Source organism: Diadema antillarum, unplaced genomic scaffold (assembly GCF_040938485.1).
Source record: "Diadema antillarum isolate AM-2024a unplaced genomic scaffold, OU_Dant_1.0 seq00000526_RagTag, whole genome shotgun sequence".
Lineage (NCBI taxonomy): Eukaryota > Metazoa > Echinodermata > Echinoidea > Diadematoida > Diadematidae > Diadema > Diadema antillarum.
In genome coordinates this window covers 672,279-735,207 of record NW_027271478.1, presented here as the reverse complement: position 1 = coordinate 735,207, position 62,929 = coordinate 672,279, and the positions used below count along the sequence as shown (strand labels likewise).

Below are 62,929 nucleotides of genomic sequence, written 5' to 3'. Positions count from 1 at the left end.
CATTTGTGAATTGCACATTTCCCTTCTTCTTATGAAATAACATATAATTAGTTTTATCTACATTTAATGACAGTTTGTTGCACTGAAACCATTTCACAATTCTAAACACATTTTTATTTACAATATCATATAAAATATCTATATTACTATGTGAAGCAAGAATAGTGGTGTCATCAGCATACAAAATGAAATCAAAATCAGGGCAAGAATTAACAATATCATTGATATAAAGCGAAAAAAGCAAAGGACCTAAAATCGACCCCTGTGGGAACCCGGTGCAAATCGTTTTAAAATCAGAAGAAACAGAATCAAAAACAGTATATTGCATTCTACCAGAGAGATAAGACTTAAACCACTTCAAACAAATACCTCTAATACCATAATACTCTAATTTCTTTAATAAAATAAAATGGGAAAGAGAATCGAAAGCCTTTGAAAGATCCATAAATATTCCTATCACACTTTTATTAACATTTATTTCATTGATTCCGATTATAGGTGCATACATTTTTACCAACTGAAATTGTCAGATCTGGTAGTTTAATTTTTTTTGTTGTAATTGTATGATGATGCAGCAATAAAAAAAAATCCATGTGATTATCAGTAAGTGTTACTTTATTTCAATTGCTTCAGCCAGGTCCTATATTTCTGATAAATTCAAGCTGGCAGTAATAACATGGCCTTATCTAATTCTCCAGGGATTTTCTGATCACTTGCTACCCATAAAACTAGATGTCAACGAGATATAAACACGATAAGACACTTAACGGTACCAGGAAATGTCGCTCACTGTAAAAAGGAGAATTTAGGATACTGAGAAACCAATAGGACCTTATACAACAGAGCCTTTGTAAATGGGGTAAATGATGCAGTTTGGAAACAGTCGAATTCGAAAGTTCCCCACCAATGTCTGCTGGTGTATTAGAGCATGCAGCCATTAAGATAAACCAATCAACGTATGATTCCTTTACACATTAATTCTCTCAAACAAGCGAAAGATAACAATGCTGTGGTCAATGATATTAATGTATTGAATACTGTATTAAGTCTGCCAAAGAGTACTAAAATAATGCACGTTTTGTCTTGTTTGACTTCAATGAAAACATAATTGTTACCATTCCTCACTTTGATCCATGTAGATTCAATACCATTTATGTTTATTTTGTTTTATGCAGATTGTTATTGGAATTGGAATGTTATTGGATCAGCAGGATCATTACGCTATGATAAATACTGACGTTTCTAATTGCATTGATACGGGAAAAAAGTCAAATTAGTTGAATTAAGCAAGCGATTTTCTCGATAATAAGAATGCTGACATGGTATGATTTTTAAAGTCTTTTTTATCCAGTGAGGAATTTTTAAAAAGAAACCCAATAATTGCATAAGCCGTCTGTAGAAAGATAACACATGACAGAGTAGAATATACAATTTTAGTGAGTATCGGCAAGAAGTATTATAAAACTCTTTTTTAAACCAACTGTGTTTCATCAGATAGTAAGAAAGTAAACGGTTTGATTGGAAATATCACTAAGTTAACGACACGCAAGATACATGTATTCTAGACCATTGCATTTTGAAAAAACAAACAAACTTTTTATCCAATCTTTCTCTCAATAAAACACAAAAATGTTTTTACATCGTGAAAAAAAGCGATTTCTGTTCTGGTAAAATTAATGATGGATGCAAAAAGAACAAAACTCGACGAGAGTTATAGCAGCTGTGTAATCTGCTTACTTTTTCTTTTTCTTTTTTCCCCAAGATAATTCTCACTGTCGGTACACTAAAGCCAATATGAAGACGTACCTGAAGTATAATTGTAATGCCGACGAACAATAAGGCTCAAGCAGAGAGATCCTTATTTGAATATTCTACTCAGTTTTTCCTAAAAACCTGCGCGTATAATTCTGAAGCTTTGTGTTCATAAAAAAAAAAGGTACAGATTACACAGTTTATTTTGAAGTTCTGTGTGAGTCAATGGCAGCGCACATTTTGAGCTAGCCCCGGAAGCGCCATGATAACATGACACAACCGGCAGTCGCCCAGGTCAGTGGAACATAGATAGAAAAACGGAAATGGAATATCTGGATACCTCATTTGGCCATTCACAAACAATGATCGAAGTCGCCGCGCCGCCGTGTTACTATACGCGCGCTCTATGGGGACACATGCATGCATTTTCCAGCAGAGCTTGTCACAAAGATCACGTGATGTGGTGAGCTCCGTGCAAAGTACTGTACGTATGACGATGTGCGTGGTAAATGGCAGTGCAGTGCTTCAAAGTGATTGGCCAATAAGATATCCGGATCCAAAATGCTATTTCCTAGTAGTATTACGTGCTCTGACATAAGAATTATTGTCAAAGGCCATGTAAATCGAGAACGAGACAGAGCCATCCGACATGCTATAACTTAGAGGCAAGCCCCAGCGCTGACCTTGCGTTGAGATAAAACTTACTAATTTTAGGAGGGACCTACTACAATGCCGATTAACTTGTGAAGAACAGGTCAGTCGAGAAGAGAGAGAGAGAAAATAATGGGAGATAGGCAGAGAGAAACATTGGAAAGTAGAACATAGAAATAATTAGACTCAAACGCACGTACATGATAGGAGCATGGCAAATTTTTTTTTTTTTATATTGCGTGTGTGAAAGAACCTTGGGCACATAGACAGTACACAACATGATTATTCAATTTCAAACTTTGAGCCACGCTCAGACACACGCACACATTTTAGCTGGCGTGCACATGTACACACACCACCCACACACACATACGCACACACGCGCGCACGCACACGCACAGACACACACACACACACACACACACACACACACACACACACAATTAACCCGACCTAAAAGTACTATAACCTCCACAGGTACCTGCCCCAATGTGTGCCCACGCCTGACCTTTACTGCTCATTTAATATTTTAAAGTTTATAGCTCATGCATGTCGGCCTATATGCGCATATAGTTTGGAAGAATAGCTAAGAAGAGGTATTCCCTGACTATATAGGATAATAGGGGAAATCAATAATAATGCACATTAAGAATGGGTGATACTGGTCATTTACTGTATTAACCACACCTTATGGAAGCCAACACTGCATGACACAGGGCCTTGAAGAAGAAGACGAAGACGAAGAAGAAGAAGAAGAAGAAGAAGAAGAAGAAGAAGAAAAGAAGATTTAACCTTTGCTCTTTGTCTATGTGAGTGCCCGAACTCTGTAAGAAAGGACCATGCTAGCATGTTGACACGCAGCAATGCGAAGCCAAAGGTATGTTGTACTGTTGTATATTATTTTTTTGACAGATAGGAACACATACATCAAGATAATGCACGTTTTTCTTTAATGATTATGACGTCAAGAAAAGCTGATAGAATGTAGTGTGTAAGTGCTCAACGACATTGATAAAAAGATGAAGGATCGCTTTTAAATCGTTTCTTCTTCTCAAGTGTAATCGTTTATTTTTCTAAAAGCATGAACATTAACGTGCACATTAGTTGCACTTTAACTTTGCCTCGTTACTATAAAGTAGGTCGTAGGCCAATCGTGGGACACTGTTTTGTTTGCCAATGTTTATTTTGGGTAGATACAAGGTCTCATTTGGGTATGTGCCGTAAGGCAGATTGGGGAAACATCGACGGATGTTAAACGTATGCGATGATTGCATTCAAGCGAATCATAATATGAGACTTGCCAAGGTTACTAGAATTGCACTATTTGTTTTACAAAGAAAGAATAAAACACACACATATACGTATTACATATATATACATTGTATAAATATATATATAAGACTCACTATATAACGCATCATGCAGCTTTTACGACTATAAATGGTGAAAGTTAAACAATTGTGTCTTATAATCGAAATGAAATTATTCTCTGAAAGCTGGAATTAAACGTCATGAACTGCCGAATGCGCATGAGCAGGGAGCTGATAGTAGATTCCTGCGTATTTTCTGTGTGTGGTTTGGGCAGATAAGGTCATTCTCGCAAGTCGCTCACGTTCACTTCCAACTTCAATTTCATAGTCATGAACGCAAGAGAATAGGTGCTACGTTTGCAAAGTAATTGCAATTAATTAAAAATAGTTTTCACTTCTTCAAAAGACGAAAGAATAGACCGTCGCAAAGATTACACCCTTTTGTTTTATTCTGAACTTTTCAAGTCTTTAAGATTTTGTTTTTCTTTAAGGTGAGTCACCCCATGTACTTTACAGTACTTACGTGAGTTCAGGTAAGAAAGGAAAGGGGGGGGGGATCAATGGTATTTCTGCAATCAAAATGTGTCTGATGGAGAAAGAGTTATTTATGTCACCAGTTTCCTGGGGAAGTATGTAGGTCACGGTAGATGTAAGGTCGGTTCATTCAGATTTCCTTTTTTTAATGTGTCTCTTTGTCCTCCCTCTCAGCATAATCAAGTTAAAGGTACAGTTTACCATCGGGAGCAGTGATTTTAAAAAAATGTTTGAGATTGTTGTTGTTGTTCATTTTCCATCTGTGAAGATGGCTGGATAGCCCATATTCAGCTACACTAAGCTGGTCTTCGATGGGGTCCAGTTGGATATCCACATTTGATTTATATGCAGGCCAGTTGTATCATAAACATCCTATTATGTAAACATTTCTCAATGAAGTCTGAAATACATTTTTCTCACTAAACCATAACTGTAGACGATTTATTCTAGAAAAAAAATATTATAACTATTGTTCACATTTTGTATATTCAACAATACTTAGCATTGATTGTACTGATTCAAATCTGCATACTTTTTCTATTGCTAACTCACATTTTAGAACTATCTTTTAAGCACTAAAGCCGGATTTTTGTTTCATCTGCAAATGATGCCTTTGATAATCAAGTTTCTCAAATCATTCATGATTATCACAAAGAAGTTATATCATGATCCCGATGTGGTGATAGTTCGTAACTCGAAGGTTCGTTATTCCGAAGGTTCATTAATCCGAAAATAAAATAAGGTTCGTTATTCCGACACCTTGTTAATACGGAAATGAAATCAGATTCGTTATTTTGAAAGTTTATTTATCCGAAAATTAAGCAATGTCTGCTATTAAGAGGGTTCAATGATCCGAAAATTATTCTGAAGCTTTGCTTATTAAAAAAAGGAAAAGGAAATACGGTTTGTAATTTCGAAGGTTCGTTATTTCTGTAAGGTCCGTTAATCCGAAAATGACATATTTGATGATAATTTGATGATTACATTTTGATGGTTTGATTTTGTTTATTCCAATAGTCCAATAAGAAAATTCAGTTTTCACATGGTTTGACAACATTATGTCATAAATGTAACAATATACATAATTTCTTACAAGAATTATCGTTATAAACCCAGTGATAACAATAAACGCAATACAATTACCTTTTCACGTCCATTCAATATTTTAGTTTAACTTTCAATTGAAAGTTATACTTAACAGCGTCATTGTTATTTGCTTATGATGTTGATCATCGTATCATAGTGTTTATGTTCTTTTCGAATGTTTATGCTCTTTTCGAAAAATGAAATAAAGTTTGAATTGAATTGAATTGAATTGAATAGTACGACGCTGAATAATAAAAATCCATTTTCAACACGATTTTTGTGCACTGACCGATTTTATATTGCTGACACGTTTGCACGGTATAATAACCAACCCCGAAATAAGCAGCTATATGTAGCAGAGGTTATAACACACAGGTGGTGTTTGTCCGGATGTAGAACCAAATGTTAACATTTTGATGAGTGTCCCATGCAATCTGATTTAAATGTAAACATTAAATTAAGGTTAAGTTGTATAATATTATGAAACTACACTTGGGAAACAGACCTCCTGACTTGTGCATTGAACAGATGAATAGAATTGTTAACGAAAGATATTAGTTTCTTAACTCCTCAAGGTTCGTGAGTACGCACATTCTCTTAGTTTTTGTTTTAACGACAATTATTTCAATTTTGTATTAAGGAACCTTTGGAATAACAAACCATATTTCGTCTTCGGATAGACGGACCTTTGGAATAACGAACCTAATTTCTTTTTTGGATCAACGAACATTCGGAATAACAAACCTTTTGCATAATGCCACGAATATTCGAGTTAATGAACCTTCTTTCATTTTTGGATTAACAACAATTTAGGTATATAGGAAATGTTTGTGTTTCGGAATCATGAACCATCGGAATAACGAATTTTATTTCATTTTGTTTTTAGGATTAAGGAACCTTAGCAATAACGATCATCACCCAAACTGCCGTAGACAAAGTCGTGTTGGATTTCACTTTACCGATAGACAGTATATTATGCATTCATGTATGCGTGTGTGTGTGTGTGTGTGTGTGTGTGTGTGCGTGTGTGTGTCAGTGTGTGCTTTATATCATTGAAGTCGATGACCGGATAAGCAGCGATCACGAGGTCTTCGGTTAAGCCCCCGACTGCCCTGAGCTGTGGTTTCTGACCAGTGTTAAATCATGCATGGCGCAACCACTATCAAGGTGGTTGTAATGCATGCACAAAATAATCTCTCTCTAAACACTTTACACACACTTACGTGCAGAGGATATAAGATACAAACAAATCGACCTGTACATTGTTATGATCATTAATTACCGTATTATATTCCTGTTCACATAATATTCTCTCTGCATTCATGACATTATCTTTCAAAACCACAGGAACATGATCAGCAGGCAGGTGATGTTTGGGCAACTTCAACTTAACCTTCATCATTGATATCACTTGCGTGCATGATCTTGCAGGGAAATTTGAATGCGTTAATGTATCTAGCCATTCCTTAGTTTGTACCTCAGGATCATTTCTATCAATATTTTGGATTTCAAATTGGGAATCCTTACTTGTAGTATTATCATTCAATCTTTTTTCATTGATAACAAAGTAATTCGATGAGTGATTTGACACTCTCTTAATTGAAGTTCGATTTGCTAGTACTCTTCGTTGAAGATTTCAAAGATTTCATCATCTATATTAAGATTCGCTGTGCTATTTTTATCGTGCTTGATATTAAACAATTCCGAGTTTCCAGGTTCAGTAACCTGCGCGGAGCCGCATGTTACAGTTTGGTAAAGAGATAAGGAAGAAGAAGAAGAAGAAAAGAAGGAGGAGGAGAAGAAGACAAATAAGAAAAGAAGAGGAAAAAAGGAATTATTGAATGATACGGCCGATCCCATGAATGAATGAAAATCATTTTCAAGAACATGATGAACTTCTTCTCTTATTGATAAGGTCTGTAAAGGGTCTCAAGCAGAGGAAGAAGAGAAAAAAAGGTCTTTCGACCCTACTTCTTTCGTCATATTGATTCGTGATTGCGACGAAGCACGCGAATTCAAAGGTCAATTCGCGGGAATGAAACCAAACAAAAACAGACCATGCTTTTGTTTGATCAAATTGAATTACACAAGGAACAAGAGTACACAGGGGACAAGTGCGAACGAGCGAGGCGGTTAGGACGATTTCGATAAAGGAACAAGGTTAACAATATCATACTGTGATGTCATGATAACTCTTTCAGATGTACAAGCAGGGAGGTGGGACTTCTGTCGAGCTGTAATTCTTATGGTTAGTTTAAGGAGGCGGTGCAGAAATCGGCCTGTTTCCCTGCATGCTTTGTTAGGCATTTGAGTCATTTCATGCGGTTTCATTCCGTTTTATATCCTCTCATTTTATTTTATGTTATCTTATTTTATTTATTCTATTCTTTTTCATTTCATTACATTTTGTTCTTCATCTAGTCTTATTTCAGTTTATTTTACTTTATCTTATATACTTTATTTCATTTCTTTTCATTTCATTTCTTTGCTTTTCTATTCTTTTCATTCCATATCTTTCATTTCATTTCATTTTCAACAAAAGTTTCAAGTATATACAATTTAACGTTTGCATATACGTATGAAATCAATGCAGCTATTTTTTTTTTTTGACAAGGAAAATACAGTCAAAGAAAGAGAGAAGGTCATTCAAAACTTCCGGTAGTCACCTTCTGCATTTCAGAAGTAGCAGGATTTATAGGGAAAATCTGGTCCAAATATAAGTTTGTTTGATAAAAAAAAAGTAACATCTTACGAGTTCAACGGTAAATATTTGACTGAAATCGGATGAAAAATAAGGAAGTTATGACATTTCGAAGTTTTGCTAATTTCTGCGAAACAGTTCTTGTACAATGGATATGAATACGCAAATGAGTGAGCTAGCCATGTCATACCCTCACAATCTTCCATTGATCATGTACAAAAAATGACGAAAATTCAATGTTTCTTTCATCGAAGCTTGAAACATGACATTATTCTAGGTTGAATAACTTCAGAATAGTGATCAGTTAGATATGAGGATTTGAGCCTCGCGCATAATTGCGTTTGAATGAAAAACTCAAAATTTCAAATTTTTGTGCAAACTCTTTGGTAAGTTGTGAGGGAATGACATGCTCACTTTGCCATTTGCATATTCATATTGACTGTTCAAGAACTGTTTCCCCTCCCCCCCCCCCCAAAAAAAAAAACAAAAAAAAAAGCGAAACTTCAAAATGTCATACCTTTCTTATTTTTCATCCAATTTCTATCAAAATTGTACTGCTGGAATTCGTAATTTTTTTCTCTTTCTTATCAGACTAACTAATATTTGGACTAGATTTCCCTTTTAAAGAATAATTGGGTCTCTCCTATCAATGAATAAGTGATTGTCTTTCATGTAGAGGCTCACTTACTTCATGTAGGCATTGAATATTCATGGAAAAGCAGTCCATAAGTCGATGGATACTAAAAGCATTTGAAGTGGTTTTTTTTTTTTAATTGGGGGGGGGGGGGGGTGTTTTTTTTTTCTTCCTTCCCGCCGTACAATCGAACGGATGAAAACAATCATCTTTCACAGATGCGGAACGATTGCTTGAATTGTATGCTACATTGTACACAGCTTCACCCCTTTTACGACATAATTCATAGTTTTCCATAGACATACGACAACTCAAGAGATTGAAGAGAAAGTCACACCCCTCCCAACCCCCTTCAAACAAGCACACACACACACACACACACACTTGTAAACTGATAATCTTTTACATCAGTTGGCACAGAGAGACCCAGAGTTCTTCACCAATACGAAGTATATCACTTATCTATCAAATATTAATTCATACAACTTTGCTACTTATAGGTGCTTTTCTTCAACCTTCTGGTTGCTGTGATTCATTTATCTTGATTGACTGAGTGATTGTTTAATTGATTGATTAATAGATTGATTGATTGAGTTGAATTTATTGACTATGAACGAAATTTCTATATTTAGCTACAATTAAGGTATTTAAAGCGTTTTAAATGGACGTCATAAACGTTTTTAATCCTTTAAAAACAGGAAAAAAACTATCAAAATTTTTAAGGACCTTTTGGGCGTTATAGACATCGGAAAACCTTTTAAGAATATTCAAAAGTTCTGTGGACGTTCTGCGGATGTCCATGGGAAACGTTAAAAAAATCGTCTCAAAACATTCAAACAATGCTTCAAGACTGTGAAAAAAATTGTGGACGTTTATAAATGGCGAAGACATAGCCGACCTGATAAAAAACGTTTTGTGAACGTTTATTCAGACGAAACGTAAGTTTCGTGAACGTTCTGAAAACGTTAATTGCGCTTGCTGGGCTTGTAGAAGCCTTTTTGTTTGTGTGTGTCGAATGAGTACGCATCCACAGTGAACTTCCGAACGCACGCCCGAAACGTCACTGGGTGATAAAGGAACCCTTCCACCAGTCATCCGATCTGCAGTGGACTGATCGGGCCACCACTGTGTTGCATCAGACTAACTATTGATAGCAGAACATAACTGGGAATCCGTTTTGCTGACTCATTGGGGACATGAAATATGGTGTGATGTTTACAGTTTGAGGGAGGGTCTATGGATGCTAGGATATAAAATCGAGTTTCTGGAAAGGAGATTTCACTCATTTCTGTGGGTATTTACGTCGTGAGTACCACGTTTTTTCAGGAGTTCGCACGAATTACACTTTTTGGACGGCTTAGTCTGTGATACTTCCTTGCCGATTTATAGTCCCTTGCGGAGAGATTCTGTCCACTACGTTTACTCATTCAATCAGCAGGTAGGACTGAAGGCGCCTTGCTTTCTTGCTACATATAAGTAGTCCTAACACATGTGGGCAAGCATAGTAGTGAATTAACTAGACCTGTGTCGTTTATGAATGAAGTTACTATATAGATATAGTGATGATTTCATTTCAGTTTATTTCGTTAGCAGTTTCCTCGATTTCCAACAACTTTGATTCGGTGTATGTCAAACAAGGTATTGATCGTATTTCAGTTCGGGGTATTTTTGCTTGGTAACATTGTTGCACTGATTTTGAGTCATTATGGACGTTCAGATGTGTTTATGGGAATAACAATTTAGTTGAAAGTGAAATAATCAAAATGAAATTGAATAAAATGAAATAATATTCTTTTTTATATATAATTTCAAAAGTTAAAGCCAATCTTCTTATATTTGCTGTTGAGAAACCATCACGATCATTGAATGAATAATAGACTGTTGTAGATGTTTCCTTGTTATATTGTCCATCGATAGCAAGATGTATCATGTATCCTTAATGAATTATGATGACTGTATGCAAATTCTTCGACAAATTTCACGCAATCATCTTTCCAAACAGCTTAACATGATTTTCGACCGCAATGGATCATCATGCATTCTGCGCATCTGTTTCATTTTTTGTCCCTTCTTCTGTTGGATACATAGGATTCTTGTAGACGATAATTCAAACATCAACGGTTTAGATACTGTGACATTTGTTTCTGGTTAAACATGCAAAGTACAAACAATAAAGTCATTTTTGTACTGGTCATAATGCCTGGATAAGATAGTTAAAGATAAAAGTATGCATTTCAATCAAATTTTTAGGTATGATTCTTGACAGTAAATCATTACAGAATTGCTTATCGACTTAATGTGTTGCATTATTTTAAAAAATACACGTGTCATTAATATATATTTTTACAAATGTTTTTGTAATGTTACACTTATCGTTCAATTTCTTCTATTTTAACTGTGGCACACTCGCCTTGGGAAACATACATGTATATTCCTCGTAAGAATATTACGACCAGTACTGCAGATAAAAAAGAAAAAAACTCTTCATTTTATTTGTAATGTTATACCGATGTTTTATTTCAGGAATAATGAATTTCTATAGAATAATGATTTGTATCCTTTGCATGTAGGACAATTCATGTACGTAATTACCAACCATTCCCTCCCTCTTTTTAAGACAACCTACCTCAGTTGTACGATTAGTATAATATTATATTGTGATAGTGATTGTTCATGAGGGGACTGCAAATTTTATACATGTCAAGCGTTTCAGCAATCCTCTCCATTTTCAACAACTTTTCTTTCGTTCAGTGAATTAAAATTGTATGATTGTACTTACACTATTGTATTAAAATATTATTTTCTCTAATGAACAAGAAATGAGTCTCTTTAACATCGCATAAATATGTTTTGCTGTCATCATACTTTGCTGGATATGAAATGAAATGAAACAAGAAAATAAAGAGATTCCAGATAGAGAAAATACCTTTTAGTCACCATTTCTTACCAAAACAATTAAGAATGAACAATGAATTGTTCTGTTACGTTCTTGATTACAAATGATAATAATTATGAACGTTCCTTCCGTGGGTGGTAATTAGCAATACTGCTAATTGTCATCATGGCCCTTCCTCTTAAAATGGTTGGTTAAAGGGGATGGCTAGCAACTGATCAGTGGGTATCAGTAGGAATGCTGGGGGATGGTTGTTCCAATCCTGGTGGGATTCATTTAAGAGTATGTTATCTATTTTTGTATGAAAATCATTTGCTTCAGAATGGTCTCATGCATATTCAAGTAATGTGCAGTTTATTTATGTTTCCGATCGCCCCGTCACTGTACAGGCATGCTAACCTGGAAACGTTAAAGTGCACATTACTTGAATATGAGACCATTCTGAAGCAAATAAATTTCACACAACAATAAATATGTCATGTACTCTTAGATAATCTCACAAGGATTGGAACAATCATCCCTCAGCATTCCCACTGATTCACACTGATCAGTTACTCACCATCGCCTTTAACTTTGTGATTAACTAGTGCTAGTCAAAGGCATTTCATGAACCCATTGGCAGCATGTAGGTAATATTCACAAATTCACGTGTCTGTTTATCACAGTTTGTCCCTTTCTTGTTGTTTTCATGCAGATTGAGCCAATGGCGAGGAAAAGAGCGTCGCACAGCCTTGAGGGCAGCAATGGAAAGACTCCTGTTAATGGTACGGAGATACATTTTACATCCATGACCGTGAAAGATAGAAATAGAAGTTGTATTGTATAGAATTATAGAACTTTAGAACTACACAAATCAGAGTTATTCTATACTATCAACACCACCCCCCTTAAAAAAAGAAAGCAAATGTTATAAGTATTCCCATTTTATGGATCATGTTACAGTTTGGTAGATTCAGACACGCATTGGAAATATGAAAATATTTCATTATTATAATGATTAAAGACAGTATATAGGAAAGCCTTATTTAGTTTACATTACATTCGACCACGATATATTGTTTATTCTGCCATACGTGTAAAAGAATTTTATGCGCAAACAGAAAAACACCATTTTCATTTGTTAAAAGTAAAGTCATCATTAAATAGAGAGAGTATAATCTTTTTAATGAACAGCACTTGTTACAAAACATATTTTTTAAGCTATTGAAATTATCACGTAAATTCTGGCTATTTTTTTCGCAAGTTAAATCTGAAATATTTCAAATAAAAAAAATGAATATATCTGTTTTGCAGTTACTAACCCTTCATTTTCATAAAGGCCTACATAGTTTCTTTGATGATTTGTCAATGAATTCACTCTTTCATGTACATGAATATGCATATGTTTACTCGTCATGTAGTTATCATGCACTTCTGTTTATCGTTATGTAATTTCTACAGGCGACTTGGATAAGGTCACAGCAGTGGCTTTAGCATCAATAGGGGAAACAACCACCAATGTGGGGTCCGCCGGGGATGAGGAGAGAGATACCCAGGTGTACAGCCCCAAGAAGTATGGAGAAGAGACTGGTTTTAAGTACAAGCAGAGCTTAAAACTCCTCATTCCTTTCAGATTAAAACCAACGTGAGTAACATACTAACTAAACATGCTCTTGGACAAAAATTAATTACATAAATAACCATAAACATCAACACAACACAACACACAAGAATACGAAACTATATAATGACTGTATACATGCTGACTGCATAAGCATCGAAACCTTATACCAAATTTTGAAAATGATTTTCCTGTACAACATTCCATTTAAGACTACAGTTTAAAGAAACCAACTATTCCTAGACAAAATGGTTGAGATAGGTACTTGAACTTCGTTTGAATTCTTTGTTTTCTGACATTATGATTTAGCAAAATTCATATGAAGACAACACTGCAATGACTATAGTGCATCTCATATTCTCCAGTAGTGGACTATAGTGGTCTTGTAAGAAATCGTTCCTGACTAGAATGTTTACACTTAAAGAGTTTTACTGCTATTTAACTATTAGCACGACTTCAAAATACGAACGTTGTAAAGATGTAGGGTTAAACGATAATCTTTAACGAGAAGATTGGTTATACTTCACGGACACTAACCTGAATCAAATACAGCTGACACTGATCAATACTTAATATGTTAACTTAGACCTGCAGGGAATTCGTAAATATTTCGACTTATGACGCATATCAAAAATATCACGCAATTGTTGTTTTGTGAGTAACATTTAATGACGAAATTTTCGTATAAGAATATCAAATGACATAAGGATGATATTTTTTTAAAACTTGTACATTATGTCCCTCTTGTCATACTCTTGTCATTATTGCCGTCATTATTAACAGTAGGTGATAGAAACATTCTTTCTCGTATATTGCGGGAATTTCAAAGCATAAAAAGCAACAATGAGTGACAATCCCAAGTTCTCCTTGTCATTAATTTCACTTTATTTCTGTTTGGTGTGATTCGTTTACTGGTTACGTTTTGATTGGGTTTTTGAAAATAATAATTTTTGTTATTTTGAATGATCTCCATTTCTTGGAAATTCACACTTTAATGTATTAGCATAGTCATTTGCCTGGACCTATATTTTGATTGTGATATCTTTTATATGAGCAAAAGAAGGCAAAACACAGAAAACATAGATAAGTTCATTAGCTGATTGGTTACAGTAGTAACAGCACAATATGAATAACCCATATCAGGACATATTTCCATAATATGTAAAAGAGATATTGCAAAGATTGGGGTAAGGGTTATGGTTAGTGTTAGGGTTGTAGGGTCATTGCATGGTTAGGTTCAGGATTAAGATTGGGGTTATGGTCTGATGGTAACGGGAAGCGTGTGGTTAATTGTCCTATAGATAGAACCCTAACAGCCTAATACAAAACCAGACATAGATGTAAATGGAGAGCCTTGATCGATGATCGAAGATGTATTTTGTGCTTTGAGCGACATGACATTATGGGTTTCTTTCAAATTGATAAAACAATTATGATTAGTATAACGTATGCTTTGTATGTTGTCTCACCCTTTTGTTGGCTGGAAATGAAAATGGTAGTTGAATTGAATGGAATTGCACCGTTTGCAACAAACGAGACACCTAGCAAAAGAAGTAGACAAAGAATAAGGATAATACTATTACCACACTATTAGAAGTATAAATTCGTGCAATTGATAGCTGTTTTTGTGTTAATCCCTCCTTCTCAGGAAAGGCAATTACTCACCTCTGGATCACTGTGGCTTCATCTCCTTCGTCTGGTTGTCATGGATGACGTCACTCTTCGTCAAGGCCTTCAAGAGGACGCTGCAATACACGGACCTGTGGACGATGTCGGATTACGACAGAGGAGACTACAACGCAGACAGGTCAATTTTTTTTTATTATCATTATAAAAAAAATATGTCGTTCATGGTGACAGCAGTGGGAGTGTTAACCACGACTGGTTGTGATGGTGGTGTTGGTGTTGGTAGTGGTGGTGATGGTGGTGGTTGTAGTGGTGGTAGTGGTGGTGATGATTGCGATGATGGTGGTGGTTGTGGTGGTGATAGCGGTGCTGATGGTGGTAGTGATAGTGGTAGTGGTGGTGGTGGTGGTAGCGATGGGGACCGTATAGTTGCAGTGGTGGTAGTAGCATTGGTTGGTGGTAGTGGTGATGCTGATGACGAATACAAGTCAGTACCAATTCATTTGGTACCATTCCTTGGTCAACAATGGTTATTGAGTTACGACTGGTTGTCATGATGTGTTGATGTTGATAGCCACGATGGTGGTGATGGTTATAGAGATTTAAAGGTAGTCGCAATGTCTTTGACATTAAATGTCAGACAGTACCATAACGCATGCGGGTCTAAACAGAGTTTGACACGTAGTTTCAAGTAACATGGGTGGCGGCAGTAATTTTAGAATCATTACTGGGTATGGTGGTTGTGCATGTGGCAGTTGTCATATTGATTGGTGATAAACACATTTGATTATGTAGGACGATGTCAGAGTGAGGAAAGAGATACTGAATGTCCGGAGAGCATTAGTATATCTCGTATATTTTACGAAGTCCACTTCCTTCCCATGCTTGTAAAAAAAGGGTATTATGATAAATACAGCGCGCACACACACACACACACACACACACAACCCAACGATGAAATATGTGGTATACGTGCATGTTTAGTGCTAGGCAGAATTTGACTTATCTCGAGGAGATCGATGAGAATCATACAAACACCTCAATATGTTAGACTTCAAACACTTAACACCTTGATTAACAGCAGTCATTTAAAGTAAACCAAGTTCTGAAGATCCAATGTCAACTCTGAGAAAACTACGGTGGGCGGCATGACGATCTTTAGACCTTAACTTTGTCGACCTTCGCTCTCATTCCTAGAGAACGGTTTCTTTAACATGAACGGGAATTTAGGGACACACAGACATCAGGATTGCTCAAGTTAACCAACATTGCCATATCAATCAGTAAAGAGGAAGAGAGAGATAGATAGATAGAATGTGTGTGTATGTTTTTTTTATTGATAGTGTTGCAATTATGTGTATACGTCAATATTATATCTTTATGTGTTTGCATTATAATGGGTATGATTGCGCCATGCAAACGTCATGCCACAGCAACGAATGAAAAGCACCCCTTCGTAAAATATTCGGATATTTGCTGTACTCGATATTCACAAATCCTTACTATACTACTGGCAATATTTGCCTGGTACATAAATGATTTGGACAAAACTCATAAATAATTTCGTTGAGAGATGTGTAAACTCGTCTACTTTATTGTTTTGCACAAACATTATACGACAGACTCGACAAATTCTGGCAGGAAGAAATTGAGAAGAAGGGCGAGAAGGATGCGTCGCTGGGCCGAGTGGCTTTTCGGTTTGTGAGGACGAGGCAGGTGATCTCTGCAATCACCATTGTGCTGTCTATTCTCGCTGCTTTCATAACGTCGGTAAGCAAATAATTACTATACTTATAGGTTTGCAAATGTAATAAATTACCCCGTGTGATTCTATAACTAATCAAGGAGTACTTACTAGTTTATTTTGAGATACTTATCTCGCTCCACGTGTCCGTTTAGTTATTCAACCATCCATCTCTTATCACAACTAAACTTGACATTTATTTTTTTCCCTCCCCAAGAAACAACCCTCCCAGTCCCACCTATTCCTACTAGACAAACTGTGGTACGATCTGGTACAGATGACCTCTGGACTCATATATCTCATGCAAACACGTTTAATATCTGCTCTCTCACTGTTCAAACAAAACCCTCAACAATGTCTATCGCCTTTCAGCACACATAGTTACTGCACAAAGGCAACTTACATCATCAACAACTAAAAGAGGTTTAACGAAGTTTTACTTATGGCCATCCAGTCAATGAATATAAACTTTGTTATGTATTTATGGACACTATTTCTGAACTAATTTTGCAAGGATCATTACAGTGATTAGATGGAGACGAACAAAATGGTCGTTGTAGACCGGTTGCTGCTATAGACAGGGTCTTTAACATGGCTTTTCTCTCAGGAATATATATATATATATATATATATATATATATATATCTTTTTTGGTGGTGGTTGCTTACAGCAGGTGACCGCTAAGGCGGGTTAGGTTGTATAAATTGATGTAATAACAGAATAAACTTCATCTGACAGTCATCCGTCTTTTTTCCGTCAATTCCTCTAGGTATGAAAACCATGAGGGCGTCTCTATTCCGCATGAAAAAAAAATCTTCAGTGAATTTGATTTGTATTTTTTAGTGATAATATTGTTGTTGTTTTTTACTGTATGACTGTTTAAATGATAGGTAGTAGTTTTAGTTCGTGAAGGAATTCGTCACGTGTATTTAAACCGCTTTAAGCGTCATTCAAAGAACATAAATGGGATTTCCTGACCAAATTAAGTCAGTGTGAGAAGAAAGCATGACAGTGAAATTTTGATCAAAATGTGATAAGAATTAGGGATGGGAAACTGTAAATTTTTACTCATTTTGCAAAAAATTCTCAAACAGTTGGTATGAAAGATGCAGATGAGTAATCTGATGATGTAATTTACTCAATCTATTTTTATTTACACTGTAAAAACATCGGTGTTAGATTTAACACCATGGGTGTTAAATTTAACACCGATCAAGTGTTAATAGAGGACCACACCCACAGGTGTAGAAAATGCACTGTGATGGTGTTGAAAAGTGTTCACCTGACACTTCGTGGTGTTAATTTGACACTGTACCTGGTGATATTTTGACACTGTACTGGTGTTAATTCAAAAATGACACCACATGCTGTTGATTTGATATTTGTTAGTGTTGCTATCAATGGTTTAACACCCGTCTAGCTTCAATAAGAGACCACACCAGCTGGTTTTACTGTGGTGTAAATTTCTTTTCACATTTTTTCGAAAATCTAGTATTTTAATGTAAAATTCTTGATCGTCTTGTTTAAATCAAAAATCAACAAGAAGTGCAGTTACTAAGAAACTCTTCAAAAACAGTTTTATATTTGGAAATGACACCCGGAGGTGTTAATTTAACACCATAAATGAGCACCGAAAATTTAACACCAGCTCGGTGTTCACTTTTTAACACCGGACTTTTTGCAGTGTACACGCACAATAATGGAAGGAAATTCAATTTTTCTGCTTAAAAAGTGAAAAACATAATGTTACTACTGACTGCATAATTTGGAATAATGATCGGCTATATATTTGGATTTGAGAGTGAGCCGTAGTTGTGTTTGGACAACAAAAAAGAAGGTATTTCAAGATTTTGTTTACAAAAGTATTATGGTAAACTGTGCGGCTTTTGTGAATTCATATTGAATATTGAAGAAGTGTTTTGTTGAAATAAGCAACATTTATGACACATTATAAGCCCCGTGATATATCATCGAACTCTTGGGCCCTTTCTTTGCTCGGTGTCGAACTCATAGGCCATATGACTCGTCGGTTGTATGACTTTTATTCAATGTCGAACCCGTGTGCCGTATGGCTCGTGGGTGTCGGTCTCGTGGGATGAACCCTCAGTGTTCAGGCTGTTTATCAATAATAAATGTTCAATATGAGCACTTTCATGTGAGTCACTTATTAACGTCCAATGTTTTGTCCAATCCCCAGGACATGTCTGAGAAATGATGCTCGATGCACATATGAATGATCCACTTAGCTGTAAATCAGAGAGCACAGGTTATATGAGGTACTCCAAAATGTGGTGATACGTGTAGAAACCAAATGTTCGGATTACCGCGTCCAATCAATGTGCTACCTATAAATCCAACAGGTGATTATCCAGCAAGTTTATGAAGCATTGTCCTCGACGTCAGTTGCTTCATATCAAAGTCATGTGAAAATCACTTACGTCATCATCGATAATAGCTAAAGAAACTCAAGTTACATTTCGCTGTTTGTTCTGTGTGGGTTTTTTTCCTGGTCATTTATTTACTTGATGTATATTCAATGCGGCATGTGAAAACTTCACCCTATACATGAATCACGTGATTTCATTATGACATGCACAAAGCAAGGCCGAATTTGTTTTGCTTCTTGTTGTTGCTATTCACCTCTCTAGTTCAGTGATCGTTCCCAGTGTTACTGGGACACGGAAATTTTGGTTGTATTTGCACTGACGATAAATCCTCAAAAGTTTGTTTATGATTTTATGAATGGTATAAAATGTTTAAACTTAGCCCTAGATATAAATTTTTACGACAACGTTAAACTTGGAACGTCTGTTTAAACAATGGAAGTGTGAATAGAACCACACATATCAAGAATAACGAATATAGCAGTTGTGCATTTTACGGATGGTTAATCAACAAAGAAAAAGCAAACAACGGCCATCCCAGACCCCGCCAAGAAAGAATAAAAAGACAAAGCAAAAATTTATGGATAAAAATGAAACACGAAATCTCATGTTCTTCGCTTTTTGGAATAAAGAGATGGTTAATGAATGAGTAAACAGATAAGTGAAAGAGCAATATGGATGAATCAAACGAAATGTCTACATTAACACATTCTTGAAGAATGATAGATGAATGCATGAAAAATATTTTCCCATCGAAAAAGCATATTTATTGGCATAGATGCGCATAAAACAAACAAACAGACACGCCATACTCAAACAAACGTTGGAATTGAACATCTTTAGCCAAGGTAGTGAGTACCAAGTAAGATGACTAGCAGAACCAATTCCGCTTTCCCGAAATGATTGCACTCCCCCTCTTTATTTGTATCAATTTCGGCTGCGTCATTACATTTTGCCATATTTCCGCCAATTGAATATTGTGGCTCTTTTCTCTGACGTTGCAGAATATGCGTCATCTCGTTGCATGTTGTTAGCCCTACTTTCTTTCTTTGTGTTTTGCCAAGCGCTTCAGATTTTAAATTTTTGTCTGAAGAAAAGATTTGATGATTTGGAGCACAGTCTAAAATTTACCAAAGTATTCGGGGTTTAGAAAGCAAACGATATTCAGGTTTACAAAGCGGACTAAAAACAGCGCAGCACGACAGCTGCAGTTGTCAAGGATTATGTTTTACCTGAATGTTTGTAACATTTTTTGCAGCCAGTTTTGTTAGGGCAGTGCATGTAAGCAAGATAAACAATCCGTGTCGGTTAAAATGAAGAAACGGGTCATGGGAACAGGAAATAATAATCCTGATGGTAACAGGTTCAGGAAATGAGTTGGGTAAATGTTAGTCTAGACTTGAGCGATTTAAGTCGGTGCATCATGTGTGTGTGTGTGTGTGTGTGTGTGTGTGTGTGTGTGTGTGTGTGTCTGTGTTTGTGTGTTTGTGTGTCTGTGCGTGTGTGTCTGTGTGTTTGTGTGTGCGTGTGTCTGTGCGTGTGTGTCTGTGTGTTTATGTGTGTACTTACGTTTGTGTATCAATTTCTACTTCCGTGACAAAACAAAAAGTTTTACACATCAGGAAGGATATAATTCTTTTGTTACTTGTGTCCAAATTACACTACTTTGTTACAAGCAGTACCAGTTTATAATATTGCTTGTGTATTAATTTAATGGTAATGAAGAAATATCATTGAAAAAAAAATGTGTGTGTGTGTGTGTGTTACTTTGGGTTCAGCGTTTGTTTTACTTGTATACAAGCTACTGTGTTTCTCTATGTGAATATTTCAAAGCATCAGCATACTGTACACAGAACGAGGGTATACCGCTCAGAACTTTCAGCGGAAACCACTTGATGACGTAATGCTTTTGATGAACCCTACGCAGCAATCGAAACGATTCTCGTAGAGATAGGTCCAGGATCTCTTTAAGGGTCACTGGGTGTTTGTTTTGAAGAGGCAGTAGGTACAATTGTAATAGAAACAGTATTTCATCACTGTTGTAATGATCACCACTTTCGGTATCAGAACTGTCGTTATCCGACTATTATTGATTTACAATATAACTGAATGAACATACAGTTATATTCATCATTACCCCCGTCACAGTTGTCATTGTTATTTTTCCTGTCATTTTACATCACTAGAATTAACACTTAAATCATTATAGGTCCTAGATATTATAGAAGCTGCATGTCTCGAAATGTGGACACTGTGACATAGTGGATAAGACTCCTGACTTTCAATCGGAGGTCCCGAGTTCGGATACCGTCAAGTGCCTGTTACGTCATTCGACAAAAAAGTTTTACCCACCATCATGTCTCTCTCGACTAAAGTAGGTACCTACATAAATGGCTACCTGGCAACGATTTGGGGTATAGTAGTGCAGTGGCAGCACTGAAGAGGCTACCCTGGGTAAAGAAGGTCATATCATTATAATTACTGTGAAATTTAATGTCTAATTTCTCAGTGAATAATTCTGCCATCAAAATACCTGTTCAGTGCAATTACTCCCTAGAGTAAAGAATTTCGGAATGCCTGATCTTTTTCATGCATTCTCTCTGCAGGCTGTACTGGTACAAGAGCTGTTGATCTACACCGAGACCGTCGAGGTCGACCTCTGGTTCGGACTCGTCCTGGTCGCCTGCATCTTTGTGCTCCAGATCATCAGGATATGTGGCGACGTCTTCTTCTGGGTCTTCAGCTGTCGCACGGCCTTACGGCTGCGTAGCGGTATGCTCACTCTGGCCTTCCGCAAACTGGCACACCTGCGGAGCTTGAAGAACCACAGCGTCGGGGAGGTACGTAAGACAGAAGGCCACGCCACATTTTAGGATGATACAGTAATTTTATAGGATGATACAGTTTCGATTACGATGGAGCTTCAGGTGTCCAACGTTTTTTAAGATAATGCGAAACCTCTTATGAATTATGAAGAGAGCATGCAATTCTAAGAAGAATTCAAAGCTTATTTGATGAAAATTGGCTTTGAAACGGCTGGGATATCCAGGACAAAGGGATTTGATTTAAAGGTGCGACCCACCTTTCATTAGGATCGTTTTGTTTTACTTTGTATTTGTATAATTATGTATATATATATATATATATATATATATATATATATAGATGTATGGTCCGAAGAGCAAGTTCTCAAGTCCAATTCTTAAATTGGCCAACTTTCTTATACATAAGTCTCTGCGACGTGACTCCCAATTTTTTGGCAGATCATGCAATCCTAATTTCGAATTATTTCCTCTGTCACTGTTTAAGATTACAATTCCACCGCTCCTTCTTCTTCTAGTCAATCTCTGTTCTTTACTATAATAAGTTCCTGGATTTTCCAGTCTCAGTGTTCCCCGGCAAAACTTCCCAGCCCGGTTCCCTTCATAGTCGTAATATCTTTGCGATGATGATTAGGTTCCTGATTACTTAACTTAAAAAAAGAAGAAAATGAGTGGTGTAGTTTTCCTTATCTCTTTATGTCCTCTTCTGAAATGTATGACATGAAAACTCGTGACAATGTCTGGCATCTGTTTCCATAAAATTTGGTGACGTTAGGTGTTTGGTTCCATGATTCTATAATAAAGAAAGGTAAAAATACAAATTGATCTCATGCATCGTATAGATCGTCAATATCAGTACCAACGACAGTCAACGACTGTTCGATGTCTGCATCGTCGGCAACTTTTTGGTGTCATCTCTCGTCATGATCGTTGCTACCCTGGTCGCAGTCCAGCTCATTGTCGGCCCCGGAGCTCTGATTGGCACCCTGGTCACTTTCTTTGTCTTCCTACCTTTTCAGGTATTAAATAATCATACTCAAGCAAGTTTGATTATTCAACCTTCCTGCATAAGACACAGTGCATTTGCTTATATTAGTGAAACAATTTTCAAGTAAAAATGGACGGATTTTGTTCCCTCAAAATTCCATGTAATAATTATTAAGGCATTCATGTTTTCATTGCCCGAATTTTAACGAATAAACCATAGATTTGACAGGAAATTGAATGAGTGAATTTTGTTTGTCGAGTACAACAAATAAGAAAATTTAAGATGTGAAATATGAGGAATCTCCATAGAAGCATTGTTTGCAGGGCGTAGATTCCCAGAAACTGATGTATGATAACTTCTTCCGTGAAATTTGCAGTTGAAAGGAATTACAAATTATGAAGAATGGCAATGCAAACGTCGAAGAATGTATGAACGGGTAAAAAGACAAGACTGGGCTACTTGATATCGTTTTGCTGAATATATCGATGTGTTTGTTTCTTCTTTGGTCACATTTTGCGTAATATACAGTAACTTTTCTTGGCAGCGGACAATTTACATTCATCCTTCTATAAACCCACAGAGATCTTTCTTTTAAAGCGAGACTCTTTTTTTTGCATGCTCCTTTATCTAAGATGTTTTATATTTCCTTCCCATCATTCCACAGGCTATCATAGGAAAGGTCATTTCCGGAATCAGGATACGTTGCATCAAAGTCATTGATAGGCGAGTGCAGAAGATGAACGAATTGCTGACGTACGTCAAGCTCATCAAGATGTATGCGTGGGAGATACCGTTCTCAAGAACAATTAACGGTATGGGTCTGGAAAATCGCAAATCAATAACATGGTTTCCTGTACATTTACTCCTGCGACAATTGCTCCCATGAAATATCAGCACAATAAGTCAAACATAAATTCTATATACCCACTAACATAACCCTATATACCCTAAGCCTAATCCTCACACCAAACCTAAACCTTACCTAAACCTTAACCTAAACCCCTACCACAACCCTAACCCTATCCCTAAGTCCTTGGAGGAAATAAGACCGGAGCAATTGTCGCGATGATTTGTAAGAATTCTATCTGTTCTTATAGTGTTGTATTCTCGCAGTCATTATTTGAGTGTGCAGTGAATGCTATTGCATTTATTGCATTGCGACTATCATTGTACAATTTGAAGTGCTTCTGCTTGGTCCATAATACGTACTCCCTTTTTTGAAGGGGGGGGGGATTTCTATGAATTCTTAAGTGTTGCCGTTATTATTCAACCCATGAAAGTCCTGAGCAGTTAAAATTACCTTCTTATCTTCGTGCCTTCATAAGCCTGGCAACTTTGAATTTTACTGCGTATCCTGTGTCAGAAAAAGATCTTCTGCAAATGGCAAGATTTTATCAAATCTGCTCAAAATTGGATAATGTTGCTGGTTCTTGTTTTTTTCTCATTTTTTTTCATGTAATTTTATTTCATTTCCGACATTTCGGAAAGTATGCAATATGGCATTTGCATATAAACAATTAATTCTTGAAGATTTTGTCCATTTCTTTCCATTCCTCCCTGATTCCTGAAGCCATCCGAAAACAGGAAAGACGCATGCTGGAAAAGGCGGGAATGCTGCAGAGCTTCAGTATGACGATAGTCCCGATTGTCCCGAGCCTGGCCTCCGTCATCTCTATCATCATCCACATATCGATGGGATACTCGCTTTCTGCTGCAGAGGTATGCCTGTGAAATACAACCATCAGTGCAGAGGCTCTTTTTCCCGACTTCAAACAGGGATATGAATATAACCGAGTAACTAAACCAGGGCTCAACGCTTACTTTTGTTTCTCTCTCTCTCTCTTTTCGAGCCACTAAAATCTTTGAATTTTTCGTGACCCGAAAAATAAACTTAGTGGGCCAAAATGATAGTTAATGCAAAAATTCATTTTGGGTAGTAGCTGTCATATCTGGCCCCGGACCACAGGGACATCGCTGATGTTCAGCTCTGCATAAACGTAATGAACATCAGAATTACAGGACAACAAGAATCAAAATTGAATCAGAGAGAGAGAAAAAGTTGAGATTAGAACATGAGAATATCTGAAGAACTCCTTCACGAAATTTTTCAACATGCAGAAGACAAGAATTGTCACATGATAATAAGCGCCAAAATATTTGTGTTCTTAACTCTCATACCTTCTTTTATTGCATTAACGTGTTATTGTATTATCGGTTGCCAAAGGGTCAAGCTTACAGCTTATTATTGGCGACCGTTCTGTATGGTAATTCATAACACATGTATTGTAATTTTGTTAAATGTATTTGTAACCAAAATTGTTGAAATTGTTGAAACTAGCTATAATGAGTTTCATATTTGTATATCATTATGTTTGATTATGTTGAAAAAAAATGTAAATGTTGCCATACGGAGAATGAATAAATCAAATCAAATCAAATCAAATCAAATCAAATCAAATCATACCGTCAACCTGCAGGCTTTCACGCTGGTGTCTCTACTCAACACGATTCGTGTCGTCATTGGGCCGTTGCCATGGGCGGTTCGCATGCTGGCCGAGGCTTCCGTGGCTCTAGGGCGACTTAAAGTAAGTTCGCGGGTTGCTGTTATTCCTTTTTTTTTTCATTTGATGGAAATCATAATCTATCTATTCGGTCAATAAGTATCCATTTCACTGCTGATGTGATCACCTCTTAAAGTTATCCCTCCATTCATCAATCGATTTCTCTAGGACTGTTTGCGTCTAATGTGATTGTGCAACATTATCTTCCTTTATTCCGGGTCAACTTATGTGTACTCAACCTTTTACTCCTTTTCGAAATCGGAGTGAAGGTCAAATTATTCATCCGCGAACATGATGGGGTTTAACGCAAAAATGGCGACATTCAAAAAGTAACTGATGATGATGAAACTCCTGAGCCATCAATAGGGATACGAAAGCTGTGACTATTGTCCTGTCCTGCTTGTCATGGGGAAATAATAAGCATGAATATATCATTCACACAAGGTGCGCCACAGTCATGCTCTTAAAGTGCTTCCGTAGAAAGTCTTAGTTGTTGACCACAGAGCATTGTGTTACTGCTAATTATCTTACCGACGTATATGATTTGAATCTTTTGTTCACTTAATGTGCCTTTTACCACACGCCTTTGATTAATTGTGAAAATCTCCTTGGAGAACCATGCCCCCCCCCCCCATTTTCAAAATGTAAGCATCTTTGAGAATACCTATGAGGGTGGATCACACGGGGTGCAGACTTTTGTAGCGTTCAGTTCCACACTCGGAAACTATATTTATGGTTGTGAAATCACCGTTCATCCTTTACTGCAGGCGATCATGGTCATGGAGGAAGCAAAGCCGAATGAGCGCCTGGACGACGACAGCAAGAACATGGTCGAGGTCTCGGGCGGGACTTTTGGCTGGGACGTAGTTTTGACGAAGGAAGCCGAAGAGGCGAAGTTGAAGGAGGACAAAGCCAACGCGAACACGAAACAACCCCCACAAGCGAATGGGAAAGCCCAGTCAAACGGGGCGCACAAAGATGGTGAGTGCATCAGTGTTGAATATCTGGAATCGTACGTAATATCTTTGAATAACGCCAATAAAGACACGTAACGACAACAACAACTAAACTGAAAACTTGGAAGTCGGAGAACCTGTTAATGAAAAAGGAAATAAACGTTGTTGCAACAAACATTACATTCATGATCGGACCCACTAGAAACGGAGTTCATTGAGAATTATGAGAAAGCCAAATTGATAGTGGCATTTATCCTCTTCTATTTTTTAACCGATGTGCCATTCAGTAGCCAGCTGTGGCTTTCACTCATTCACCCATGCATATTTCTAAATTCTCCTATCTACTTATAAGATATGTATATAGAATGACAAATCTACGTTTTTAAAATTTCCATTGCTGCATGACGAAACGAAATTGTATCACGGAAATTTGTGTTTGAAATGCTTTCATTTTTATACATCGTATATATCTTGATCTCATAAGTATTTTTATAGGTCTGAAGTTGAGGTTGAAATTGATTTTTTTGGGTCCATCTCATCGTAATAAATAACATATACGCACAATGTACATAAAAGAAATAGAACGGAATTTATCAATTAAGGTGGTATTATGAATACCATTTCAACGTTATTGTTGCTTCTGTTTCAGATGTATCCTTCAAGAACGGATCAGTCAAGGACGGGGCTTCGAATGGTGTAGTTGCGTCCCATGATGACGACGTTGACGTGACACCTGCCCTGTTCGACATCGACTTTGCTTTACCGGAAGTAAGATAACGAGTAGTCTTGTAATGTATTTTGAATCATTTACATTTTTAATGGCAAGTGATCGAGGAACTGTATAAACACAGATTTATTAAGAAGAACTCAGCTGCCGTAAGAAGAAGGCACTTGTGAGCTGGCCTGCGCCTGCAATAGCTACTGCAATAGCAACTGGATGATGCGAGGGATATCTAGAAATTATATCAAATTAGAACTTTATTGCTCAACTGAAGACTTATTGTCAAAGGTATGATTTCCATGCATGAACATGGATGTAAATAGATGTCTTACGAAGCCTATGTACTTCCAATTAATCCATCTCAACCGCAGGGGAAACTTATGGGCGTGTGTGGCTTGGTCGGCAGTGGCAAGTCTTCGCTCATCTCCGCCATCTTGGGTCAGATGGAGATCATGGGGGGCTCATGCAAGGTACGAGGACGGATCGCTTACGTTGCGCAGGAGGCCTGGATCTTCAACGCCACGGTCCAGGAGAACATTCTCTTTGGGCTCCCGCTGGATAAGGAGCGGTATGAAAGCGTGCTGGACGCATGCAGCCTGCGACAGGACATGGAAATACTGACCAATGGAGATCAGACAGAAGTACGTATGACCGTGACGCGTCTTTTTGTTCAATTCACTGTTTTGCAAGGCACGAAGATACCAAACGTGATTCAAGTAGTATCATTATTAGTATTGCATGGTATTATTGTTCAGAACTTTTCTTCAAGTTGGTACTGACAAGAATTTTCGAAGTGTATTGAAATCAGAGGCTTCAACATGGAAATTTCCCTCTGGACCTGCGTGTCACAAGAATCGTTCGACTAGCCTAGGCCTAATGAGTTAGTCCTTGAAGTCAGATGCTTTTGACTGTTAACTGTTACTGATAATTGTTACTGATTTTAATAATTCAGCTCTTGGTTGGGGGGGGGGGGTAGGAGAGACTTATGGTTGTGGTTTCAAATGGAACCTTATGTAGACTTTAAAGGACATTGTATATAAAAAGAAACAATATTACGCACAGAACGCATATTAAGTGCGCAACTGGGGGGAGGGGGGATACCGCAGTCAATGGCGGGAGTTCTGCCAGGTCTGATAGGTCTAAAAGGAATTCTTCAAGTTCTCAAGTCTCATCATGGGCATGCATGCTGGAATGACCCGATTTCAATCATATTCCACCAGATTGGGGAGAGAGGGATTAACCTGAGCGGCGGCCAGAAACAGCGGGTCAGCTTGGCCAGAGCGGTTTACGCAGACAGCGATGTCTACCTCTTGGACGATCCCCTCAGCGCCGTCGACGCTCACGTCGGGGATCACATTTTCAACAAGTGTATCCGAGGAGTCCTGAAGAACAAGACTGTCCTTTTCGTGACGCACCAACTGCAGGTATGTGTTACCAACGGAGGAAGAGGGCACATCACAGCTCATTGCCATTTGATTTCTCAGTATCGACGATTTTTTTTTTTTTTTTTTGCATCGAGCAGATTCCTTCGAGATCAGAGTGAAATCACGAGTAACATAGATTATATGCGATCTCACTAATTTGGCTCTCATTGAACGAGGACACATCCCTCCAAAGAGAGTAAAGTCTGTTAGTCGTCTAATATTTGCCAATAGATGCCTTACTTAATATTCTGTTTTGTGGTCATGTTAAGTAAGAATGTTCACTAATACATCATGGGCCTGTTGCTTAAAACTTTTTACCTGAGAAAAACTCAGGTTGATATTTTATAGAATTGCTTCTGTATTGAAGTCAATGGCAGCATCACATAACCCGAGTTTTCAGTTCTTACCACAATCCTACCTCATTTTTTCCCGTCAATTTTTTTCTCAGTTTCTTGAAGATTGCGACTCCGTTGCAGTGATGGTTGGTGGTCGCTTCGCCGAATTTGGGACGCATAGTGAGTTAATGGACAGCAAAGGCGAGTACGCCCGCCTTATCGCCACTCACTACTCGAGCGGAGAAGAAGATGGGAACGAGAGAGAGGAGGACCTCGCCGTGGATCCGTCCCTACCACCGGAAATTAGAAGGTACTTTACGCAAAAAATAGCAGCAAAATTAGAGTTCCTTTAAGCTCTCAGAGCGTATCACGCCGATTACCATCCGAAGGCAATTACCCCGAGCCGGCTAAATATACCGGCTAGTGATAAGGTTAGTGTAAAGATTGGAGTTAGGGTTAGGGTTAGGTTCAGGGTTAGGGTCAGGGTTAGGGTCAGGGTTAGGGTTAGGGTTAGGGCCAGGGTTAGAGTTTGGGTTAGGTTTAGGATTAGGTTCAAGAGTAGGATTAGGGTTAGGGTTAGGGTTAGGGTCAGGGGAAGGGTTTGGGGTAAATGCCCGGGGGGGGGGGGGGGGGGGGGGGTATTTGCCCCAGACCCTCTCAGAGGCGTTATCAAGTCATTTGTAAGCAGTCATTCCGACGAAGTTGCTGATCAAAATCTTTCAAGCAAGAATGTAGACTTGTCAGCTACGGCGTAATGAAGTATGTAATCATGGCAACAAATTAGGTATCAATGCATTATATCAGGTTGATACGATCTTTACAATCATTCTGTTCCCGGATATTAATGCCATCCACCTTAACGTGTGCAGCTCAATTTAAACAAGGTTTATATGATTATGATATATGTATGAGATGTATATGAAGAGTTGTTTGCAAAAACCGATAAGTCCATATTTGTCAAATGGAGATATTTGCCGTTAAAGGTCAAGAAAAATAAAGAGAATAATACGAAGATTGTTTGCTTCTTTTGGCCATAACTTCAAAAGTGTAACTTTATTGTAGTGACCAATATATCATTTAAAAGGTATTATTTTGTACTTTATGACAGAGACCGTAATTCAAAATCTTCAAAAAATAATGGACTTATCGGTTTTTGCAAACAAACTCTTCATATATATATATATATATATATATATATGTATATATATATATATATATGTATACTAGTCGATCAGAGAAAGTATTGAACTAAAGAAATTAGTATAGTATTGGCATATATGAGGTTTGGGCCTTTAACTTTTTGTGAGATACCAAAAAACCACTAATAAAATAATAAAATAATACAGAGTGTACCAGTTCAAGAGGAATTCAAATATTATTAGATGAAAATCAGCTTTGAAAGGGACCGAGATATAAAATATAGACAAGGTAAACCAAACCGATCCTAGCAGGAGATGCGTCCCAAGCTTTATTAGAATTACTTTGTTTTGGATTTCAGCCATTTCAAAACCAAAGTTTACTTTCCTTGAATAAACGTTGAATTCCTCTTGGAACCGCATGCTGTTTTATATTTCATAAGAAGTCTTTATTATCTAAAAAGTGATAGTAGCTTGAGTTAGGTGTCAGCCAAACGGATATGATCACTTTGCTCTTTAGTTAGAAACAAATAATTGGCGTCAGTTTTATCATCTAAAATAATATTCCACTTAATATCTCTCTTCCGTATTATCAGACAAATGAGTCGAGAGTTGTCAAGGCAACGTAGCGTCGCGAGCTCGGAAGACGCCGTTAGCATTTTGTCTGCGGACCAGGAAATTGAAGGTAAACGCAAGATAAACATCGACTGAATATTACGAAAAAGACATAGATGTCTACGCCTACTGGTGATTCGAATGCTAATGCTGCGTTATACTAGTACACCATGTTCCCGGCAGCTACGTTTCAGGCCACCTTGGGCAAAATGGGATGGACGCGAAACAAGGCGGTGGGACGGAATAGGAAAACGTGGCAGGCCGTGATTGCCGTGGATGTTGTGTCAGATTTTTAAACTGTCTAACAATTTGCCTCGGCAGTCCCAGTACTAATTAGGAATCTTGTGTGCCATGACAAAATGGGGTGAAAGCAGCAAAACGCGACGGCGCAAAATAGGTAGCAACAAAACTTGGAGGTGTGTCCCTTAGCGGGACGCGACGGAAAATATTGATGGCCTAGCCTGACCAGACACCGTGCGAACAGCGTCTGATAGCTATATGTTCACCGGGGGAATGGAACGAACAAGACAAGAATTCAAAGTGGAGAAAACAGGAGAACATCTCATCTGCCCACGGCGCGCCGCGGCGCACTGCGTTTCGGGCAAACGTGGCTGCCACGGTCGCCGGGAACATGGTTGTAAATGCAGCATAAGCGAGATATGTCATGTGAGCTTCATAATTATGATATCACAGTTGAGAAGGATTGATACAATGTTTACGTTTTACTGTATCAAGAGACCCCAAGAGACCCCAACAATCTACAAACGGGTGCCCGTCAAGAGCTCGACACCCTCGAATGCTGATATGGCTCACGAGTCACACTGTCCACGATTCAGATATCTGCGAGCTAGAGCTAGACTCTCAAGTGAACAAGGCCCATGACCTCAACCATGTCAACAACTAAAAGAAGCTCGCGACCTGTATACGGTCCACAAGTTCGACACTTATAGGCAAACAAGGCCCTTGAGTTCAGCACTATGCAAACAGGCCCACGATCTCGGCATTACCTCACGTGGCTTAATGTACAAAGTGACAAGCTTGTGGGCTTTTTTCTTCTTCTTTTTTTTTTGCCTAGGGCTTGCTTGTTGACCTTATTTTCCTAGTTTCGAGCTTTTTGGCTTTATTTGCCCAATGTCGTGTTGGTGGGTCAGTTTTGCCTATATAGTTTGGATCTCGTGAGCTCTAGGCCTATGACCCATGAACCCCTTTTTTCAGTGTCGTGCTCGTGGGCCGTATGATTCGTGGGTGTCAGGCTTGTGGGATGATCTCCTGTAGACGTGGGGATATTCTTCCGCCTGGATCCCCTAGCAATCTGGAGGAGACTCTGATAACGCATCATTCCCTTCGACTTGCGACTGATTTCCTGGGCCCGTTTATAGTGGCCCTGGATTCTAAAGGGTTATGGGTGCTCTCTGACGCTATTTTGGCCTTATTTTTCTACTTACAACAAGAAATCTAGGGTTGGATTAAACTTTTGGCGGGAGAGCTGGAGATTTCATGAAAATTACCTTAAAGCGCGAGAATGATAGAGTCTGTGACCTTCCCATTAACAACTGACGATTATTGCATTAACTATGTATGACCAGATAAGACAAAGGAAAATGCATCTGCGAGTACCATCAATGCGCTGATCATCAATATGGTTTGTGAGAACTCAGAAGTGGCAGTACATTTGTATGTTGTTGGTTTTTTTTTTGTTGAATTTTCTTTAAATGTCGAAATCGTCTGCGCAGAGGGAAGGCTGACAGGATCTGAAGAGCGAACAGGAGGCGCCCTCTCTTGGCGGACTTATCACGGCTACATCCAAGCGATGGGAGGTTACTTCTTCGCACTGCTCATCTTCCTGGCGTACGTGTCCGTGGTTGGTCTCCTCACGTTCAACAACTGGTGGCTCAGCTACTGGATCGAGACCAGCGGCAACAGATCGGTAAGATTTCGTTGCCATGGAGACGAGATGATACGATCTTTAAGTGTAAATGTGTGTGAGAGTGAGTGTGTGTGTGTCCGCAGTTTGCGGAAAACTTGTCAAGGAGTCACAACCCTGCATACAAGTGGTATAATACATTATATTTCGGCTGTCGGTGATCATAAACGATACAGAGAAATTTGTCCAGGCCGTGAAGCTTTTGCAGGACTGGTCTGTTTCTACCCCGTGGGTGGTTGTTTTTGTGGATGTTTACTTTATGCTTAGACTTGAGTTGTAACCAGTGAGATATTTCTTGCTGGTTAGAAATAGAGAATATAGGGACGTATATAAAAACAGCATGATACTGGTCATTTGCAAGATTTGTAAAAGAATCTGCGGAGACCCATTAAGGATGGTATGAATTGACCCCTCTAGGTTTGCGTAAACGTCACAAAGTTCGTTATCTTTATCGCGCTTTAGTAAATGATATGCATGAAAAGGACACTATTGCTATTAAACATTACGAGATATTACATGCGATTGTGTCTTAATATTAAGTTCTATATACACATGTCCCATTCAAGTTGTTCGTGTGATTGCAGCATGAGTTATGGATTATGATATCATGACTATGTAAGCCTTCTGTCATTAATGATAATGATAAAAATGACAATGAGGATGATGATAATGATGTAGATAATGATGATGATGATAATAATAATAATTGTCTTATTGTTCTTATTATCATTATTCTTGTAATAGTAATAATTTGATGATAAATACCTCTAATAGACACTGCGAATTATGCTATTTCTTCACAGCCTAATGAAACAACAGACGGTGAACCGCCATCATTGGTCAATGACCCCAACCTGAGTTTCTACATGCTAGTGTACGGAGGAACCATCCTTATTATTCTGGTAGTTGCACTGATCAAGAGCTTCATATACATGAAGGTATGCAATGGCACCAACGCTCATGATCGGGTATACGTCACTTCCGGTAAAACTGTAGTGAAAACAAACAGTTCGCCTGTTTGTATCATACATGTGCGGAACTGGGATGTGGTGAATCGGTGTGAATGCTGTGCATAATTATGAATCTACGCGGCGTCGGCGCTTAAAATAACCGATCTACCATTCTCTTACGTAATTTATCACTGGCATTAATTGTTTCTTGTGTCTGTCAGAAAAGTTAAGATGGACCATATCTGACAGTTTCATGACATGTCAGAGCCAATTATTGAAGAATACTAAATAATTTCGTCTCAAAATAAGCCGATCGTGCACTGGGTTACTTTGTTTTCAATCCAGTCGCCGCTAAATACCCGTATGTGCGACCATAGTAATAGCATAAAAGAAGAAAAAGAATTAAAAGAAACGACTGATGGAAGGTTATGTGATAATGGTATAATATTTAGAGGTGGAGAAAAAAGGCAGCGTCAAAGAGGTCACGTGTGAAATAAGAAAAAAGTAGACATTCTTTCCGGTTCTTATTTCTGCTATGATATTTGATTCCCCCTGCTTGTATGCTAACAATGAGAACAGCCGCTATCTTTAGAGCTTCATTTTCGTAACTTACAGTAAAGAGCTACGTATGTCAGCTGAAGCAAAAATCAACATTGAAAGGGAAGGAAATCAATACATTATGTTACAAAGTTATCCTCGAATGGAATCTCGGCAAAACAGTTAATGGGCGGAAAGTACATAAATAGATATGTGTCTGAATTGTTACATGACCAGTCATAAGTTTCCAAGTGATTATCACAAAAAGAACCGAAAATGCTATCTCTTTGATATCTCTCTCTCCCAATGATGACAATCTCACTCTAACCTGTCCTTTCTCATTGTCTCTTGTTGTTTGTCCTGTCTACGACTTTGTTTACCTTGAGTGTCTTATGCCTGTCTGTGTGGATATCTGTTCATTTACATTTTGTCTATTGTACGTTCGATTTAATGAGTAGCCCACATTATTTTCTACAAGCTTGTCTTTTGCGTAAGGGCCTCTCTTTTCTAATACCACAATTATTTTGAACACTAGTTCCATAATTATATATGTATACACTGTACTGTATATGTTGTTGTCATGCATTGTATGTTTTGTTTTCCTTGAATTTGCATAGATAACGTGTGTTATTGGAAAACAGATTTAATTTGAATTGAATTGAATTGAACTGAACTGAAATGAATTGGATTGGATTGAATTGAATCTTCCAAACTGCAACAAAATCATGATTGCTACTACACAATGTCACATAAGATTTGTGTCAAAATCATTACATGTATATACGGCCTACACACCCGTCAATTCCCTGTTAATTATCAGAAAACTGAATGAAACGGAGTGAACTTTTCTTCTCCCTTGCACAAGAAAAGCTGACTATCAGATCGTCGTCCACCCTCCACAAGAAGTTGTTCAAGACGGTTCTGCGAAGTCCCATGAGTTTCTTCGATACCACTCCTATCGGTCGAATATTGAATCGATTCTCCAAGGACATGGACGAACGTAAGTATCGTATATAATCTGTCTGTAGCTCTGCAATGGACAATTTCAATTGTTTTCACTCGTTTCAGAATTTATGTTGACTGGGATGAGGAACAGAAATGCTTTCAAAATTTATAACAAATCACAATGAACAAAGATATGACGACATGGTAGCTTCCCCATACAATACAATGCAATGGGGGCTCAGGGAAGTAGAACAAAAGAAAAAAAACTAATATTCATAAATTCTGCCAGATGAACTTGTTAAATAAGATTTATTTTTATGTAATATCTTTGCTACATTTCTGAAAAAGGAATGCCCAAAATATCATGCTTGTTCAGTGTAATTTGCTTTGGGATTTTCAGAGTTTTGATTTCTCTGCTCAAGCACCACAATAAATTCTACAAATATGAAGCTGTAGATGTGTTGTATAATGTTCAACGTTATGAAATTACGCCGGAATTATGGGAATCGTCCGGACTCCCCTATATGTCAGTGCTTTTATAATGATTTCTCTTTTTCGTTATCTTTTATCACACTTTAATGCCCTGAACTTTCCTATTATCTTTTAGTCGACGTCATGCTCCCTATCAACATGGAAATGGCCCTGACCAATGTGATGATGGTTATTGCCTCCATACTCACCATCTGCGTGGTCTTCCCATGGTTCGTCATCGCCGTCGTCCCGATCTTCGTCATCTTTATCCTCGTTATGATCTTCTATCGCCGCGGCGTCAACGACATGAAGCAGTTGGAGAACGTCAGCCGATCGCCGTGGTTCTCGCACATCAGTTCGACCGCCATGGGACTCGCGACCATCCACGCCTACGACAAGACTAAAGAAATCATCAGCAAGTGAGCAAGGCCCCCTTATTACGAGATCAACCTAACTATGTTTTAATCCTGAAGATTCCCTTGTATATGATGCAATTTTCTGCAATATGATAGTGATTGTGATCTAAATAGTGATCATGATGAACTCTGATATTTAGTGAGCAATAATGATGACTTATGGAATATACTGTAATTAGATAAAATAGGTTAAAAGGCTTGAATGAATCAATACATCCATGTGAGACTATTGACCTTTTCAATTTCAAGTTCAAAGGTTTTTTTTTTTCGACAAAACATATAAATTTCACTTCCTTTGATAACTTAAAATAAGGTAAAAAGAACATTATAGAATTAAAAGATTCTACAATAATTGAGGAACCTTATAGTGATTATACATTGTAGTAAAAAAGAAACAGAAGTTCATAATAAAAGTACATTATAACCTTGCGTAAAGTGCGAAAAATTGAGGGACCCACTAAAAAGACAGAGCTTGTAGAATGTGGGCCCCTCTGGATGAGAACAACAATGGAAAGATACATTGAAGCATCGTAAATAAAAAACAAAACAAAACGAAGAGGTATGGGGGGTAAATATTCTGGCTAAATGATTTGAATTCAAAGGAGAATTTGAAGAGCACTGACCTCCGCCAAGCAGCTCATTTCCACCCATACACGCATGCAATTTGCCGATATAGAACTGTGCACTTCTGTACTCATCGGCATTTAGAATAAGGGTTTAAAGGGATCTTGTAGTTTCAGTTGATACCTTATTTCAGGATTCTATTTTTTTTTTGTGAGATAATGAGAGACCTCTTATGAAATATGAAAAAAGTATGTAATTCCAAAAGGGATTCAACATTTATTTGATGAAAATGGGTTTTGAAGTGACTGAACTATCCAAAACAGAGCAATCCTAATAAAATATGGAACCCACCTTTTATTATGATCACTTTGTTTTACTTTCTTTTTGGATGTCTCAGCCATTCCAAAACAGATTTTCATTTGAGTAAACTTTGAATTCCACTGAAAATGGTATGTTCTGTATCAATATTTCATTAAGTGGTTTCTTGGTATCTCCCAAAAAGTTGAGAGCTCAATCCTAATCTCAATCAATACTACACTCTCCGTTTTACTCTTTCTCGACCAATGAGTTCACGGTGTAATATTTTCACACACATATCCTATGACCGGGAAATCAATGTGGTACACAAAGGATTGACGAACGCTGAATCATGTCGCCCTTGTCTCCTACAGATACGTCGACCTTTTGAACGTGAACGCGTATCCATTGATGCTCTTCCGTATGGCCACGCGATGGGCGGGGGCGCGTCTTGAACTGCTCGTCGTTCTCACGAATCTTATCGTCAACCTGATGGTTGTGCTCACACATGGAAATATATCGCCCTCTGTCGCCGGGCTAGTAATATCTTACGCCTTACAGGTTAGTGCCGCTGAACTTTACTAGTTCAGCCCTTCTAGTACGCCAGGGAGGTGTTTCGTAACTGATTACCAGTCGTTCTTAAGTCGTTCGTAACTTTAAGAACAGCTTTATGAAACACTACGAACGACTGGTGATCACTTCTGATGTGCTATACTTATAAGAATTTCAATAATTAAAGACAAGAACTGATTACCAGTCATTCTTAAGTCGTTTGTAACTTTAAGAACAGCTTTATGAAACATCCCTGGCTATACTAGTACATGTACTTCGTTCTTCGGAAAGGATGATGTATCACAATGATCTCGACGTAAAATATTTGAACTTTGGCATTTTTTTTTCGCCAGTTTTGATTAGAGATCGCTAAGCTCTACTGACATGTTCTCGAGAGTCGCCAATGAGATAAAATGTATTGGTGATCTTGGATTTCATTCAGTCATTCAGAAACTGTTCATAAAAAAATACGAAGTGATGAAAGGGGATAATAATTCATCATGTAAAAGTATCTGAAACTGAAGTCTTTTTCTTTCCTACAGAGAAAGATTTATCAATCATTGCAGAGTATCACATTATAATGATTTTTTTTTTTCATTTTCGCCTTTCGATACATTGTCATTGAGGCTAATGTCGTTTCAATAAGATTGATCGAGCCTCTCTTTTGTGATGTCGGCGTACACAGCAAAAGAATCTACGTGTATATTTGTTTTCCTGTCAGCTACTTAACATCGTTTAATCTCACCCTTTGTCGAATGTGTGAAAAAGATTGTAAGACTGATGTTCTCGTGAAATTTTGAAATTCAGCAAAATAATTACCGCATGGTTGTCGTACAATAATTTTTGTTGAGAGCTTAACACAGTGTGTGTGTTAGCTTGTTCATGTGTTCTGCATGGCTGCCGTGATATATGAATAGTCAGTTTGTTACAGGCTGCAGTGCTTTTTACTCTGTGCGTGTAACATTATATAATCTTTATAAGTCTGTGTGTGAAATTAATGTGTGCACGTTTTGATATACTGACACAGAAAGGATCAATGTAGTAACACCCCTAAGTATAAGTTACGATATTATCATCACGACACACATAAAGCATAAACATGTATTTTCACAGAATGTAGAGAATGTATAGGATAGGCTTTTCATTAAAGACTCGTCAAATTATACTGGTACGCTCGCACTAACTAACCGAAGGAAAAGATTTACTGTAGTTAGCAGTTATTTACTTTCTTTCAAACCGTTTCCAATGCTGCAGTGAACCAGCTAGAGGGAGAGCAATGATGCACAGAACAGAGTGGATCGGAGAAAATTGAATGCATTGAATTTAACTTTGGAACTGTTTAAACCACGACGGCAGCGAGTGGGTTGAAACAGTTCCCTCGTGTGAGAAACGGGCACATCTCCCACAACCCCCCCCCCCTGTTTAAACAGTAGCATCTAATTCTCACTGATCCACGAAATAGGCCTGTGTTATCATTAGCGTTATAAAATGGGCCCATAAAATTCATGAAATACAAGCATTTTCCGCCATCATGTCCCGGTACACCTACATGTACAACACTATACAAGACTTGAGCCATTTCGGATTATACCGGAAGCATGGCTCAAGTGTGGATCATTAAAAAATCAATGCATGACAATTGACCAATCACATTGCAGAGATTCTAAGCTCATTTTATGATATTTACTAACATTGCGGTTCCAATTCTCCCTTCAGCTCAATGGTTTGTTCCAGATGACAATGAGCATGTTAGCGGACGCCGAAGCTCGCTTCTTTTCCGCCGAACGAATGCTGCAGTATATCAAGGTAAGATTACACCTCTATCCTCTTGCAGTACCTTGTTAATCCTGGCTCTCTCTGTCCCGATGATCGTATTTCACAGGGTTCGACATTATAAAAGATCAGACAGGTGGCTATGATTTGAGTGGCACGATCAGGCATCTAAAATCCAAATAAAATATGTTTCCTATCATTTCGGGCCACTAAATTTCTTTATCAAACCAAACCAAATCCCAAATTCATAAGCTTTAGTGGGCGAAAGTGTCACCAGAGAAAAATGTCGGTCTATAGTCCTGTTTCAAAGAAACAAATAACTAAACGAAAGTGAAATATAAACCTCTCTTCTTTTCGTTTGGTGAATATGTTATATTTGAGATGAACGTCTATACATTCAGCAGCATTCCTCAGAATAATTTTAGTATGGAGTGCTCTTATTGGTGGATGAAAGGAATGCATGTTCCGTATTTTGTCTGTTATATGGAAAAGCAGAGGACATGAACTTCCAAAACTTTTGGAAAAAAAAGACGTTAGTCCCGTGCGTGCCTTAATATAATCACTTCAGAATATTGACTGAATCGTCCCTCATAAAATCTCAGATGTATGTTAAGCAGATTCACATGATTATGGAAAACCTCTCCTCCTCTGTTATCCCTCATACAATCTCAGATATAATGCTGCTGAAAATTCTCAATTTCTCTGTGTTTCTACATGTTATATAATTATACACACATAAACACACACTCCTTTGTATCGAAAACTCTTTACTTTTCTTAATCTGTAAAGCTTTGATTTGTACTCTGCAGTAAGTCAAAGCAAGTGATTCATTGTGAAACGATATAATGTAAAAACGAGAGAGTGCTGATGTCCTTTGTCACGTGGTATCTCCCTAAAGAATCTGAAGCCTGAAGCGCCGACCAGCATTCCAGACAAGGAGCCCCCCGCAGACTGGCCACAGGCGGGAAAGATCGCTATCGCGGACTATCGAATGAGGTATCGCGATAATTTGCCGCTGGTGTTGAAAGATGTGAACTGTAACATCAAAGCAGGAGAGAGAATCGGTATCGTTGGGCGGACAGGGTCAGGTAGGACATTCGATTGTTTTACAATCGCTCTCTCTTCCCCTCGTTTTCTGTCTTCTCCATTGCTCTGTCTGTCTCCGCCCGTCTTTCTTTATGTCTGTTATTCAATTCCAAATCAATTCTCTATAGCATTCCTTTACTTTGATTGAAACTAACACATCGATCGCTGTGTCCTACGTTTGCATTTGTTTTTGTTAATCCAAGTTGGACATTATGTATTGAGATATTTTGTTATACTTTACATGTATGTTCCCTCGAAAAAGAACGAAAATGAAAATTGGATTGAAATAGAAATAGAAATCGAAATTTATTTCCATTCGTTTACAAAAATCGTACCAAAACACCATGTATACATTATACAATTATTATGTTATCATTTCTAGAAACATATAATAAAAGTAACATGGAGCATAATAAATTATACATACAAGTTCATTATATAACAAATTACGTACTCTTGGACGGTTGTCAAAAAAGTATTAGAATGGAAAAAAAAGTGACCAATTGAAGAGCAGAGCTTGCAGCACGTGGCTCACTTGAGACGTGATATGTAGACCCTACCAGATATCGTCCGAAATTGGTCATATATGACAAAAACCCCACAAACAATAACAATAAACAAACAATAAACAACAACATAAAAAATGACAAATGACAAATTCCAAATTCCAAATTAAGACACTGGCAACAACAGTATTACAACTACAGTGTTATTACATCTCTCTCCTCTTTATCGTATTGGTTTGGTTCGATTAGGTTTTGGTTTGGTTTGATTATTTCTGCACTTTGTCAACATTTTTCTATTAAATGTACAAAATAAGAATGATTATGAATAATCATTTGTCGACATAACTGAAAACAAGATACAATGAAAACAAAATTTGGAAATCTATTATATATATTAAAATGATAGACACATTGTACATTGGCCATCGATTTCATAATTCTTTTTCAGTGTATTATGTGCTGGATTATTTTCAGTGTATTATGTGCTGGATTTTCCGAGTATTGGTTAATCTGCTCAATAGATTGCTTTGACGGCCGCAATAAATTTCACTAATCTATTAACGGCATCACCGGTTTATATGCGACGTAATGATAAAGTTATATAAATGTCTCGAATTTCCCTATAATTGCAGGTAAATCCACTCTCAGTGTCGCCCTCTTCCGTCTAGTGGAAGCAGACGAAGGCCGGATATCCATTGACAACGTCGATATATCGCAAATCGGATTGTTTGATCTGCGATCGAAGATGTCGATCATCCCGCAAGACCCTGTCATGTTTATTGGAACGGTCAGGTATGCTTCCGTGGACAGCGATCAGAGATAATGATCGTTTTATACAATCATACCGCAGGACCATCTTAATTGTAACATTTATTTGATATTTTTATTCAGTCATTTCGAAAATATGAGTTGTTTTAAGAACATCAGTCTAATTTTCGTTATGAAGCAGAGTACCTTCATATCTAGTTTAGATATACTGCATGTGTAATCATGTCTTCCCGATAGAAATCCTATTTCAATGGTGTTAGAGTATTTTTAAGGTGAATAAAAAAAGCTTTGGTACTTCAAAGTAATTCTGAAATGTGAGTTACAGAAAGAAACAACAAATGTAAAATTTCAATCAGTGTAATCAATGTTAAGTATTGTTGATATACAAAATGCAAACAATAGTTTTATCAAAATCATTTCTAGAATAGGCCATCTACAGTTATGGTTTCTTGAGAAAATTTGTGATATCTCCTTAATATATTTGTCACTGTGACTTTACTACAAAAAACAAATTATGGTAGGATGTTTTATGATGCAACTGAACTATGCATTAATTGTGATAACTCGAGCTTTATGTAATCACTGCTCCCAATGGTAAACAGCGGCCGTGAAGTAATTGATGTTTAGAGGGTGTATCGATACTGTTGACTACATAATAGTTATTTTAAGTTTCTTACTGCCTTCAATTTCATACCTTTTTTTTTTCTTTTTTAAGTTGAAGCGAATTATACTGAAATAACTGTTGCTAACAAAAGAAAAAACAAAAGCAACAAAAAATAATCCTGGCTTTAATAAAATCTCTGTGCACAATAAGAAATGATATAGCAATATGTAAAAGTAATGATAGTGAAATTTCTAATGAAGTGAAAGAACAACATGCAATATCGAATGAATATTGTTTGCATACGTATTAATCAAAGCTTCACAGATGCCTCCTTCATTTATGACAAGGTACACACAAACGCGTTGTGCAATAATCATTTCGATGATAGTATAGATTATTTGGCTGTACTTTGATGTAATGTATACACTGCAAAAAGTCCGGTGTTAAATAGTGAACACCGAGCTGGTGTTAAATTTTTGGTGCTCATTTATGGTGTTAAATTAACACCCCCGGGTGTCATTTCCAAATATAAAACTGTTTTTGAAGAGTTTCTTAGTAACTGCACTTCTTGTTGATTTTTGATTTAAACAAGACGATCAAGAATTTTACATTAAAATACTAGATTTTCGAAAAAATGTGAAAATAAATTTACACCACAGTAAAACCAGCTGGTGTGGTCTCTTATTGAAGCTAGACGGGTGTTCAACCATTAATATTAACACCAACAAATATCAGATCAACACCATGTGGTGTCATTTTTGAATTAACACCAGTACAGTGTCAAAATAACACCAGGTACAGTGTCAAATTAACACCACGAAGTGTCAGGTGAACACTTTTCAACACCATCACAGTGCATTTTTAACACCTGTGGATGTGGTCCTCTATTGAAGTTTGATCGGTGTTAGATTTAACACCCGTGGTGTTAAATCTAACACCGATGTTTTTACAGTGTAGTGTTATTGGAAAGAAATGAATTTGCATGAAGTTGAACATAATTTTCGCTTTCCTTTCCTGCAGATATAATCTCGATCCCTTCAATGAGCACAATGACGACAGGCTTTGGACTGCGCTGGAGAAAGCGTACATGAAGCAAAAGGTAAAACTAATTTTCATTTCATAACGTAAATGGATGTAGATTGTCATGAGTTTCAGTTGTCTTTGCAGATACATTTTCAAAACATTTTTTCACATTGTTGAATTGGTGATTTATTATGTAATGAATGTAATGAAATACAGTGTAATACTGGATTTTTTAGAATGATGTGATGGATATGGTTAGAAGAATGTAATGATATTTAGATATTGATTTTGTTAGTATTTTTTCTGTTGTTGATTAGGGTTTGTATTTTTACTTTAATAATTTTCTGTAGACTGAATATTTTTGTTTTAGTTTATGCGAAATATGAATGTGAAGCGCGTAGAGACTTATGCTTGTAATATACGCTATAGAAGATGATGTTATTATTATTATCATTATTATCATTTTTATTATCATCATTATTATTATTATCGTTTGCTCCGGTCTCCTCTTCCCACTTGTCCCTTGTACAAACAATAAACATACATTTAAGAACTTTCTCTCGTCTGTTGAATGAACGCAGTGTATGGCACAGGTACCAACAGCATTGTGCCAAGTTGATATACCCATTACTGATACTGATGAGTTCATGTTAATATTAATGTATTTGTCATTTTCTTTCGACTGAAAACAGATCAGTTCACTGGACCAGGGGCTTGACTCAGCAGTGACAGAGGGAGGAGATAACTTTTCAGTGGGAGAGAGGCAACTCTTGTGTATGGCGAGAGCTCTTCTCAGGAACAGCAAGGTAAAGACCCCGTTCACATCCCGAAAATCAGATAAAAATATTTTGTCTTTCATTGCGTCTCCACATTAGAAGACGTGCAGGTAGTCTATTAAAAAATGCTGCCTCGGATTTCTAGAGAAATGAAATTCTGGCAGAAAGAGGAAGAACTCTGCATGTCTGCTGCCCTCTTCCACAGATTTATGTATTCATCAATGAACATTATTTCTTTAATGTGAAATATCATTTTCAGCGCTTGGTCAAATCAAAGTGAGATTACAACTTTTAATGTTTTTAATATTTGCTATTTTTAATGCTTACAAGCATTCTCTTTTGAAAGACGTTTTCATGCAATTTTAGTCTTTTACAATGTTCACGTCACACGCTGTTGAGTTGCTGGAATCGAATGGTTTATATTAAAGCACAGAAAAGTAAAATCTAATTGGAAAAAAAAAAAAGATGTTTTTCCCATTTTCCCAATTTCATATTTTGCATGTGCAACGTCTTTTCTACTGATTTTCACCCCTCATTCCAATCCTCCCACCTGTTCAGATTCTCTTCCTCGATGAGGCGACAGCAGCTATCGATACTGAAACCGATAGTTTGATCCAGGAAACAATCCGATCCGCCTTCGTTGATTGCACCACGCTAACGATCGCTCATCGACTGAACACAGTCCTAGATTCAGACAGAATTCTTGTAATGGACGATGGAAAGGTGAGAAATCGAGATTGACACAACTTCCAATAAAGCCTTTTAAAATAAACTAAGATTAAAACGATGAAAGATAAATACTGTCGTTCAAATGAATCATCAAACCCATATAGATACAATAGTATTGAAATATAGTATAGTTGTCTTGACAATGACTACCACAGGAAATGCACAGTCATTTTGTTCTATTATTATTATCATAAGTATGTATAACCACATTTATTATCAATGAAAAGTTATCTTTTCAAGAAAAAAAAAACCAAGTCATTCGTAAAGCCTCCACCCTGCCCTTGCACTTTCCCCCATTTTTTTTTTTCGTGTTTAAAATCCCAGAGAGCATTGTTTATGAGGAAACGGTTGTCAGCTCATTAAGCGTAATATGCAGCATATGATTCTTGTGACAACCCCTTCAACAGCATACACCAGAAACAATGTATGTTGTGAAAGAGAACGTGCAAAATCCTCTTCAATTCGTGTCTATCAACGATTCCTTCAGCGTTTGTAAATCTATTTCATTTTTTAGAAAACCAAATTTTACTGAAAATTTCGTGTTGCTGTTAAATCATTGATGTTCTGAACAAAAGTCCTGAGTATTAGCCTCTTAATCACAGCAATCCGGGTAGATAACACGCACGGTGACTGATCTGGAACCAATGATTAGTTATTCATGGTACTATTAAATTGTCAAAAACAAATGGTTTTATCGCTTTTGTTAAATGAAATTGCAAGAAATTGGTTTAGCACATACCAACTACTTTGTATTAAAAGATGATGTAGAAAGTAAAATTGGGTAATTTTTCTTCGACAGGTGGCGGAATTCGACTCACCGGCGGCTCTACGGGCCAACCCGTCATCAATCTTCAGCGGTATGCTCGCGGCTGCCGATGCCCAGAAGAGCGGGAAATGAGACCCGCGTCACGTGGTCTCCATCAGAGTCATATAAAAGATGGGCTCCCACGGCGTACCACCCATGGCGCACAAATCTTGCAAGGGTGCCAGTGATATTTTGTATTCCGTCTTATACCTCACAACAACTTATCCCGGTAGTGGAAATTGAGGCACACGCTCAGGAACACACAAGCATAAGACGATGAATTTTGGGTTAAATGTTGTTGATTATCACATTCTCTTGGGACTCGCTGAAGCGAAGTGGCATATGAAGTGTTTAGAATGACTATACAGGGTGGCCCAAAAAGAACGGAACGCCTAAGATTCTTAATTTCAGCAATATTGTTGCAAATATGTCATTATTTTGCATACTATTCGAAAGGCCATTCTTTTTCCAAAAGAATAACACCAAATTCTTTAATTTTGGTTCATGCATCATGGTTTTAGGACCCTTTTTATCAACCGTTGCAATTTTCAAAATGTGATCATTTTTCACTCTCAGAGACACCGAAATCAGCGAGAATTCGGCTTGTCATAGAAGCAGTAACGGTCACAATGTGTGGAATGTGGCTGTCATTGTCTGTTACCATTGTGAATGAGACGACCTGACGACAATAACACTGTCCGCCCCACATTCCGCACATTGCGAACGCTACTGGTTCTACGGTAAGCCGAATTCTCACTGGTTTCTGCATCTCTGAGAGTGCAAAATGATCACATTTTGAAAATTGCAAGGGGTGACAAAAATGGGCCTAAAATCGTAATGCATTAACTGAAATTAAAGAGCTTGTTGTCATTCTATTGGAAAAAGAATGGCCTTTCTAATAGTATGCAACATGATGACATATTTGCAACAATGTTGCTGAAATTCAAGATCTTAGGCGTTCCGTTCTTTTTGGGCCACCCTGTATAGCACTTTATTTTAATAGTGTAAAAGTGCCCAAGATGCAAAATGACGTTGAATTACACGACAGTGATCATAATTCTATACAGTATACAGACAACTATCGTTTTGTCATGATACGTTTACCCTGTGAAGACCAATATCTTAAATGATGCTGAACCCGTACGCAGACATGTGATTGTTACCGATTGGACAAACACATGTATAGCCAAGATTGTAAAGCGATGAAGCAGATCCAGATCAAATAATTTGATTAGTACGTACACGTGACCAGGCCTTTATTTTGTCCACACAACACATGCTTATGACCAGTCATTAGCACTTTACGTCGCGATTGTGATAGGGCGAGATTGAACGTTTTATGTACATGCGAAAGTTTTAAAACACAAATTCTTTCGACGACAAGGATCTGGATCATCATTTCATAAAACAAATAATACGTTATTTTTGTTCGGACATTAGTATTCAATTTTTCAATTCAATTTCATTTTTATTTCCATTTCCATTGAATAAACAGGGAAAATTACATACAATACATTTACAGAACATGTTTGTAACAATTTCAAAGAAAACGTACAAGTGGTCAGGAGTAACAACAGAATTTCCTTTGTAAGGTATATACATATACATAATACAAAGATTAGAATGGAAATGGAGGGTCCCACTAAAAAGCAAAGCTTGTAGGGTATGGGACCCTCGAAAAATACGTACACAAAATCAAAGAAACCAATGTCAACTGACATGAAATTAACTTAGGAAGGAAAAAGAAAGAAAAAAAAAGGAAAAAGTATAATTACTTATACTCTGTACCTTCGAATATAGTTCAAACGCCCTCGGATGCGTTAGACTGTTCAAAAGTATACCTTGTGTGGGTTATTCTTACTAATGCCCTCACTGCATAATGACTGTCTATCATTCTTATAATACACCGCAGCTGTCATCTCGATGAGATTATATGATGTTACGGTGTTATGAATTCTTTCGTAGAGGGCCTAATTTAATAGGCGTATAACCTATGTAAAGTCAGGGCGGTGATCTCACATCCCTGATAAAGCACATACCACCCTCTGTCATACCAGGGAGGTCACCTCCCTGGTCATTTGTACTGTTAGTGATATCAATTTCTGTCTGTCGGTTGACTGCGTCGACAATGTATGACTATCAATTGAATCCACACGTGGTTACGACTGTCCGCTCCCACAAATTGAACGCTCGCATTTCCTTGTCGTAAAAAAAAATACACTTATCGTCATTCAGAGTGCCAGAGTGTTTAGCATGAATCACTTTACACTTAGTTTATTTCAAACTTCTTTTTCTGATTCTTGCATTAAAAATGATATGAACAAAATGCTCAAAATATTATTGATTTCCCCTGATTTCCATACGTTCCTTAGCCCATGAGTAAACGCACAGAGAGAGAGAGAGAGAGAGAGAGAGAGAGAGAGAGAGACACGAAGGAGAACAGAAAATTACAGAAAATCCTTACAATCCTGTTAAAACCAGTCTTTTATAAAGGCCCTATACTCTTATGTAACATAAAGAAACACTTCACGGTTGTATGAAATTAAGTGATTTCAACCCCCCCCCCAAAAAAAAAAACACCTGCATGGAATTAAATTCAATGGAAATCTTTCTTTTGCATTTCTTATCATGTATGTATATATCTCTCTCTAAAAGAAAACAGGTTTATAACAGTGAAATCCATTTCCATTTCTCTTTGCTGAAGAGATTAGAAAAACTTTTACCGTGTATATTCACGGGCTTTATAGGACGCAAGAATAAAACAGCAATGGAGATATGGGTAGTGGTATTATGTTTTCCAAGAGATCTTAAATGCATTACGCGTCAGTGACTTCTCCAAGAAAGTATTCGGGATGTGACAATAGAAGATATAAGACCTGATCATGTAAATACAAAATATACAAAACCGAAAAAAAAACCAACAGCACCGTAATATAACCTACTCAGCGAAACTTTAAATACATGTATTAGCTGTTTCTTTTGTCTTCCTCTCAAAACGAGAAGCGTTCAACATTGTGTCCTAGTTCGTACAAACGTATAGTGCGTCCTCATCTTCGTGTGAAAAAAAAAAATATATGTGTTGCAAGAGGAAAGACTATTCATGACAATTTAACCCACAGTGAGAGTCTTTGTGATCGATGATCTCTCATTATACTGTGAATATCGTCACATCGTTGATAATTATGTCTGAAGAAACTGTGTGTTTGAATGATTAAAAGTGCCTATTCCCATCATTGTAACGTAAAAGTTCTGTGAGTTGAGCATTTGTTGTATACTTTGCTCATTGACCTATACGCCATATACATGAAATGACATGTTTTTTTTTTGTAAAAAAAGGAAGAATATGAATAAATTGAATATAATTTCAAATTTTAACTATGTGAATCAAAGCGTTTTGATTTCTGTTGTTTCGAGTCAGTGTTATGTGCATGAGTGAAACATTAGAATGTTTGCCACTGAAATTACACAGATTTTTATCTTAACACAGGACAACACCACAAAATGTCATCGTAGTCATCAAAGTAAAGTATGCTACGCAGGTAACTCAAAATACTCCATCCCTTTACAATTTCCCCTATTAAACTATCATGTAGCTCGGTTAATTTTCATCTATCGCAATGAGTAGAATTACCTGTCCCCCAAGGTAGTCATGTTTTCTTGGGCAGAAAAAGACATTTTCATATTGCATTCTACAATGAACCACTTATGTTCCCCGCCCCCCTCCCACTGACCACTGGAGGCTCTTGATCCCCGTTCTGACGAGTTTCGATGAAATTTTCTGGGGCAGAAAAAGACATTTTCATATTGCATTCTACAATGAACCACTTATGCCCCCCCCCCCTCCACTGACCACTGGAGGCTCTTGATCCCCCGATCCCCCGTTCTGACGAGTTTCGATGAAATCTGAGCCGACGAGTTCCCCGGACGAGCTCCAGACACCCGCGCCAGTAGGTTTACAAAAGGTGATACGTACCAATCAGGGGCGGCGCAGGCGGGCCCCCACACCTTTTTCAACCCGGAAGTACGTAAGTGGCACTAAAATGGGAGGGGAGAGAATGAGCTGAGGACCTTTTTTTTTTTTTTTTTTTTGCTTGTCAGCTGAAGAAACCCGGAAGTGGACGGGGACGGGGATAGATGAGCTGAGGATCTTTTTTTTTTTTTTTTTTTTTTTTTTTTTTTTTGCTTGTTAGCTCATGAAACCCGGAAGTGGGCCCCCAAACTGTTGAAAACACTGCGCCGGCCCTGCCAATAGGCCTACCAGACAAGCCTTAGAACCTGTTTAACCTGTCTAATGACAGTTAGATCATCGTGCACTTAAACAGACTTTGATAGCACGCCGGCTGGAAACGCCTGATAGCCGCACAACACAATTCTGCACACATCGGACTGACTCGACACTTATCCGACTGACTCGACTTGCGACTTGTTTTTTTTTTATATCTTGTTAATATCTGTTTTTTTTAAGAAGAAGAAAAAAAAAGAAGACGCAAAAATCTGGAACCTCATGCAGCAGCCTCCCCCCCCCCCATCCACTTGATTCCGCGGCCCCTGTAGAATATAGGCCTACTACATAATGATATACCTCTTTTTGTTCTATAGTAAGTGTATAAGGATTATAATACAAACACGATTTGTTTTTACTGGAATTTGCTGAAAGGCATTTACAACAGGAAGTCCACACTGCAGTTTGTAACTTGGTAATCAAGACAAATGGAATATACAACAAAGAAAAAAAAATGACTAGCATCACGTGAAATTTATGCTTACAAGAATTTGACATTACAAACTCCGTATTCATGCGTATGTTCATCTCAAGTTGAAATACGTATACTACTGTAAAACGCGACACACTTGTGGCATAAAATTTTCGCGAATTAGCGTCGACGTGACGGCCTCTTTCGCGGCATGAAATTTTCGCAAATTTTCGCCATTGGCATTCAGTGCATACTGAAGACAAGAACTTTTGCGCACATTTTAATTTCGTGAATCTTGGCTCCCTCGAAATTCGCGAAATTAAAATGCACGCTAATATTCCTGGTCTTATACAATGTACATACAGGACTACACACTTGAGAGTGTACGCTTATCAGTAGAATTTATCCGTCGCAGCGAGATGGAACAAAAAGAATAATAAAGTAAAAAGAGTAATAAAGTAATAAGAGTATAAATACGAGTTAGCTTCGTTTTGTGGGATATCATAGGGCTATCATGGCTATTGCGATCCTATATTACCAATTTGAGATATCATAGCTATTGTTTGCTATTGTCAGTGATTGCTTGCATTCAAACAGATCCATGCACGCCCACCTAAAAACGGAAAAGGGAACAACTCGGTTGGGTATTCAATAATACGTACTTAAAATTTTGTGAGTGGACTGCAAAATGATAGAGAGAGAATGGGAACAACGGTAATCTAAAACATAAATATTGAATTTATTACCATTTTAGGAGCAGGTCGTTAAACGTAGGCCTACCATCCGTGTTATATTAAAACGAAATAAGATATCGAGTCGTAAAAAAAACAGAAAGTCCAAATTTTCTGTGCAACAATAAGCACCATCTTTTGTGTAAGAGTCCTGAGGGTTTGACACATAATCATTATGATGGAACTCTCACGTAAATCCTTGAGTTCACGCAGTGTCATAGGTCTATATATTTGACAGTTTTATCATCCTTTCCGACCCGAAAAATATTTTGTTCTGCTTGCTCTAGAAAGGAGCCTGTATTACAACAACACGCAGAAATGACAGAAAGTGTGAGATACTTTTCTTCATTATTAAAAAAAAACCAAAAAAAAAAAAACAAAACAAAACGATACCACAATATTAAAAATATACAATTTGCAGATTTCTCCCCCAGTTTACGACACAATAGAAAGATTAAACGCAATTAGGAAACGAAGTCGTAAAAGATGTTCCATGTCTGGCCGATGGTGGCAAACTTTGATATCATTTTGACAGTTCAATCGCAACAAAACCGTTAAATCATGACGAGCCGAACAAAGTTTATGCCGTCCTTTTCAAAGCCAAGAAATAACTTTGCATAATTTTACCTTTTCATTATTGACTGAACCTAATGATAAACAGTCCCCATACGAAACATTTGATGTCTTAACCCGTTCCACACTGCATTCTGAAATGCCCATAGACTTAATACTGCAGACCACCAGGCTCCCGTACGGAATGGGTTAATTCATTGACATTTAGCTATTCCACCAGTCATAGAGAAGTTTGTACAATAATAATAATAATAATAAGTACATCATCTGTAATGCGCCTTCGATCTAGTAGCCTATTCTGAGGCGCAGAGGGACGTAATTATAAAAAGAATAGCACACATCGTAGTCATAATGTACATAAGAAGGTTGAAAAAGGAGAAAGAGATAGATAGAGATATACACCCAATGAGCAATTCGTTGAAAATTTAATCAAAACAAGATGCGAGCATATGTGATTTCAGAAGCTTTTTAAATGTTTCAATGGTCTCTGCTGATCGGATCCTCAGTGGAAGAGCTTTCCAGAGAGATGGGGCTGCAGAAACAAAGGCCTTTTCTATAATCGATTAGCCTTTACCTTGGTTTTTTTTTTTTTTTTTTGGGGGGGGGGATTCAAAGCATCAACTTATAACAAAATAGACAAAAAACAAAGAATGATTTCCTTTCTACCAATGCCATTTACGATTTGCTTCTGATCAGATGCTTTCAGATATCTTATTCAGGCCACAAACATTCACACACATGCGTACAACACAATGACACAATCATGACAGGAGTCACATAATGTATATAGCGCTCTTACGCGCGCGCGCGCACACACACACACACACACACACACACACACACACACACACACAAGACAGATTCTGATTAAGCTCTTCCATTTCTTCCTTTATCTCTCAAGAGCTTTAATAAATTGATGCAACCTCCGCCAAGGACTGTTTTTTGTGCTTGTTTTTTTATGCTTCTGCTGCTAATACTTTGCATTCCCTCGTCATACAGTTGTTCTCTTTCTAAGTTTAATTGCCGTGACAATGGTCACGCACCTTGCCCGCCAAAAGCCACTGTCTGATGGCCAGATTGGTCGTTAAGATACCGTCGTAAAATTGAAATCTTGCAGCCTAATTGCGATTTCTCTTTTTTTCTTTTTATTTAACTGTAAACGTCGCTGACGTCAAGACTTTCCAAACAATATTCTAATAAATATAAGACGAGTGGCATTTCTTTGATACCAAGACCAATGCTATATAAGAACTCTGAAAGGAAGTGTTTCAAAGTGAAAGGAATGCACGTTTACATAACCTACCACCGTGTCTTGCATGCTGCACTGGAATCTGATTTTTTTTTAAAGTGCCTTCTTTGAGTGAGATAAGGACAAATTGATGAGATGGGCATTTCCGCTGCTTGTATATGTGAGTAAAATCTTGTAGTGTTTTCTGGTACTTTATGTCTGTTGCCACGCTTGTTTGTTTGATTTTTATTACAATGCAAGTTCAATATATCGGTCTCCCAACGAGCGTTGATCGATCGTTTCTAATAGTTGGTTTCATTTTATTTGGTTTTCTTGCCCCCATCCCACAGCTTTAAAGTGAAATAAAAACATAAAAAGAATTATCAGGAATGTGAAGTTGTCGAATACAAAGAAATAAAGGGTATACATTCGAAATAGATATGTTATCATTTGACGTTTGTATATTATATTGGAAATGAGAATAAAAACATGAATGAATGAATGAATGAATGAATGAATGAATGAATGAATTAATTAATGAAACAGAAGAAATCTAAATAGAATTATGCATCGCTTTAGTACTGCGTATAAATTCCTAAAAGCTTACATAAAAAGGAGTTCTAAAAGCAAATTCACCCTTGCAGTGGGAAATGTCAAAAGGAATATCAATTGCATTTTACTACAAATGAGAGCCGTGAATATCACCCGATCGTACAGTTAGATTTATTTTATTGATTTTAAGTTTGAAATTATCGCTGAGGCTGGTGTCAGTGCCATCCCACGAGACCGACACCCAAGAATCAGTTTCCAAGAGTCATACAACCACGAGTTCAACTCCAGGCAGATAAGACCCAATGAGTTCGACGCTATAGGTAAAAACTACCCGCGAGTTCGACGTTACAACATGGGGCTTAATGTGTCGGTCTTGTGTAGGTCTTGTTTGCTCAGTGTCGAACTCATGGGTTGATTGACTCGTTGCCTGTATGACTCATGGGCTATATTCGAGTTTCAAGTTTCAAGTTTCTTTATTTCACCAAAGCAAAGAAGATATAAAAACAAACAAGACACATACAACAACATTGAATACAATAACAAAAATATCAGTTAAACAGTGTAAAAGGAATTGCTATGCATGGTAGGCAGCAGCCAGAAAGGAAATGTCCCTTATTTTCAGCTGACCTAAAAACATTCGTTAAATTTCTGTTACCAATGTGTTCTAAGCAAGTAAAACATAAGAACAGGACAAGACTAAGACATGACAATCAACACAAAATGACAATAACAAAATACTTGAAGTCTCATAACATAAAGGGTGAAAACTGATGCTCTTAACTTAAATGAATTTGGTTGTAATTATTAAAGATAATTTTTTATGACAAGATTTGAATTCAAAGAGTTAGCATTGCGTATTTCAAATGAGAGAGAATTCCACAGAATAGGACCACTGTAAAGAATAGATCGTTGGTAAAAAGATGTACGAGATAAAGGTAGGTGAAAATCACTCGCGGTTCGCGTATTGTAATTATGAATTTGATTATTGTATGTGAAAAAGTCCAAAAGAGTTTTTGGTAATATAAAATTCTTACATAAATACATACACAGTTATGCAAATCCCCACTTGATATTCATACATATCATTCAATTGTAATATTTTCAGGGATAAAAAAAAAAAAAAGTGGTGGGGTATGGGCAAGATAAGAGGCATGGGCAATGATTCGTATTGCACGTTTTTGAAGAAGTAATAGTCTTTGAATCAGACATTCATGAGCATTACCCAAAACAGTTATTCCATAATAAGAATAAGGTCAAATTATAGCATTATAAATTGATTTCAAAACAGACTTCGGGAGAAAACTAAGTTTGTACATTACACCAATATTTTTGATAATGTATTACAAATATAATTAATATGATTAGACCAATTCAACTTATTGTCTACAAAAACTCCAAGAAATTTCAGTGAAGAAGATTGCATGATTTGAGAATCACACATGTTAACAGACACGGTGTCAATGTTACATTTTTCTTTGTAAATATCATAAAATTAGTTTTTGATATACTAATTAATAATTTATTCATTCGTAGCCAACTTGTAACATATTGTAATTCCTTATTAAAAACCTCTTGTAAAGAATCCATATTATCATGAGATAAAAATATGCCTGTGTCATCGGCTGCTCGGCAAATAAAATGCCTTGTAAAATATTAGAAACATTTGGCAAATCATTTATATATAAAAGAAATAAAATAGGTCCAAGGATCGCTCCCTGGGGCACTCTACATCTTATGTTTTTATATTCAGAAACATTCTTATCAATTGATACAAACTGCTTACGATCAATCAGATAACTTTTAAAAAGATTCAAAATAACTCCACGAATACCATACTGACCTAATTTAGCTAAAAGAATATCATGATCAAGCCTGTCAAATGCTTTGCTCAGGTCTAAAAATAAGCCAAGTAAAATTTTCCCGTTGTCTATTGCACAGATCACCTTACGAATAAAATCAAACAATGCAGAAGATGTGGAGTGCCCCGGTCTAAATCCATACGGATTTTTCATGATGATATTGCACTTTGTCAGAAATTCAGTAAGCCTAGTGGAAATACATTTTTCAAGAACTTTGGAGAAAACGGATAAAACTGATATTGGGTGATAATTTGTCATTAAATCAGGGGAACCACTATTAAAAACTGGTACAACTCTTGCAATCTTCAGTTTATCTGGAAAAATACCAGATTCCATGCACTGATTAAATATTGCACATAAAGGTGTACATACCAAATGAATAGCTCTTTTCACAATTCCCATATCAATATTATCGTATCCGGCACTGACATCATTCTTAAAACTGGTTACAACATCAATTATTTCTTGACAAGTAATTGGTTTAAAAAATGCAGCTGACTCAACTTTTGTAACATATTGAAGATAATCATACTCATTTGAATCATCAAAAGATGAATTAATATCGCAACCGATATGAACAAAATATGCATTCAAGGAATTACAAATCTCTTTCTCATTTATACTTGTTTCATTGTTACACTTAATAGATTTAATAATTGTTTTCTTGTTGCATTTTTCCCTGGAAAGGCATTATTTATCACATCCCATGTCCTTTTACTATTCCAAGTACTATCAGCTAACTTTTTCTCATGATATTTCTTTTTAGCTAATTTTATGATATTAGTCACTTTATTTCGATATGTCTTTAATATAAAGATATATACATAAATATCATTAGTACACCATACATTATAGTTTTTCCTTCGTTTCCAACAAGTTGAAATCAACGGAAATGATTTATTATATTTATCAGTGATTAAATAAAAAATGATTAAAACTAGTATTACCATGATCTTTATCATATTCCCATGACGTCGATTCCAGTGGCCGTACAAAATATATAATATCATTTTCATTTGTATCTCTCTTCATTTGTCTTTGTTGACTTTGAAACGATGAAATTACGCTTTTACAAATACGATATATCGGGATATGATCTGATATATGAGTTAAAATAATTCCAGAGTGGATCTGACAAGAATCATTAGTAAAAAAAAAATATTGTCAAGTAATGAAGCGGAAGAGTAAGTTACACGTGTGGGATAATGAACCAAGGGTAACATAGAATTCAATGACAGGAAATCAAAAAAAAAAATCATTTACATATTGCACACACCTTATTTTAAGCAAATCAATATTAAAATCGCCCATTAAAATAAAAACATTTCTTATCCTTTTTAATAATATCTAAATATTTAAAGACTCACAAAATTCATTAACTGACTTATTGGGTGGTCTATACACAACACAAATCAAAGTAGAAGTATTGCAATTTGTTATTTCTATAAATACACTCTAAAAAAAATCAGTGTTAATAGCAAAATCGCATCGGCGATTAAAAGAGATATCTTTATGTACATAAAACCCAACACCTCCCCCGCGTTTAGTTTTGCGACTATTACCAACAAACTCATAATTGTTAATATTGCACAGTGATAAAGGTGAATTATCCTTTAGCCACGTCTCACTAATGCCAACAATTTTGATTTGCATTAACAAAGAAGAGAGAAAAAGAGATAAAGCATCAAAATTGCGCCATAAACTTCTCACATTAATATGGATACAGGACAGGCATTTACTAAAATCTTCATTGAAATATGTATTTTCTATAAAATCATTGAGCTCCTCCGGTGTAAAAATTTGTTTGAAGTATATCATTGTTAATTTCACATTCAAGTGGTGATACAAATTCATTCAGAGTATTTAGATCAATATCATTGAGACATCCTAGAAATCTATGCTTACACGACATTACATACACACTATTCCACACAAAACACACATATGACACTGGAACATAATGACCAAGAATTTACAAAATGCAGGTACCAAAATTAATATAAAATGAAGTAAACCTGTCAATCAATACAAAATGATAAACATAAACGGAGAACTGGATTGAGATAAAATCATATACTCTGTGCACGCCATTCTGACAAAGGCAAGCTCGATGTCATTCAGTGTGAAACGCCATCCAAGCCCATCATTTGATAAGGGAAGTACTATTGAAAGGGGACTTTGATTATACAAACGATATATATATATATATATATCCCTGCCCGAATTTAGTGCCGAAGAAGCACAATATTTTTGATTATTTGATGGGAATGAAAATAAAATTGAAATTGAACTTGAACTTGAAGCACGTCGGTATCTGTCCGTTACGAGTGTTGAGCAGTTTGTCGGAGGAGATGATGTACTGAGCTTTGCTCCATCAAATCGTTCAAATTCCAACCAAGCAATCGCTCAGCAGCAAAGCTTTTGAATACTCTCCCTCCCTGGATCAAGAATGCAGACTCTCTATTATATTTTATGCATTTATACCTGAAGACCTAAAACGACATTCCGGATGACTTCATAATTTCACATCAAGTCGTAAATAAATAGGACAGCCCCATGTGTAAATTTGTGAAATTTAGTGTGATAATTCAGGAGAGAAAAGAATTTACTCTGAAAAATGTTGAACAATGGAGCCTCACATATTTCATTATATGTAGCAGTGAAGTTAAATTGCTTGGAAGTGTATAATCTATGCATGCCTTCTTCTTTTGGTCTGCTTCCTGGAGTCCAAACATGTATTCTCATAATGAGGCTGCCACGCCATCATCCTTGTTCATTGCAATTTGTTCTGAATTTTGGAAACGTTTTCATTCCTCATACAGTGCACTCCCGTTATAACGATATGCTCGGACCGGCAGTTTTTCTTTCGTTATAACGAAATTTTCGTTATAACCGAACAAATGCAATATATAACGAAAACAAGGAAGCCACGCATATATGATATTCTGTTTGTTGAATACTCGTCATACACTGGAAAGCTACGTGAACAATAAAACAAATAGTTAATCAATTTCAGATTATTGTATTACAATAACGCAAGTTCCCCTTGGAAACCGTGCGTGACACACCAAGCGAACACACAGATGCAGAGACGCTGTAAATGCTTTGTTCCGCTACGTATTTTCGAAAGCGATCCGCATTTCGTTATAATGGAGCACATTCCTTTTGTTTTGCTTTGTCAGTGGTGCTCGGAAAAGACTTCGTTATAACGAACATTTCGCTATTACCGTGTTCATTATCTATAAGCGAATTTTGTACCATAGACTTTAATGGCGATAATTTTTTGGGACCAGAAGTTTTACTTCGTCATAACGAAATTTCGTTATAACCGTGTTCGTTGTCACGGGAGTGCACTGTACCAATCACTATAAATTCTGCAACTATGTACTCAAGTTTAACTAATCTATAGTTGTTTACATGTCAGAGGGATCATAGTTTTAGTTGAGACATAATTTCAGATTTCTAAAATATTTTGGTGAGATGATTAGAAACCTCTTATGAAAATTAATATGAAAGAGCATGTAAGACCATGACGAATTCAATGTTTATTTTATGAAAATTGGTTTTGATATGGCTGAGATATCCAAAACAGAGCGATTCTAACAAGTGTGGGTCCCATACTTTATTACGATCGCTTTGTTTTACTTTGTTTTTGGATGTTTCAGTCATTCCAAACCTGATTTTCATCAAATAAACTTTGAATTCCTCGTAAAATGGTATGCTCTGTACTATTTCATAAGTGTTTTCTTGATAGCTCGCAAAAAGTTATAAGCCCAATCCTCATCTCCACCATTACTGTATCATCCCTTTAAAGTCTGAAAATCATCCAAAAGTCTCCTTTAACTATTCCCAGCCACGCATTCCTTACAGAGTAGGCGTACCTAATGCTTGACTCGGGATAATGGAAATCAGTATATCACAACATATACTGGCCCACAGTAAATGTTCAGGCATTATTAACCAAAATCGCCGTTCAAAGGTGGATATACTGACGCTTTACCAAAATCCATCATCATCGTCATCATCATCGTTTTCATCAGAACCAGAGGTAGAAATATTGAGCTTGACTTTTGCCCTTTTATAAAGGCACGTTAACTTGTGGGCTATAAATATTTGTTTCACTATAAAACTACAATATCTAACTAGGTTTATATCTTTGCCCCTGTTTATTACCATCAAAGGACGTGTGGTGTCCTTTTTATCTTCTTTTGCAACTATATGAGTTTAAGTCCATGCCAAACCCCACAAGAGTGTTGCAAGATGAAGAAAGACAATATGACGTTAAAAATCTTGATATCTATAAAAATGCTTTATTGCTTTTCCCGTTGTACTGAAATAAAGAATAGTAAACCAATCAGGAGGCAGGCCGGCAGAGCTGTAAAGAGAGACAGAACTGTACACATGGTAAATAGACACAAACGACAGTTTATGTCCTTTAATTAAACTTCGACAATTTTCTCAGACATTTGCTGTAATATACCATTTGGGAGAAGTTTCCTGAATAATAATGTGAAAAAGAAAGTGCTATACACGCCATACACAAAAAGAGAAAAAAATGGAAGGAAAATAGTCGATTTGTTTACTTTACCCTGTACACTTGACTGCATTAAGGGTATCTGAAATGTCAAAAAAGTCTTATGATATTACTTTAAAGGCATACAGTCTAGTAATATAAAAAAAAAAACACCCAGAAAACGCTCGGTATGCCCTCTTATCTACATAATAAGGTATGCTTCCATTGATTGGCATTTACCTCTCATGCTGAATTGGCCTAAACGTCTCTGTCACAATCTCAGTACTTTAACTGTCATCGTAGCCATGAATGGCATTTTTGATATATTCTTGTACGAAACGATTTCATTCTCTCGCTTTTGAGAATATTTTCCTCCTTCTTCTTAAGAGGTCTCTTAGAACTTACACATTGGTGTCACTGCATGCTTTAAACGTGACTTTTACTCATTTTTGATACAATGAAAGGTTCGCATAAAATTTACGAGAATAGATCCAGAAGTTTCAAAGATAATGCGTATATAACACACTAGACGGAGAGATCGACGTCGCAATCGCGCCCGTGCCCTCGTTTTCGCTGAAGGTATACCTTCAATAGCGGCTAGTCTTGTGTCCTCCCCATAACCTCAATGGGTGCTGTTCGTGATTCCGAAGGTTCGCTATTCCGAAGGTTCGTTATTCCGAAGGGTCGTTAATCCGAAACACACAAATTCACTATACCTAGAGGTTTGTTAATCCGCAAATGAAAAAGGGTTCGTTAATTCGAACCTTTGTGGCGTTATTCCGAAGGTTCGTTATTCCGGAGATTCGTTAATCCGAAAATGAAATTCGGAATAACGAACCTTTAGAATAACGAATCTTCGGACTAAAGATCCTTCAGAATAACGAACCTTCGGAATAACGAGCTGTAACCAATTTCAATTGCCAATCTTGTCGTACAACAAAGCATTTCCTCTTGGTTGTTTTTACTTTTATCACGCGGACATGGTACACAGATAAGTTTTCCTTCAACACACTACCAGTTCGACCACGTTCTCAGCTCCTGTTGATTTTTATCACATATCCATAAAATATCAACGCAACAGCTTTTAACCCACCATATAGGTGACCCTGCATCACACCACCAACAAAAGTAGTCTCACGTTAAATCAGCGGAGCAGGTCAACTATAGAATCTTTCATTTTGTCAGATATTTTCTATTAAAGGGGTCGTATAGTTTTGGTTGAGACCTAATTTTAGGTTTCTAACATTTTTTTGGTGAGATAATAAGAAACCTCTTATGTAATATGAAAGAGCATGTAATTCCATGAGGAATTCAACATTTATTTGTTGAAAATTGGTTTTGAAATGGCTGAGATATCCAAAACAGAGTGATTCTAATAAGTGTGGGACCCACACTTTATTACGATCGCTTTGTTTTACTTTGTTTTTGGATGTTTCAGTCATTCCAAACCCGATTTTCATCAAATAAACTTTGAATTCCTCTTAAAATGGTATGCTCTGTACTATTTCATAAGTGTTTACCTGGTATCTCGCAAAAAGTTAAAAGCCCAATTCTCATCTCCACCAATACTGTACTATCCCTTTAAAAGAGTATTTGAATTATTCTACTTCCATATTCTTAATTTTCTGATCATGAACGAGTAAGAAGTTTTGACGTTTTTACGATGTTTTAGAAGACATTTATCAGTTGATAGTAGAATAGTCTGATTAAGTCTGTCTTAGAGGCTCCTTTTCATGTCTTTGAAAAAAAAAAAAGCCCATAACATGCTCTTCATTTCTAGGCCTACTCTATAACATTTTGGAAGGATGTTGCTACCGTCTTGAAAGTTAGGATAAGTCATAAATGTGCTAAGTTTCAAAGTTTCAAATAATGTTATTATCTCTTCATTGCGATTTCTATGTGGTCTTACACCTTTTTTGTCCCATTCATTGTACAGAGACAGCCTAGTGATATCATAGAAAGCACTTGGAATTGAATAAACCCTGACCTTTAGAACCTTGTTTTTCAGTAACCACTTTTCCAAAGTATGATTTTGTACTTTTTTCCATTTTCTTAAGAGTTTTTCATTGCACCAATATTTATTATTTCATAAAGAAAATCAATGAATAATATTATATTGACAAAAGACATTTATCGCTGAAAATTAATTGCTTTCAATTTTATTATTTCTTTCAATTTGGCGGCACAGTTTTTAATACTTATACGCTCATTCTTGGTGGTTTACTATGTTAAGATATTCATCTCATTTTTAATGATCATACAATTGAAGAAAAAAAATAATTTGAAAATTGTCATGGCCACAAAATAATCTACTAAGAGCTTTGATTGTGTCTGAGCGTCAATTTTTTTAACCCTTTACACAAATTATATAAAAAAAATCCTCACTGTGATGATATAATTCCCATCTTCTCACTTAATAATGCATGACCGGGTAAAGGTCGTTTTTTTAGCCTGACAGTGATCATGTCGCATTTTATTCTTATCCCTTCATGAACTGGACTTTTCTTGAAAATACTGGTAGCTAGTGGTCAAAGTTAAACCCTTCATGATTGACAAAATGCATGGTAGAGATAAAAACAGCTGAACTGGTTATCAACCTGTTGTAGCAACATAAGCCGCTTCATACTTGACTGTATAGTTTCAAACCCCATTTATCATAATCTGTATCTTATCATCTTCACTGTGACAGTCATCCGGTACTTCGGAAAAAAAACCTCATATATATAATATACATACTACTAATAATAATGATAATAACAATAATACTACTAACAATAATAATAACAATAATAATAATAATAACAATAATGCTAAGCATATCATTTGAAAATGTAACAGTTACATTGTACTTAATTTGTTTATATGAAATTGTTATATTATATGCTTTGGCCGGAAATGAAATAAAAATGAAATGAAAGGAAATAATAATAATAATAATAATAATAATAATAATAATAAGGACAATCGGTAACTTTATGACGTTTTTGTAATTTCCTGTCACAGATACAGGCAAGGGGATTTGTTTTGTCTTGAAATGGTGTGCATTTCTATTGATATTCATAACTAAGAGAATTATTCCATGCTTTTCGCAGGTCTGCTAGCTTGGAACGCTGTTCTAGGAATGTGCACCTCTACGTGTTCCTGTCCGTTCTCAGTCCATCCTGGTAAACCTCGAGTGATGGGTGTGGCAGACCAAGAGCTTTCGAATGAGGACGAAATTGTTACATGCCATACCCCAGGTTAAGAATTTACATTTAATTTAAATCATTCTATTCACTTTATTTTATTTTCCCCCAAATATACATACATGTATATATACAATATATGTATATATATATATATATATATATATATATATATATACATATATATTATATATATATATATGTATATATACATTGTTTGTAAGTATTGGAACAAATTCACGCGGCTGACTGCAGGTTCATTAGTATTTATTTATTCATTATTATTATTCATATCATTTGTTATATCGAGCACTCTTCATAGTAGGATAGAATTACCAAGTGTATATGAATTCAGGAATTGTATCATAGCAAACATTCTACTGTGCGAAAGAAAA

General features: G+C 36.8%; 1 protein-coding gene across 1 annotated transcript; it reads left to right on the top strand.

Annotated features, from left to right (window-relative positions):
- The first annotated feature begins 9,779 nt into the window (after nucleotides 1-9,779).
- Nucleotides 9,780-45,548, top strand: LOC139734442 (ATP-binding cassette sub-family C member 5-like). Its single transcript, XM_071645227.1, has 28 exons — nucleotides 9,780-10,106; nucleotides 12,256-12,325; nucleotides 13,002-13,185; nucleotides 14,810-14,968; nucleotides 16,410-16,557; nucleotides 21,522-21,755; nucleotides 22,580-22,756; nucleotides 23,390-23,537; nucleotides 24,296-24,444; nucleotides 25,203-25,310; nucleotides 26,054-26,279; nucleotides 26,916-27,010; nucleotides 27,335-27,604; nucleotides 28,184-28,387; nucleotides 28,836-29,032; nucleotides 30,455-30,543; nucleotides 32,207-32,400; nucleotides 33,201-33,335; nucleotides 34,755-34,884; nucleotides 35,437-35,719; nucleotides 36,952-37,138; nucleotides 38,846-38,935; nucleotides 39,801-39,990; nucleotides 41,127-41,286; nucleotides 42,887-42,965; nucleotides 43,582-43,695; nucleotides 44,224-44,388; nucleotides 45,194-45,548. The coding sequence occupies exons 2-28, from the start codon at nucleotides 12,265-12,267 to the stop codon at nucleotides 45,290-45,292; spliced, it is 4,275 nt and encodes a 1,424-aa protein (XP_071501328.1). The 5' UTR covers nucleotides 9,780-10,106; nucleotides 12,256-12,264; the 3' UTR covers nucleotides 45,293-45,548.
- The last annotated feature ends 17,381 nt before the right edge of the window (nucleotides 45,549-62,929 follow it).

Excerpts from the sequence above, each read along its gene's own strand:
- LOC139734442 (XM_071645227.1), top strand. The coding sequence starts at position 12,265 with ATGGCGAGGAAAAGAGCGTCGCACAGCCTTGAGGGCAGCAATGGAAAG. Across the intron at positions 21,756-22,579 it reads AGAACCACAGCGTCGGGGAG|ATCGTCAATATCAGTACCAA; the intron begins GTACGTAAGACA and ends TGCATCGTATAG. Across the intron at positions 27,011-27,334 it reads TCGACTTTGCTTTACCGGAA|GGGAAACTTATGGGCGTGTG; the intron begins GTAAGATAACGA and ends TCTCAACCGCAG.